At 40.2% G+C, this 72,089-nt stretch overlaps 1 long non-coding RNA gene across 1 annotated transcript; it reads left to right on the top strand.

Annotated features, from left to right (window-relative positions):
* Positions 1 to 27,353: 27,353 nt before the first annotated feature.
* On the top strand, positions 27,354 to 65,789 carry LOC140847772 (uncharacterized). The gene is made up of 3 exons (XR_012127937.1): positions 27,354 to 27,914; positions 36,609 to 36,723; positions 65,519 to 65,789. It is a non-coding gene; the product is annotated as an uncharacterized lncRNA (long non-coding RNA).
* The last annotated feature ends 6,300 nt before the right edge of the window (positions 65,790 to 72,089 follow it).

The following is a 72,089-nucleotide window of genomic DNA, read 5'->3' as shown; positions in this document are numbered from 1 at the left end:
ATAAGAAAGAAACAAATCCTACCATTTGCAACAACACAGAAGAGGCTGGAGGATATTATGCTCAGTGAAATAAGCCAGGTGGAGAAAGACAAATGCCAAATGATTTCCCTCATTTGTGGAGTATAACAATGAAGCAAAACTGAAGGAACAAAACAGCAGCAGACTCACAGACTCCAAGAAGGGACTAGCGATTACCAAAGGAGTGGGGTGGGGTGGGGTGGGGGAGGGCAGGTGCGGAGGGAGGGAGTAGGGGACTGAGAGGTATTATGATTGGCACAAATGTTGTGGGGGGAGATCGTGGGGAAGACAGTGTAGCACAGAGAAGGCAAATAGTGACTCTGTGGCATCTTACTACACTGATGGGCAGTGACTGCACTGGGGTATGGCAGGGACATGATAACATGGGTGAATGTAGTAACCACATCATTTTTTCATGTGAAATCTTCATAAGAGTATATATCAACAATACCTTAATAAAAAAATTAAAAAATAATAATAAAAGAAGTGTCATTATCAGTAACAACAAAACAATCTTAAAATCATTTTGTCATTACAATTCCACGGGATTAACCTACTTTTATGTGTTCCAATGAAGGCTCAACCACTTGGGCATACTTATCAGACTGACAGCTGATAGGATCCTGGGGAAACAGTCAATGAAATGGATGACAGAATTGAGACTCCAAGTGTTCTCAGGTAGCTGAGATGACCATCCAACTCTGACATAATGAAATTGAATTCCGTAACTTACTCCATGAGGCATCATAATCACCACTGGACATATAAAGATGATTAAGAAAAGGTTCCTGCTCTCAATAAGCTCAAAGTCTAGTTGGAGAGAAAGATACATAAACAAACGAAAATGCCATCTCCTAGTATGAGAGGTTGCAGAGCCATATGCAGAGGAAGGGTGTATGTATAATACAGCATAGGATGGGAGGAAGAGGGGGAATTGAGGGAGTCTCATCTCAGCTGAATTTCAGGCAGAGGAAACACCATGTGCAAAAGAATGAAACATTAAGTGGTAGGCATATTTGAGAAACTACAGTTAAAAGAGAGAAGTAGTGAGTAAAAGGAGAAAAGAATGACAAAATATAAGCTGGACATTACAGAAGTTTAAAAAAAAAAAAGCAGCCTAAAACAAATTCCAGCTGAGTAATCCCAACGGCAGATGTCATTATGTTTGACTTTTTTTTTTACAAGCTCCAACTTACATAAGTGGAGCCTTTCATCAAAGTCACTATCTATTAGGTAGCTCTGTTTGTTCTGCCACCAACCATCTCTATCCAGCACTGGAAACATCTTATGCATTCATTTGTACCTCTCCAAAAGAGGGTGCTTCATGAAGTTATGAGGTCCTCACCTTTGGAAGTGGTTGAGCAAAGAGTAAATTATCTCTGTTTGAAAATGTAAAACAGAAAATTCTGATTATTAGAATAAATTTATTAGGTAAATTTACTAGGAAGGCTGTAGATTTACTAGGTAACATTTAGGGTTCCATATAATTCTGAAATTCTACTGATTCCATGATTCTTGTAGTCTTTTATCCACTGGGCTTACAGTTACCCTACTTTTCTCACATGCCACTTGGGGGATAGCTCAATGAAACCCACTGTCTTACCTACTGTCACTGCATAACAAACCATCCCAAAGTGTAGTGATGTAGGAATTTAGACAGGGGACAATAGAGCTGGCTTGTGTCTGCTCCCCAATATCTGAGCCTGCATTAGGAAGACTTACATAGTGGGTTACTCAAACAGCTGGAGACTAGAATCATCTGGATGCTTCTTCACTCACATATTTGGCACCTGGACTGGATGACCAAGAAGCTAGTTTCAGCTAAAACTCTTGACTAGAGGATGAGGAAGCTGCTCCATGCAGCTTAGGCTAACTTACAATATGGTGGCTTAAGAGTAGTCAAAGTCCTTACACAGCAGCTTAGGACTCTAAGAGAAAGTGTTCCAAAAGCAAGGTTGAAACCGCAAGGTCTTCAGGATCTAGACTTGGAAATCATCTAGCATCACTTTTTATAGGTTAAATCTGTTACAGACCTCTCAGATTCAAGAAAAGGTGACATAGACATCACTCCTCAATGGGAAAATATCAATAATATGCAGTCACATTTTAAAGTTGCCATATTTCCTATGGTGTTTATTTTAGATAACAACAAGGAAGGTTCTTTTATTTTCCTTCTGAATTTCATGACACTGATTGAAGTAAAGGGATGTACCTGTGTAGCTTACAATACTGGGGCTTCTAAGTACAATAGGAAAGAAAAGAGTGAACCAAAGATTCCGTTGGACATGACAAATTTTTCTGGAACCGAAAGCGTATATGCCTTTGGAGTGGAACAAAGACCGACATTCTGGACACCTGCTGCTTCCTTTATAGACCCTAGGAGCTCCAAGATTAAATTCTGCAGTACTCCAAACCCTGGGAGAAAAAGCACTGCTCAGTTCAATTTATTGGACACTAACCTTTAATTCACTGAAATTTGTATGTGTTCTACAAGTCTCTCAAAGCTCTGTTTTGGCTAATTGGTTACCTAGACATGTCCTACTCCTCACCTGGGGACTATAAACCTGTCTGAGCCAGGGAGAGGAGGTGCAGACACAGAGATAACTATGCTTCGCACTGAGACCCATCAAATTCAACTTCTGAGCAACAAAGGGAAGGGAAGGAAAGCTACCTCAGCAAGGGGACTGAAACGCTAAAGGGAGCACTCTCCTCCTGGTTGCGTGTAGTACTGCTCTGTGCACCAGCCAACAACGAATTACTCCTCACTGCACATCAGCAAAAACTGATCTTATTAAAATCATAAATCTGCCCTGTGTTTCTGTGGGAAGGGTGTGGAGCTTGGTGTGTTCATTAAGATGTTAATATCATCAAAAATGGGTGTTTGGGTCAAGTCCTGAGTCTTCTCTATGAATAGCACAAGATGCCAGAGTTCTGGGTTCAGAGATGTTGACCTGTCTGTTCAAATGGCAAATTTTGAAAGTGAAGGCAGATTACATATAAGTACACACCCCTGTCTTTCTCAGCAGTCCCTACAATTCTGGGCAGGAGGAAGAAATGAGAATGTTATATAGTGATCAATCAGCCTTCATAACGGCAGTTAATGAGAGCTAAGTTAACTAAGCACTTAACCATAACATGTATCATCTCATTTCATTCTTGTAGCAATTCCATTTTCCACAGACGAACACTGAGACCCAGAGAAGTGATGTAACCTACCCAAAATTAGTGTTTGGAACGGATGGAGTCAGAATTTGAGCTAGGTCAGTGTATGTCTGCACCTAGAATTTTAATTTTAACCACTAGACGATTCTAGCCCTGCTTGTGAGCATACGTGGGACACCTTCTAGGCATTCCCTGGGCATCAAGAAGGGCTAGAGAAGGTGGTGCCTGACCGGAGTCCTTAGGGTAAGGGGAAAACAACCAGGCTGAGAAAGGGAAAGGGTATTGCCGAGAGAGCGTGGCAGGGTGTACAAGGGCTCAGAGACTGTTGAGAGCCCAGCAGAAAGATCCTTACAGTTAGGAATCATGTTTCCTTGCTCACTATGGAAGCCTTGGCATCTGGCACACAACAGCCACCCCAAGAGCCAAGAGCATACAGTAGTCACAAGCATGAACCCCAGAGCCAGGCGGCCGGTGTGGAGCTGACTGATTACACCCTGTGTGCTTTGGTTTTCCCACCTGTGAAAGACAGGAAGGGATAACCGCCTCCGCCTCCTCGAGCTACTCTGAGCAAGGATCAAATGAGATCCCACGGGTAAAACACACGCCGTAAATGCCAGTCACAGAGTCAGAGCTCAAAAAATGGAAACTGGTGATTATCAAGCCCTCAGTAAATCTTTGTCAAGGGAACAGACGATGGTATGCCTTGTTGGAACTGAGTATGAGTACAGAGGGTGAGAAACAAGTGGTGCAGTAGCAGGCTGAGGCCAAGTAGGACATGCTAGAGTTGCCATCTGCCTTTTTCTCATACTGCAGGATCCTAATGGCGCGGGTGATGAGGACAAAGGACCACCTTACATTTACACTGCAATTTGCGTTTCATAACCTATCTCCACAGTCATTATTTTATTCAATCTTCCAAACAAATATATGACAAATACAAGTGTGTATCTTGTCCCCATTTTGCATAAATACACAGAGGCCCAGAAAGTATAAATACCCATAAAGAGTCAACAGGCTGATAAATAACAGGGAAATAAATACAGCCAATTATTCTGACTCCTGGCTCCTTATCTCTCCACGTGGATAATTGGGCTCACGTAGAGACTCGGAATTTCCTCAATACCAGAGAATTTGTTTGAAAGCCTTGCTGACTATTTGTCATACCTTGTTTCTTTTCCTCCTGGAGCATGCCCTTACCACAGTCCCTTTACATTCACCACATCTTTTAAGAAGTGTCTTACAATATTTGTTTTTGTCAGAATAGCTGAAAATTTTCTGTATTTTGGTTTATTATCATTATAATAATATTCCTCCCTTCAAAAACTTATTCAAAATATCTAAGTCCATGAGTTATTTTTAACTAAAAAAAACCCCTGACCTTTTAAAAAATAGATATTAAAACCCCTTTAGCTTGATAAATAGAAATTATCCCTTCTTACTCTGCTCTAGTGAATATAAATGTGCTTCATAGGTACATTTACTACATCACTCCATCTCCCTTGTGGTTAGGTGTGACCATGTGATTGTTCTCTGGTCAACGGATCATGGGCAGAAGCGATTTGTGAGACTTCAAGACCTGATCCATGAGCTGTTCCTCTCTTGAGCAGCAACAGAAGTTGAAGATGGCACATCTGTGACTGAAGGAACTTGGATCCCTAATTCACAGGTTTGAATGAAATCACCACCTGCTCTGGAACACCCAGAAATCATATGAGCAAGACATAAATTTCTATTATGCTAAGCCATGAGTCTTACCTGTCCCAACAGCTAACATTACCATAACTAATAAAAGCATGGAGAAGACTATAAATATTACAAACCCAGAAGCCATTTAAGACCATCTTCAGAATTCCCAGGCCCTATACTCCAGCAAATCTCTGCTTCTCTACTAGAATTACATCATGTCCCAATTCTGAAAGCAGATGGTAATGATTAGAATTGTAACACTGAAAGTTCATCTTGGGCAAGAATCCTATCTACCTTTGTGCCCTCAGCATCTCATAGAATGCCACACACAGGGTTGGTGTTCAATTAAAGATGACATGAAAATGGTAAAAAACCAGCCTAGCATCCATCATCCAAGGAGATGCCAATTTAATGGGACTTGAATGATTAGGTTCTCCAAAAGTAAAAGGGTAATTTCCCAACAGAGGCATCTCATAGACCGGGAGCTCTGCCATGACTTGTTGACAGTTAATATGGTAAGAGATTTTACTCATAAATTTATTCATTTCTTCAAAGCTATTTATTGAGTACCCATTATATGTCTGTCACTATTCCAAGGAAAAAGGGTACAAAAATAAATAAAATAGATAAAACCTCTGATTTCATGACTCTTACAGTTGAAGAGTAGCAGAAAATATCAACCTAGAATATCCTTCTCTGGCACAAAAGTTATTTTGAGTTGATTATTTTTGAGAAAGAGCTAACACAGGAGAAGGTCTGAAAACAGAATAGAAGTTATCCTTCTTTAAGGAAAATTTACATTTATAAAAGAAATCTCTGTTTGTAAGGGTGTTTCCTTCTCCATGCCAGGAAGAGAATGACTCCAAATCACAAGATACTCTTACAGGTGGAGAAGGCACTGACTTAAATCTGCCTAACAACCCTACTTTTGTTTACGGCGCTTTTCCTGATAACCTCCCGTAATTGGCCATTCTCCCCCCTCCATCCACCTCCATGCCATCTTTCTTTTGTCTTTAACATAAGATAGTATTTAAGGTGGTAACTTAGGCCATTTAAGAATTTCTGGGTGTATCTCCCATGTATATATGATATACACTTATTAATAAATGATTGTTTTTATCTAGTTAATCTACTTTTATTGCAGAGGATTTCAGCCAAGAACTCAGAAGGGTAGAGGGAAAATTATCTTTTTCCTTTCCTATATATATTCTAGTGAATTTTCACATACATGTTGAAGCCCTTGCATACAAGCCTGGGTCCCCGAGTTGGCTAGATGCTCAGTCATTTGGATCTCTGTTATAACAATGAGTGTGTGTCAGGTTAGCAGTTATGAGAGATACATTATGGTAATAGTCCATTCTTTCAAAGCATAAGAACACTTGCTTCAAAAAATGTGAATAAAGGAAATCTTCAACTGCAATCTTGAGAATCAACCAGGTCTACACTCAAGAAGTAAACCATGCAGAAAAAAATCACGGCAAGAGTTAGTGGTAAAGCTAATATTCTTTGGCTGATCATATAGTTGATGAAGGCACCCATCTATTCTGTTTCTAAGCTCCTGTCACAGGAAAGCTAATCATATAATTTGCCAAAGCCACACTAAAAATGGCAGATGTGCTGTCCAACTGACCAGGTTAAGAAAAATAAAGGCAGATGGTTTTAGATTAAAGCCTGGATGGCAAAACAGCCATTAGAGAATAGCCATTCTGTCACCAGCCCAAGATTTTTCTATTTACTTTACTCTCTAAATTATCTACCACCTGGTGGTCTAGGGAATCATTTAGAAGCTTTGTCATAGGCAGTTGATAAAAACTCATTAATTTGGATTCACTGATTCATTCAAGAAGTATTTAAGTAATTCATTCAAAAGTGAGCACCTACTATGTGCACAGCAACACTCTAGGCTCCTGGGAATACCAGCAGCCACTACCAAGACAGTAAACAAATAAAGTGAGTTTAAATTTTAAGTGCTATCAAGAGACTAAAACAAGGTAATAGGAGCAGGAGAACACAAAGCTTCAGAGTGCGCCAGAAGGTGTCTGGGAAGAAGCCACACTTGAGCTGAGACAGGAAAGATGATTTATTAGTTTTCTCTTGCTGTGTAACAAATTGCCACAAACTTAGCAGCTTAAAACAACACAAATGTACTGTCTCGGAGTTTCTGTGAGTCAGGAGTCCAGGTACAGGTTAGATGACTCCTCTGCTCAGGATCTGAAACGAAGTTACTGGCAGGGGTTGTAATCCCACCTAAGGCTTAGGGTTCTGTTCCAGGCTTGCTGGTTGTCTGCAGGGTTCATTTCCTTGTGGCTGCATGACTTCTGTCCCCCTCTTCTTGCTAGCTATTGTCTGGGTACAGCTCTCAGTTCCTAGACACCACCCTCAGGTCCTTGCTATGCAGTCACCTCCTCTTACAACATGCTTTCTCTTAGGCCAAGGGGAGAGTATCCTTGTGATATCTGACCTCTCTTAAAGGGCTCACTTTATTAGATCAGGCCCACCTGGAAGTCTCTCGTTTGATTAACTCAAAGTCAACTCAGTAACAATCACGTGCATGACAGAGCATCGTGTGCTCTGATTCCACCTACAGTAAGATCAACAAGGAGGGATCGTACAGGCATGAACACTAGAGGACGCGGTCTTGAGGGCCTTCTTACAATTCTACATGCCACAGATAGAACCAGCCATTCAAAATCAGGCAAAAGCCCTTCTAGGCAGTGTCATCGGAAAAATACAAGGACAAACAACATTTTCAGGAAAGGGGAAGAAGGCTGGTCTACTGCAGCATGGCGAATGAGGCAGAGGGTGAAGGAGATGAGGGAGGCAGCATCCGCAGGAGTAAAACCACTTAGGGCCTTAGTGGCCATGTTAACGGGTTCGGATTTCCTTTTATGTGTAAAGGGAAGTCCGCTAACATCAACCGAGCCTCCCTGGCATGATCTTCAGCTTGTTGGTGAAATAAAGATCAAGGAATCCAATGCAGAGAAATGGAAGGCATTCATTTGCTGTGGCTACCTCTTACTTTTGAGAAATAACAGTCTGTGCTAAAGGCTCCTTAAGGTCTGACATTCCATTTTTTCTATGTCCCTATTAAAAAGGCTATTCAGGTGAAAATAAAAATAAAATGAATGTAATCATTTTTTAGGGCTGGCTGACCTAATTAGAAAGGAATCCGGTCTTCTGCTCTTCCAAGCATCTTCTTGTGCCCATGAAATGCCCCTGGGGGTCACTTCATAAATTCTATAAATAAAATAATAACATTAATAATGTGGAGGCATTTCCAGGAGCAATATACCAATTGTCCTTTGGTCAGGGGAGAATTCATAACGAATGCTTTTAGAAATTTGTAGCAATGCAGATTTTCAAAGATAATAGCAAGGCAAGAGTTTATTGTTTGGAAAGGCTAGCTCATCAGGGACATTTTTTCCTTCTTTCTAAGCTGAGGCTGAAATGGAGATCCAAGTCTGAATTAACCTACAGAAATGTTACTATGTCCTAATCGAACCAGGAGTCAGAGGTATAACTGCTTTCTTAGTTTCTTTGATTGAAGAACTAGCAGGATTTTCTTGAGGCTTCCCTTTGAGACTGATTAGTAACAGAAAAATTTTTAAGAAATGATAGAATTTGAATTCTAAGACTTGAAGATTTAACAAGAGCTGTTAGAAAACTCCCACTTTTTTTTTTAAGTGCCTATTCATTAGTGTCATTTCCCAAGTTTCATTTGGGCTAGAATTTGGATTGCCAATAAAATAAGGCAATATAAGATCCTCTTTGCTCGACATCCCTTTCTTGTTTCATGACTGAGGTCTCATAATTGTAAAGATCATGTTACATTATTTTCCTCTCAGCAAGTAAGAGAAATTTATTCAGTGGAACAATCTAAAAATAACTCTGGAGAGCCAGTGGCTTCCATGGTTACCAAACGACCCTGTTGATTCTTTGCTCTAACAGGCAACCACAAGTGGGGAACCATTTGAACTAAAAACAGCACACACACACAAAATAACGTGGAGGACTTCTGGAACAGAGCTATGCAGTCTTCCACTCCACTACATGTAATCTTCTTTACATCCCCACATTTCAGGAAGAAAGGAATATAGTACACTTCTGAAAACTAAACCAAAGTTAGTCCCAAATCAATTTCTTCATTCTGGAATCCCCACCAGGCTGTCCTGCTCTGACAACCCCATAGTAGTTTATAACATAGATTTTGAAAATAGTATCTTCACAAATAACAACTGATTGTGCATTTAACTTCTACTAAAGGCATCCAAGGGAGGTTAATTTTTTTTCTCAAGTAAAATTACATCACATGACTTAACATGAAAGTTACACATTTTATGTTTGGGAATGCAGTAAGGTAAGCTATATGTATGTTTGAAAGATTCATACCCATATATTTATTTATTCATTCATGCATATGAAGTCTCCCAAGATTCTGTTACTCTGTTCCAGCATGTTTACAGAAGCAGGGAGCTAAGAAAGTCTACTTTTGAAAAAAGAATTTCATATTCTCATCACAGGTTCTCAGGTCTGGCATACCTAACACATGTTTATTGAAATATAAGAAAAACACAAACTAAAATACATTCAAATTGCCTACCCATTAACTAAACTGAATAGTCAGTGTGCCAGAGATACAAATTGAAGTAATCAATTTGTAAGTACTCCAAGTTAGAGGTGTGGGCATTCAGATCTGATATAAATTGCTTCAAAAATTGTTTGATAATGATTAAATAAGCTTACTTAAATATATTTTGCACCAAAGGTGATCTATGGTTCCTTCTTACGTTCAACAATATCTGGCAAGTGGCTGCCATGTGCCAACCAGTATTCTAGACATAAAGGTATGATTGTGAGCAAGATGGGTAAGGTATCTGTCCCTCATGAAGCTTACTTTCTAATGGAGAAGGTAGACAAACCAAGATAATCTTAAACTATAATGTGCTTATAATAATTAAGAAAATTAAAGTGATTTGTTGGAAAGTAATGTAGGAGTGGAGAGGAGGTTACTTCAGATAATGTGCTCAGGGACGTATGTCTAACAAGATCTTGAGCTCTGACTTAAAGTGAGTAGGAGGAACCAGCCGTGAAAAGAATCAGATGAAGAGAAGGTGTGGAGAGAGAACAACACTGGCAAAGACCTGAAGGCAGGAGAGGAGAGAGCCTGGCTTGGCAGAAAAACAGGTAACAACACTGGATGAGTTGGAACAGAAGCCTGAACAGACAATGGTAAGGTGCTTACATTTCCTCTAAGAATTTAAGCAGAGCAGTAATTAGGATCATAAATGAGCTTTTAAAAGATGACTGGCTGGCTGTGTGGACAAAGGACTGCTACAAGCCACGCACATGAGCAAGGTGACTTACTCAGAGCCAGTGCAGAAACCAAGTGGGAGGCAGGGTTGGCTTAGCAAGGGTGGCAGCAGAGATGTGGAGAAACCAAATGGTGTTCCTTAGACATTAACTTAGGACAGGCTGGAAAGTTCTAAGGGAGCCTAAAGTCTTTATTTTCCAGTTATACAAGTATGAAAGAGTAAAGATGCTCTTATTTATTAATGGGCTGTGTTCTAAAAGCTTAACACTTATTTTAAACTCAGGCCACGTTTTCCCACAGAGATGGTGTTAGTATCTGCTGGAAATTCATATGAATAATGAGTCAGTCTAATATTCATATTGGTGATAGGCAGAAAACTCCACAGATTCTGCCCTTTCTCCATTATCTGACCTAATTTGAAAGCAGAATGACTTCAAATGGCCACACATTCCCTAATAGCTTTTTTAATGTTCTTTTGTTTTTTTCTGCTACCCCAACTATTTACTTTAGTCTATCGATTGTATCTCCTATATCTATATAATAGAAAATATTCCTGGTATATAGAATATCAAGGTATTTATTTAATCTCTCCAAAGATAAATATTGAACCCCTTAGTGATCCCATAAATTTCATTTACCAAAGACCCATTCTCAGAGGAAAAGGTGTCAGAGAAAGCTTTTTTCTTTTCTCCCAAAAGAAGAGCAGCATCTAAAAAGAAAATAGCAAAAGAGTGGTATTTGGGCTCAAAAAATCTTAGGGAATGATTCTTTCTCTGAAAGAGTTCGGATAGAATATGGCAGACCCAGTGAGGCTGGTAAAATCTCCTAAGGCAAAGCTTCTCAAGCCTGGGCATGTAAGAACGTCCAATCTGGGCCACAGTAGAGCGGAGGAACTGAATTTTACTCTTCTGACTTAAACAACTACAGATATAGGCAAAATATGTGAAACAAGATCAAGACACTGACTACAAGGCAGCACAGGACAGAGGTCACTACAGGAAGGAAAACAAACTAGGTGAGTCCTATGATTGTCCCGACCATCACACCCAGAAAGAGTTTTGAGGCCACAGTGGAGGAAGTGGGGATTCAAACAGAGCCCAGTTGTGGAAACACAGTTTAGAGTTTGTGAAGCTGGAGTGGCGTGAATTTGCAGAGTCGAGTATTGGAGAGGAGAGGGCTGCAGAGACAGAGTTTTGGAGATCTGCAGAGAGTTTCCTTCAAGTCTTCAGCTGAGTAATGATTAGTGCATACACGTAAGAAAACTACCAGAACCTAGAGAAAGGAAATAGAGTGATTCCCAGAGCTCAGACAGGCTGGTTATAGTTTCTGTTCCCACCAGCCAGAGTGGGAAAAACCTTGTAATGCATGGGACATCAGATAGACTTTTCAGAAGGGCATTAGCTCTGAAAATGTAGAACAAAATTAGCCCTGAGACCACTCTGGTCCCATCCTGCAAAGCTTATTAAAAACAAGTCTTGAAAGGGTCAAAGTATTTCAAAGTAAATTGTGTCCCAAACAGTGTATTAATGTTAAGGAATACAAAATTTCTACCAGCAAGGCAAAATCTACAATATCTGATATCCAGTAAAAAATTCCAGGTAGGCAAGTAAGAAGGAAAGTAGATAAAGAGAAGAAAAAAATCAATCAATGGAAATTGATTCAGAAGTGACACAGATGATAGAACTAGCAGATAAGCACATTAAAATAGTTATTATAACTCAGTTCCATATGTTGAAGAAAGTAGGGGAAAGCATGAGCATGTTAAAGAGAGGCTTAGTATATGAAGATTTTTGGAAAGATCCAAAGTATAACTTGAAGGAAAAATTCAATGATGGAGATGAAAAATATTTGATAGGATTAACAGTGGATTAGACACTGTGGAAGAAAACATTAGTGAATTTGAAGACAGAAATGAAAAGTATCTGAAATGAAACACAGAAAAATTGAATACATGAGTGAGTTGTGGAAAAACATTAAATGATCTAATATATTTATAATTGAGGTTCTTGAAAGAGAGGAGGAAGAGGGATGTTGAAAAAATATTTGAGGAAAGAGCAGCCAAAAATTTTCTAAATGTAATAATCCAAGAAACTTGAGACATAGGAAGATGACTATAGCAAGGTACATCATAATCAAATTGTTTAAAATTAGTGATAAAGAAAAATATCTTAAAACAGCCATGAAAAATCTTCAATGTGAATACTAACTTCTAGGTGGTTTGTTACAAGGCAGGTCTGACTCAATAGGTGTGGGTGATATCTGAGATTCTACATTTCTAACAAGTTCTAACAAGGTGATTCCAATGCTTCTGTTATAATAACCATGCTTTTGAGGAGTAAATTTCTAAGATTCTTAAGGCTAAATTGTTTTCTTTTCCTAAGTAACCCAAGATACCAAAATATTCATGACTGAAAGAGATTGGATAGATCCAGGGAAGCTTAACAGTATTTTGGTTCCAGTAAGTTTCATACTGGTTATGTATACATTAATAGAGAACTGTATCAAGACCAAGCCTTTAAGAGTTCACCTTAAATCCCTTTGGCCTGATACAGTAGATGTTTTTTGGCTGTCTAGAAGCCATTCCTTCTTATTTGGTCATTTTCTCAAATTTATTTTTGAAATCTTATCTCCTTATCCATTCCCAGTTTATGTGCTTTGAGTGAAGTTTTCCGCCAAACTCCAAGGATGGAACTTACAATCCATCCCTAGCTGAACAACTCACTATTTCAGAAGAAAGAATGCTCTTGAAAAATGTAGGGGAGATCTCCTACAACCAACTTGCCACCTTTGGAGAAGAAAGAGAGTAAGAATAGAGTGCAAACAAAAGAACCAGAGCCAAGAGAAGGAGAGAGAAAAACTAGATTTCTTGTGTATCATGTTAACACTTAGATCACTCCATTGCTGAAGTTAGATCTGTGCCTGGACACTTCAGGCACAAAACCAATAAAGAGTCCCTTTTAAAAGCAAGTTTGACTAATATTTTCATTTAATTGGGCAGGAAGAACACTAACAGAAACAAAAAGCACAAGTTCAATGAGTGTTAGTGACCTAGCCCAGGAATGTCATCATATTTATAACACAATCCTATTAATGATCATGGGTTTCAAATCAGATCTCAATCTTGGGATTCCTGGAGGCATGTGTTCCCTACTTGCTTTTGCAACATATCTGGATAGAAGGGAAATTAGATTCTGGCTGACTGGGTCACAGTGGTTTGTCAGAATCCCTAAAATTGTGAGTCTAGCCCAACATTCAGCAAGTTAATTTGTGTCTCAGAATATTCTTATAAGTAGATGCCAAAAGAGATTTGGTAAATAAAGTGAAAGAGAAGCATAAACATCATGTGCATAAACATCTTGATTTATAAAGGGGACGCTCATTAACCAAGACAATGAGTAGTTGATTTGTCTGTACTTTCTTTTGTTAAAAAATAATTTGCACTGAAACGAAATTAGAGTCCCAGATAACTCCAAAAAAACAAAATTTAAAATCAAACACTATCCATCTCCATAGACCCTAGGATACATACAGTGGAAGTGTTCAAGGAAGTTATTTTCACACTCTCTGGGCCTCAAATTCCATATCCTATAGGGACTGAGTCAGATGATCTTTCCTTTAGTTTTAAGCTTCTATGATTCTATTGTGAAATAATAGCTAATTAAGATTAGAAAAGCCTAAAACAATTGAGGCCTAATGGCAATCATAAAGCAGTGTAATAGTCTAGCATGGGGCAAATGTAGGTGAACAAAAAAAGATTTTAATCTGGCCACATCACATTCTATGCTAGGCTTCTGTCAATCCACAAGGCATGGTGCTCACATGACGGCATTGTTGTTATTACAAACTAAATGCATTAGAAACCTTCTGCCATCATATGGCTAAGTTAGGGAGCTCTCTTGGAGTAGACACACCTTTAGTATCTTCTGAGATAAAGCATTAAAGGGAGAAAGGTAAAAATGAGTCTCCAAGGATACTGGCTTATTGGTAACATCCAAAAATAAGAAAAAACAAGACTCTAAGTGAAGACAGCATCAGTAACCTCTCCACCTGCTTTGTTTAGTATGTGGGTTGCCATGGAGGTGGGACGGACAGTTTTGAAGGAGGTAGGTGAAAATAACAGAAAACTGTGACTCATAAAATCTTATTTAAGTACCTCTCCCTGAGTCAGGCTTATAACTGAACATTGCACATTTCCATGACATGATGAGTACCATTGTACTCAATAATAAAATAGCTCATATTTGCTGGTTTCTACCTTTAAGTAAACTTGGGACACTAAAAGTGCAAACTTCCTGGAAAGAAGATCTTGGCCATTGTAATAGTATACCTGTTTTCATATAAAATAAAGTTTGTGCCTTCTAAATACAATATTTTTAAATTCTGACACATCAATCCTAGAATCTGGTAGTATTTAACAGAGCGCACAAGTGAAAATAATTTATTTTCTTCTATTACTGTTAATAGAAGTAATAGTTCTCCCTAAGAAATACATATGAAGAGGGGGCAGAGCCAAGATGGCGGAGTGAGTAGAGCAGCAGAAATCTCCTCCCAAAACCACATATATCTATGAAAATATAACAAAGAAAACTCTTCCTAAAATAGAGACCAGAGGACACAGGACAACATCCAGACCACATCCACACCTGTGAGAACCCAGCGCCTCGTGAAGGGGGTAAGATACAAACCACGGCCCGGCGAGACCCGAGCACCACTCCCCCCAGCTCCCGGCGGGTGGAGAAGAGTCAGCAGGGAGGGAGAGGGAGCCCAGGACTGCTGAACACCCAGCCCCAGCCATCCGGAACAGAGCGTAGACACAGTGCATGCGCAGGGTTCTGGATACTAGGGAAACAGGGCAGCAGGACCGGTGAGTGGGTGCCTGAGGCTGATGCTGGAGAACAAAGAACCGGGAGCAGCCATTTTTTTTTTTTTTTTTGGCGAGTGCTTTTAGGAAGTCTTAAAGGGACAGGGATCCCAATACTAGGGAAACAGGGAAGCAAGACCGGTGAGCGGGTGCCTGAGACCGGTGCCTAAGGACAAAGAAAATCGTGCATTTTTCTTTTTTTTTTTTAATTATTTATTTAATTTTGTTTTTCTTCTTCTTTTGTTGTTGCTGTTGTTGTTTTGGCTTGGAGAGTGCTTTTTGGAAGTCTTAAAGGGGCAGGGCAGGACACTTAGTCCAGAGGCAGGGAATTTGGGGATCTCCGGGCACTCTAACCCCCTAGGCAGCAGGGAGCACAGAGGCCCCTTATGGAGATAAATAGCCTCCCAGCCGCTCCCCCTCCAACGGGGCTCCACCATTTTGGAGGAGCAGCCCCAGCCAGGCCACGCCCACCGCAACAGCGAAGATAAACTCCATAGCACCCGGGCAGGAAGCAGAAGCCCTGTCTGCGCACAGCTGCCCAGCACAAGCCACTAGAGGTCACTAATCACCCAGGAGAGGAAGGCCACAAACCAACAAGAAGGAAAGCTCTTCCAGCTGCCACTCGTACCAGCTCTGCAAACTATATCACCATGAAAAGGCAAAACTACAGGCAGACAAAGATCACAGAGACAACACCTGAGAAGGAGACAGACCTAACCAGTCTTCCTGAAAAAGAATTCAAAATAAAAATCATGAACATACTGACGGAGATGCAGACAAATATACAAGAGCTAAGGGATGAAATCTGGAGGGAGATCACAGATGTCAGGAAGGAGATCACAGAAGTGAAACAAACCCTGGAAGGATTTATAAGCAGACTGGATATGATGCAAGAGGCCATTGAAGGAATAGAAAGCAGAGAACAGGAACGTATAGAACCTGACATAGAGAGAGATAAAAGGATCTCCAGGAACGAAACAATACTAAGAGAACTGGGTGACCAATCCAAAAGGAACAATATCCGTACTATAGGGATGCCAGAAGAAGAAGAAAGAGGAAAAGGGTTAGAAAGTCTCCTCGAAGAAATAATTGCTGAAAACTTCCCCAAACTGGGGGAGGAAATAATCGAATAGACCATGGAAATACACAGAACCCCCAACAGAAAGGATCCAAGGAGGACAACACCAAGACACATAATAATTAAAATGGCAAGGATCAAGGACAAGGAAAGAGTTTTAAAGGCAGCTAGAGAGAAAAAGGTCACCTATAAAGGAAAACTCATCAGGCTAACATCAGACTTCTCGACAGAAACCCTACAGGCCAGAAGAGAATGGCATGATATATTTAATGCAATGAAACAGAAGGGCCTTGAACCAAGGATACTGTATCCAGCACGACTATCATTTAAATATGATGGTGGGATTAAACAATTCCCAGACAAGCAAAAGCTGAGGGAATTTGCTTCCCACAAACCACCTCTACAGGGCATCTTACAGGGACTGCTCTAGATGGGAGCACTCCTAAAAAGAGCACAGAACAAAACACCCAACATATGAAGAAAGGAGGAGGAGGAATAAGAAGGGAGACAAGAAAAGAATCTCCAGACAGTGTATATAACAGCTCAATAAGCGAGCTTAGTTAGGCAGTAAGATACTAAAGAGGCTAATATTGAACCTTTGGTAACCATGAATTTAAAGCCTGCAATGGCAATAAGTACATATCTCTCAGTAGTCACCCTAAATGTAAATGGACTTAATGCACCAATCAAAAGACACAGAGTAATAGAATGGATAAAAAAGCAAGACTCATCTATATGCTGCTTACAAGAAACTCACCTCAAACCCAAAGACATGGACAGACTAAAAGTCAAGGGATGGAAAAACATATTTCAGGCAAACAACAGTGAGAAGAAAGCAGGGGTTGCAGTACTAATATCAGACAAAATAGACTTCAAAACAAAGAAAGTAACAAGAGATAAAGAAGGACACTAAATAACGATAAAGGGCTCAGTTCAACAAGAGGATATAACCATTCGAAATATATATGCACCCAACACAGGAGCACCAGCATATGTGAAACAAATACTAACAGAACTAAAGAGGGAAATAGACTGCAATGCATTCATTTTAGGAGACTTTAACACACCACTCACCCCAAAGGATAGATCCAACAGGCAGAAAATAAGTAAGGACAGAGAGGCACTGAACAACACACTAGAACAGATGGACCTAATAGACATCTATAGAACTCTACATCCAAAAACAACAGGATATACATTATTCTCAAGTGCACATGGAATATTCTCCAGAATTAGCTCACAAAAAGAACCTCAGTAAATTCCAAAAGATTGAAATCCTACCAGCCAACTTTTCCAGACGACAAAGGTATAAAACTAGAAATAAATTCTACAAAGAAAACAAAAAGGCTCACAAACACATGGAGGCTTAACAACACACTTCTAAATAATTATTGGATGAATGAACAAATCAAAATAGAGATCAAGGAATATATAGAAACAAATGACAACAACAACACAAAGCCCCAACTTCTGTGGGATGCAGTGAAAGCAATCTTAAGAGGAAAGAATATAGCGATCCAGGCACACTTGAAGAAGGAAAAATAATCCCAAGTGAATAGTCTACCATCACAATTATCGAAACTGGAAAAAGAAGAACAAATGAGGCCTAAAGTCAGCAGAAGGAGGGACATAATAAAGATCAGAGAAAAAATAAACAAAATTGAGAAGAATAAAACAATAGGAAAAATCAATGAAACCAAAAGCTGGTTCTTCGAGAAAATAAACAAAATAGATAAGCCTCTAGCCAAACTTATTAAGAGAAAAAGAGAATCAACAGAATCAGAAATGAGAATGGAAAAATCACGACAGACTCCACAGAAATACAAAGAATTATTAAAGACTACTATGAAAACCTACATGCCAACAAACTGAAAAACCTAGAAGAAATGGACAACTTCCTAGAAAAATACAACCTCCCAAGACTGACCAAGGAAGAAACACAAAAGTTAAACAAACCAATTACGAGCAAAGAAATTGAAACGGTTATCAAAAAACTACCCAAGAACAAAACCCCGGGGCCGGACGGATTTACCTCGGAATTTTATCAGACACACAGAGAAGACATAACACCCATTCTCCTTAACGTTTTCCAAAAAAGAGAAGAGGAGGGAATACTCCCAAACTCATTCCATGAAGCCAAAGTCACCCTAATACCAAAACCAGGCAAAGACCCCACCAGAAAAGAAAATTACAGACCAATATCCCTGATGAATGTAGATGCAAAAATACTCAATAAAATATTAGCAAACAGAATTCAACAGCATATAAAAAGGATCATACACCATCACCAAGTGGGATTCATCCCAGGGATGCAAGGATGGTACAACATTCGAAAGTCCATCAACAACATCCACCACATCAACAAAAAGAAAGACAAAAACCACATGATCATCTCCATAGATGCTGAAAAAGCATTTGACAAAGTTCAACATACATTCATGATAAAAACTCTCAGCAAAATGGGAATACAGGGCAAGTACCTCAAGATAATAAAGGCCATTTGTGATAAACCCACAGCCAACATTATATTGAACAGTGAGAAGCTGAAAGCTTTTCCTCTGAGATCGGGAACTAGACAGGGATGCCCACTCTCCCCACTGTTATTTAACATAGTACTAGAGGTCCTAGCCACAGCAATCAGACAAAACAAAGAAATACAAGGAATCCAGATTGGTAAAGAAGAAGACAAGTAGTGATTCTACAACATTTTGCTATGCTGATGGACAGTGATTGTAAAGTGGTTTATAAGGGGTCCTGGTATAGGGCAGAGCCTAGTAAACATAATATTCTTCATGTAAGTGTAGATTAAAGATTAAAAAAAAAGAAAGAAAGAAAAGGGGGATTACTCCTTGATAGGATAAAACTAATGGTAAATCAACGATTAACTCATGCTTTAAATATCCTTAATTTTGATCACTTAAAGGGTGTCAGATGATGGGCTATGGAGGTACACTTTTCTGATAATATTCCTTTCTCTTAAACAAAAAAAAAGCAGTTCCTGTGTGGTGACCTCCAATGAGTTCTACACAATGGTATAAAGGGCATATCAAAGTGTGGGCAAAGGGTCTGTTTGTGTTTATAGAGAGGATCAAAGCCTAATTTGGCTACCCAGAAAATGAACTAAGATACGATATGAAGAAGAACTTCCAACATCAGCACTCTCTGGAAGAATCATACCAGAAGATGATCATCAAAAAACCTCAACAAAGATCCAGGCGATGCTGCAGTTGTAGCTGCATCCATCCCACCAGTTCCTGGACTTGCCATTGGAATAAAGAAGGAGATATCTAACCTGGACTGTGCATACAGTAAAACAACAAATTTGACTGGATCTATACTGTTGGAACTCAACCAAGAATTAGGAGAAGTGCAAGTTGTAGCGCTCCAAAATCTTACGACTACAGACTATCTATGGTTAAAAGAACATATGGGATGTGAACAGCTACCAGGAATGGGTTGTTTTAATTTGTCTGATTTCTCTCAGACTGTTCAAGTACAGTTGGACAATATCCATCATATCATAGAAAAATTTTCACAAATGCCTAGGGTGTCTAACTGGTTTTCTTGGCTTCACTGGAGATGGCTGGTAATTTTAGATCTGCTTTGGTCATGTAGCTGTATTCCTATTATGTTAATGTGTGTGCGCAATTTAGTTAGTAGTTTTAAACCTATACATGCTTAAGTTACTCTACAAGAAGATTTGTCAAAGAAATAATCTTCCCATGTTTTCTTCCATCTGCTACCTCTATAGCTTTTCTTCTTCCTTCCTAATTACAACCCTTAAATAGAATTCATGCCTCATATTGAATTTACCGAGTATCATATTTCCTCCAAGTGGTAAAGATACCTTGAGACAAATGCTGGGCATAGAAGCCACAGGGCATAAATCTGCAAAGAAGTAAAAAGCTAACCTTTTCAAACAATATGGCTTCTCTCTCACTTACCAACTTTACATCTCCCTGTATGGCCCCGGAAGATGACTGGTTAGCCAGAGACGGGTAAGATTCCTCAAGGGAGGAACAACCTAAGACAGGCACAGTAGCAGGGGGGGCCATCAGGTGAGAAATTGGGGATCAACAGTGGTGAGGCTTAGGACCTCACCCCCCCCCGTTTTGAGAGAAATCTTCTGCATCCGTGGATGTTTTGCTGCCCTTGTCTAGCTTGGATTAATACTTAGTCCATAGGCACACACCTGATCATCTACATTTGCCCTCTTACAGCACTAAACTATGTTTTCTACCTTTATCTTGCATCTACCTACCACTTCAGCATTTTATTAGAAATAAAAATAATAATAATAATAAAGGGAGAAATGTGGGATCCACATATAAATCAAGTATAAAAATCAAACGAATATTCATATTTGACCTGATTGTTTATAGTTCATAATGCGTGATCAAAACTGAAAGTTTCTGTGATGAATGCCCTTGTACTGTTCACCATGTAAGAATTTATTCACTATGTAAGAATTCGTTCACCATGTAAGAACTTGTTCGTTATGCTTCAGAAGATTGGAGACTGATGAGAATTAGGCTTGTGATGGATTAATGATTGTACATTGAGCATTGACCCCCCTATACAGAATTTTATTGTTGTTAACAACCATTTGATCAATAAATATGAGAGATGCCCTCTCAAAAAAAAAAAAAAAAAAGAAATACATATGAAGCTTCCAAAGAGTCACTGTTGTCCATAATAATTCCTTATTCATTTCAGACTCCTTTTCTCTGGGTTTCTGAAGTCAGACCCTCCTGCTCTCTTTTCCCTCACAAACGAAGAAAGGAAGATGCACAGAGGCCCGAGTGGTCACGGGTCTGACAATCTGAGTGAGAAGAGTCTGTGATACCTTCCAGAAGTAAAAAAAACTTCCTGCGCAAGGGCAGTAAAGTCCCCACCACTTCCCAGACTCAATCAGTACTAAACCATGGCAGATGGATTAGTGGAGCAAACACTTGTCCATAGCTTTCAGCCTTTCTAGAACCAGGGGAGATTATATGTTACATGTTCCTGAGGCAAATAAACCTAGCCCCCAGGACTTCACAAGGAGGGCTCTTCCAGGAGAGACCACAAAAATCCAACCGTGCCTCATCTAACAGCAAGTAGCTGCATAAACATTTCACCTTAGGCCTCCCAAGAATACAGATTTATTACTACTCGAATCCTATGGACCATACCTTTAATCCCCTGTTTAAGCCCAGTTTCACAAATGATGTTGGTCCATTATGCATACATTCAGAGACTTCCTGGCAGTAGTTCCAGGATTCATCCTGTTAAGGACAGGGTGGTGTCCTGTTTAATGCTAAAGATACTGCTTCTCCTCACTTGTCATGTGTGTGTGTGTGTGTGTGTGTGTGTGTGTGTGTGTGTGTGTGTGTGTGTGTGTTTGTGTGTGTGTGTGTACGTGGGATGGAGCTATGGCCCCACTTGTTTAGTCATTCCACAAATATTTAAAGACTTATTGTGTGCTAGGTATGCATGGTACATAAAAATGCGCTGGTGAGTGTTATGGTCCCAGCTAAAGTCCCTGTAGTGGTGGAGCTTACAGATCAAGGTGGAAGAGGAAAGTAAATATTTGAACAAGAAACTCAATAAGCAGTGATGAAGAGAATGATGGAAGTAAGCCCTAAGAGGACAGGCAGGCACACCTAACTCACGTTTGGGAAAGCAGGAAAGGCTTTCCAAAGAAGGTGACCTCTCAACAAAAACAGAAGGGTGGGAAGGAGCTGAGTGGGAGATGATGACAGACAAGTTTTACAGACAAAGGGAATAATAGCATGTGCAAAGGCCCAGGAAAGGGGATAGCATAGCACATTGGACTGCAAATAGTTCCATCTGGGTAGGGTGAGAAATGTGAAACTGGTGTGGCAAGAGAGATGTGACTTGAGAAGTCACTGGACTCAGGTTGTGAAGATCCTTTAGGGCACATTAAGGAGGCGATCCTCGTTCTTAAGAAAAATGCCTTCGCAGTCTCCCTCAAGAATGGAGAAAATATATCTGGCTTAGTTAATACAAATCCAATGCCTTCAGTCAGTGAATTAAGGAGACTGTATTAAGGAGCAGAGCAAACCTTGTAGAGACAGAGATAAGAGGAGGGGACAGTGCTGCAGAGGCTCTGCGTGCTCTTGCCCCAAGGATGAGATGAGCCAGGAGCAGAGGTGAAACCTACTCCGCTAATGCTGCTGTCTCGGCAGGGCGTACATGGCACCTGCCCTGCTCATAGTCCCTAAACCACAGGCCTCACCATCACCCCGCCTCTGCTCATTACAAGAGCTACGTGCAGGTGAATTCAACAGTGGTGAGGGGCCCAGCTCACACCACCTTAAGTGAGGTTCGGTGTAAGAGTTTGGAAGAGGATGATGGTACAGCAAAAAAGGAAGGACAGTAAGTAGAATGGACCTGAGGATGAACTTCTCAGGTCTGTAGACCTGTGGTCTTTCCTAAAGGCCTTCGTTGTGCTGGAGCTCACAAACCTCACAGCCCCCACACTGCCTCATCTGTCCTGGTGCTTTGTGGAAGAAAACCCCAGTGGCTTACGTGAATCAGTTTATAAAAGGCAAACTGTCTCAGTTTTACAGATGAGGACACCTGGCCTCAGAGAGGTGCAATACCATGTCCAAGTTACACAGTTAATAAATAAGTGCTAGGGTCAGGAGTCCAACCCTGAAATATTCGACTGCCAACTATATGTTCTTAACCATTATGTTGTAACTTGGACAAGTTTTTTTACAGAAAGCTCAAAACAATACGGGTGGTCTGTACCAATGTCACATGCTTGAGAGCATGTGCAAGCAAGCTGCGGTCGACCACCCTCGAACCACCGTCTCCAACTTCATCTTAAACCCTCCTCCTCATCGCAGCCACACTAGCCTCCTCTGGAGCTTTTCACATCAGGGTTTCACACATGCAGGAAACTGGCTGGAGATCACTTCCTGCTCTTCATGGGCTTTCCTCACCCTTCCCCAGGCCTGTGATAAAAAGACCATCTCCTCAGAACAGCCCTGGATGGCAAACTAGTCTGAATGGCCCCTGACCCCCAATCCACATCCACCATTATTCTTAATCTCTCTGATTTGCTCCATACTACCACAATTATATACTACTTTATGAGGGATTATTTCTCTGACCCCCCACACTAACTGCAGGCTTAAGGAAGGCAGTGCCACACTTTCTATCTATACCTAGAACAGTGTTTGGGACATAGCAGAGGCTAAATAAATATATGTTGAATGGATAAATGAATTTTCAAGTTAAAGGGATTCACATGATGATTTTTAAAATCCTCAGAGCTTTCCATGTCTCTTATAAAATACAATTGCAAAATCCAATATCCAATCTTCCCTTGTCCTGAGAATAATAACTTCTCAGCACATACTGCAGGCAACTCCCTGCTGGGGTCACTGGACAGCATGGACCATGAGCTCGGGGCTAAGTCAGCAGATGTCTCCCAGAGTATGCCACCTGTACCTTAGGGCTGCAGGAAGGCAGAAATGCCAGTCCTCTCACACCTACTTGCTAATAGACACGATAAAGATTAAATCTCTCAGAGCTCTGAGAGGTGATGCTCTAAACTCCTGCTGTTTGGATTGGCTTCAGGTAACCCCATGAAAGAAACAGTCACTCGGGTCCCTGAAGTCACTACAGTAAACATGATCTGTGGGTAATGAAGGGGATATTGACCGAAAGGAATGAACCTTTTGTTGAGAGTACAATTGATTCTCTAAAAAATAAAGTTATTGGCAGAGAGGCTGCTGGTGGCTGATTTGAAAAGAAATTTTACAACATTGTTTTTAACAAAGAGCTCTACTTTCCTAGGATGAATGTGACTAAAGTGGATAGAAAATGGTAGAAAACCTTCACATGGGTTTAAACCAAAAATAAAAATGGATATTCTCAGTCAAGGAATGTTTAGCTTAAGCTCTCTATCTCTATAAAGTTAGGTTAATTTTAAAAATGTGAAGAACATAAGGCCGTGGGCCATAGGTACAAGGAACCTGCCACCCATGGGTGCATTGATGCAACTGGGGCATAACAGCGTGGCCCTACGAAGAATCCGCTGCAGTCCAAACCACTGGGCTCCAACTCAGGATTTTGGAGTTCACATTGCCTCCAAAGCCTGGCACAGAACTTGCAGGTCTGGAAACAAAGCCTCTCGAGAGCAAGGACTTCCCTTCCATCACCCCTTGGGCTAGGCACATTTCCTCACATGTGGTAGATGCCAAAAAATGTGCCTTGGGTGGGTGAATAAATGTGCTGTGATGTGGAACATTAAAGCCTGTGGATAAAGAGACTGAGAGCTGGGGCTGTTCCTCTTCTTATGCAAAGGGATGTTTTGGATTTGAAAAAGCACCATCACAGCCACACGTGATGCACATTTATAAAATAAGAGCTCATGATATCACAGTGTACAGAGCATGTTTAAAGAGCCATAGATAGACTAGGGCTGAAGAGGCCTCTTGGTTTCCCTCGAGCTGGATGAATGGGGCAGGTGACAAAGGGCCTGAGAGGAGAGCTGTTCTCTCCCGCTGAGAACCAGCTAGAAGGCTTCATCTGGAGAACACCGCTGGATGCTCGGAGAAAGTCTTCTCGGTGAAATTCCTAAACAGAAGTAATACTATTTTGTATTCAGAGCATGTCTACACATATTGTTTTAAGATCATAAAGCTAGTCCTCACCTTTAAAATGAGATGTGAATTCCTACCTCATAGGAAAGTTCTAAAGAGAAAACAGGATGCTTGTACAAGACTTGGCAATTTGCCCGGCCTATGGTAAGTATGCAATAAATGATGGCTGCTGCTATCATGACCGGTACTATTACTACTGCTGTCCCAGACTGGGTTTCCCGGACAGGGATTGGCATGCAAGGCCTTTGTCGAGAAGCACTCTCATCATCAACCCTCTGGGACAGAGGACAAGGAAGCAGGGTTGGCAGAAGAAGCTGAACTGTGACCAGTCCCACAAAGGTCTCAGGCAGTCCCACGGAGCTCTGGACCACTGACCGGGGCTAGAAGGCCGGGTTTTCACCGCCCTGCATTGAGGAGTCATCATGGGAGGCCACCCTGGCAGGAGGCAGGCTTTGGACAAGGCTGAAGTTCTCCTCAGCTGAGTCCATCCCTAAAGAGGGCTCCAAGCTACGGCCATCTTGTAGGAGCACTTCCAGAAGCTGATGAGGTAAATTGTTCATTCCTGATGGGAGATCTGCACCCATCACCGAGCCCACCCGTTAGGAGGTAAGAGAAGTGCTTTAAAGGGCTTCCATGACTTGTACAAGGCCACAGTCCGGGGGCAGCAGGGCTAGGGGTGAAAATCAAGCCTTCCAACTCTACACCATGAGTCTCCAGAGGCCCAGGACTCCTGAATCACTGAGCATTTCTATCCTTTATTGTTCCAGCAACTGCTCGGCCTCCTCTGAGCCCACATACATCAAGGAACGTCCATTTAAACTAGTTCCCATGTCTTTTCCTGAGGATCAGGTGGTTGAGTTTACTCAAGAAAAAGAAAAAAAGAGGGAAAAGGGAATTTTTACAAATTATGCTTGGCCTTAAAAAGGTTCCCACTCTGTTTTGAGCACGCATATGCATGCACACCACACACACACACACACACGCACACACACATGTGCAGGCGCACACCATTGACCCCCAAAAGGTCTGTTTGAGTGAAGGTTTTGGGCACAGACCTACCAAATTAGAATCTCTAGGGATGAGGGTCTGCAATCTGCCTTTTTCACAAGCACCTCAAATGGGGTTCAGTGCAAATCACTGCTATAAATTAACTTATCACTGGTCTAAAGTTATGATTGCATTTTTCCTTGTGCCTATAAACTGATGCCAGAAGCAATTAGCAGAATCAAAGAATTCTCAAGTTAAAAGGCATCTTAGAGATTACTAAATCTCTATTTTTGAGAAGAAAAATCAGGTCCAGAGAGGAAGAGTGGCTTGCTTTGGGTAGAGAAGGGGTTAATGGCCAGAGCCAGGCTCCTGCTCAGGGTCAGGCCCTCTTATTGCTCTGACAAGCTTCAAGGGGCTTCAAACCACTTTCCAACAATGAAAGGAACAACGTCATAATAAAATGTCCCAGGACTATTCTCAGTGTCAATGTAATGGAAAACCCATTCACTTGGATCTGTTATAATTCTCCCCCGTCTGCCTTTAACCTATAACTATTCCCAACTTCTGTGTCTTGGAACTAGAGACACTGGAAGCCTGCTTGTTTGAACTTGGTTGCCCAATGGAAAGGGACAACTTGAAAACCATCCCTGCCAGAGGGATAGTATTTCCTTCTACAGTGTGTTGGAAACAGACCTTAAAAATCCAACTTATTTTTATTCAGAAGTGAGCTTGGGTTCCAACATCTGCTCCTTAGAGAAGCAGGGGGAGAGAAGAGGGGGACTACATTCAGCATGTGATCGCATTTCAGATTAGTTTTTCATTTGAAATCTCTCAGGCTTTGATTAATAGCAATTACAGTAACAACAATAATGATGATAGAAAATCAACCTACAGTTCCCTCTTTATTAGTTCCTATACTCAGTGACTCAAATAAGCATAAAATATGAAAGATATGGCTGCTTCTATTGGCATCTGTGGTTCTCCAGGTCCCCAAACGGCCTGTTGTTAATTCCATTTATAGCAAATTGAGGACATAAATAAACTCTTAATTTGGGTGCGTATGAAAATATGGCAGGCTGGCATGCCAACACAGCCAAAAACCTGCTTTAACTGGTGTTCCTGCCCATTAATTCCATTAAAAGTTGCTCAACTCAGAGCCCAGCTTAAACTGAGATACACAGAGCTTCTGAAACTGTTTAGGGAGGCAATCTGGGGTGGCAAGGACCCCAGCCAAGAAGTCAGGAGACTAATGGTTCCCTTTCTGGTTTCCACCAACACATGGTATATGTTTAGAAAACACTTTTGCTCTCCTAGGGCCTCAAGCCTCAAGCATGGCATTTCCTGCTAGGCATTTTCATATTCAAGCCTTGTTACCTGGAGCCGTCCGTATCATCTAAGGTTAGAGGAACTGCAGGATGTCACATGGTCCATTCCTCTGCCTCTGAGCTAGCCTGACTTATCATCATCTCAGGGAAAAAAAGAGCTCATTTCCTTATTAATTGAAAGCAAACAACATAGATACAGTTGCATCACTGAAGTAACCAGAGACACGGCCCCAGCAGGCAGACGCCAATAGACTAAGTCATCTCTGGCGCTCACTGATCACTTACTGGCCACAGTCCTTGCTCCTCTCGGGATCAGTCTAGATCAGGGCCAGCTGAAAATGGTGATTTAACATGAGGTTCCTCAATAATGAGTCTAAGCAAAAATGGATTTTCTCCTGCAACCCAAAACATTTCATTTAGAAATGTATTGGATTCAAAATAGATGCTTCTGGAGAAGTCGGGAAGAACTAGCAGTCTTTCACACCTTGGCGTTGACTTCAGAGTACTGGGTGAATTGATCAGAGTTCTTCATGTGCCATCCACAGGAATTAATTCTCGTTAATTTGAGAGAGAAAGTGGAAGTTAACCAGAGGACCTGGGTGCCTTATAGAACTGAAGAGGAGCCCATGAACCAGGTGTTTGAAGGGCACTGGTGGCAGGGATGGTCACCATTTCTAATCCCCAGGAGACAGAGCTGAAGGTCAGTGGTGACCTGTTGCTTGCACACTGCCCACCCCTACCCCAAGCGGGGGGGCAGGGCCCATGCTGAGCACCCTGGCAGACCTGCGAAGAGCCAAAACAAAGGGGGACCCCCAGAGAGAAGAGTGCTGCACAAGCAGAAACCCATCTGTGTGAGCATCGGCAAGTATGTACATTTACTTGTGTTGGGGGGTGCTGGGGGTGTGGACTACAAAAGTCATGCATTTTTATTATGTAAAATGTGCTTTCAGGACTTACAGTGAGGAGTAGTGGTGGGAATGGGGGATTACATCTCACTTTATGGAGAGGAGAGGGAAAGGAGAGGCAATAAATAAATCCTGTAGCCAAAACCCCAAGAAATAAATAGATTTTTCAGACTTTAAGGAAAAGAAAGAGAATGTTCACCAAAGGTATTTATAAATGTCTTTAGCTCTTACACAATTACTCCATGACTTGCTTAGAAAATGAAATGGATGCTATTAATTGGACTGTTTCTTGCTAGATGATGAATGACATGATCAAATCAGACATTAGACTCACCAAAGAGCATCTCTTATATATCCAGACCTTCCAAGAAATCTTGAAAAAGGATATAATGTATAAGAAAGAGCTTTAAAAACTGTAAGTCAGTGTTACACTGGAAGATCCTTTTCTTCTGCATTATCATATAACATTATTTGAAGTAATGGAAGGGAAGAAATATGAGTAGTTCTCACAGCAGTGGTTCTCACACCCTGGGCTACACATATTTCTTCTCCTCTGCTGGGGGTGGGGGGTGGGGGTGCTCACAGAGGGTATACATGTTAGGAATTTGAATGCATTATTTTGATAACCAATGTGACAAAGAGAGGAGCCATAGCCATCCCACATTTGTACATGAGTTTCTAAAAACATTAATAGAATGAAGAATTGATAGACCAAAATAAAGATATAAATTATCCAGCAATTACTTAGTGAGTACCTATTTTGTTCCAATAGATAATAATTCTGTCATTGCATTGGAATGTCTGAGAATAACTATGAAATATTTCATCTTGCCTTTAAGGAAGTTTTAATCTACTTAGAGTTTAATCATGAACTTATTAATCAGTGCAAGACCCTGGACACTCGCTGGTACTGAGAAAGCATGGTCTTGGTCCGCAACACAGCTGACAACCTGGTGGGGGAGATAATGTCAGACTATAGAATAAACATTAAATAAAGATGCTGTCATGACACTCTGACATGAGTTAATCCGCTTAGGAGTATGCCACCACAACACTGTAACTAAAGATTCGTTAAAGACAGCACATTCAAGGTTATCTACACAACCTTGCATTCTAAGAGGTTTTCTTGTATACAAGAGAAAGATGGAGATTATGCAAAGTCCCTGACTGAAAGTCTTACAAAACTCTATGTGTTATACACACACACACACACACACACAAATAAATAAATAAAAACATTTGTTTTTCATCGTAATTGTAAGTGTGTAAAGCTTTTTTCCAAATTCTGTCAGTTCAAACCTCCTAACAACATAGTGAAATAGGTCTTATTTTTTTTGTGTTTTTTTTTACCATAAAGGAAAACAGAGATGGGGGAGGTTCAGTAATTTGCCTGGCGGAGCCACGATTTAAACCTGGGTGCACCCAACTTGAAAGCTGGTCCTCGGAACTACCCCCACTACAGCGCATGTGAATTGCTTCCATCACGTGTGACACGTGGTGGAAGATCAGCAAGAACACCTGCTGGTGGACTTCAGTGAATTCTGAGAGGAAAGAAATACAGGGACTCCCATTTGGATATGCCATTGACTGCTGGTCCCCTTCTCACTTGAGCTTGGCTAAGGACTTTAAGGTATTCCGAGGCACAGCTGACCTCCTGGGGCATAGCTGTCAGGGCTCCAAACACCAGGGGCCAAAGCCAGGTGACCTCAGCATCTCCTAGACCACATTCCTGCTGCCGTGAGGGGGACCAGCCACATGACTACTGGTCCAGTTAAGGTGAATTTCAGGGTACATGCAGGACTCATGGGGAAGAAATTAACCACAGAGATAAAGGCCAGAGCTGCCACAGCCATCTTGTCGCTAGGAAAAGCTGGTATAAGAATAGAGCCAAGAGATAAAATGGGCCAGCTGACAGGAAGGAGAAATCGAGTCCTCCTGTATCCAGCTGGGTGGGAAGCACATGCTGCCATCAGTTCTTCTCAGTTGCAGGAGGCAATTAAAACCCTTTTGCCTAAAAAAACAGTCTAATTTGTTTGCCATTTCCAACCAAAAGAACACGAACTCTCTCAATGTCAAAGTGATTCCCAAAGATGCTGAGGGTCCTGCCTAAGGTAGTGAAGTCTTTTACTGGATGAGTAGGTTTGTGAACACAGATTCCCCAGTCCCCAGCTCAGAGTGAATTCCACTACACTCCATTCCTCTTACCTGTTGGCATCAATAAAAACGCCTCCCTCGCTTTCACACAGAAGGAGCTTAAATACTTTCTGCCCTGGAATTGCCTGTGCAGGGCCCAGACCCTCACTCGCTGTGTTCTCATCTGCTGAGGGCAAGGGAGCCGCTGGACATAATTTCTGAATGTGCAGCCAGAGTGCCTCTGATCATCTCTCTGACATGCAAGAACAGCCCTGAGAGCAAGAGCCGTGCAGCCGACTGTCCTCCTCAGTGTGGTTTCTGTGGCATGGCCACAGACAGCTGCTAAATTTAAGCTGCAGCTGCCTTATAATTGGGTAGTTAAGTGTTGTTTCTCGCCCACTCTTGCTAGTAGCTTAGCCTCAGGCTACCAATTACCAGCAGGACAGGTCAGTTGTCATGTCTGCACAAACTTCATCATTTCTGACATCCTCACACAATGACAGGCTGGCCCTTTTCCTTTCAGCAAATCTAGGTTAGCCAGGATTTGGCTTCATTTCATGAACACAGGAAACCCAGCATTCCTATCTGTTACTTGAATTATTTAGTTGGAGTTTTCTGCAGAAAAAAAAAAAAAAACGTGTCTGTACACTCAACAGATGCTTATTTATTCAGGCTCTTCTCTGTGCCTGGCCCTCTGTTAGTTCCAAATATAGAGGTGAGAGTTAACAGACAAGGTCTTGCCCTCAGGGAGCCTATTGTTCAGTGGGAGAGATGGAGAACGACCTAGTGAGGAGTCAAAATAAATACAAATTGTGTTCAAGGCCGCAATGGTAGAAGAAAAAAATTCTATGAAGGAAAACAGGAGAATCTAATTTAGATGTGAGAGAATAAGCAAGGAAGGCCTCCCTGAGGAGGTGATAATCAAGCTGAGACCTGAAGGACAAGACTGTGCCTTTCAGGTAAGAGTGAAGAGCAGGAGGAACAGCCCAGAGGCAACAGGCTATTGGATTCAGAGAATTGAAAGAAGGCTGGACTGTAGCAAGCAAGGGAGAATGAACCGAATACATAGGTAGAAAGGGCTTTGAGCATCATCTTCAGAAATTCAGATTTTGTCTTCCATGTGACAAAGCCATTCAAAAGTTCATTCACACATTTATTCCACCAGGCAGTCAACAGTTCATTAAACATCTACCATGTATCAGGCACCAGTCTCGGCACCAAGCATATGTCAGCACAAAGATAACTAAGTCCCTGTCCTCCCGGAGTTTGCATTCTAGGTGGAACACTGACACAAAAGGTTTTACTTATTCCACATTTATAAAAAGACCTCTTTGGTTCTCTATGAAGAGCTGAAGAAGGGAGGCAAGGAGCTGTTGTGCATTATCTACAGGAGAGACGGAGCAGCATGAAGGTTTCCTGGACTTCACATTGCCGGGCAGTAATCCTGATGCCTCATTAGAAAGGCAGCTATGCCACTTTTTGGCTAGTATGGTAGTGGCTTTGCATGGCTTCATCATTTCATCTCCCCAGTGGTCACATGCAGTATTGTGAGAGGGCTGCCTGAAGTTGAACTGCAGCATATGGCCCAGAAATGAGCAGTGCTGGGCAATGCCTTTGAGACTCTGAAGTAAGTAGGCTGCGCGTTGCACACAGCCCTTGGGCTAAAAGAAAAACACAGGGCTGATTACTCAGTCCACCCGGTAAGGCTTTCCTTTGTCCTGACAACCTGTCTTTCCAGTGGTTTCCTTCTCTTCCCATCCATTTACCTTAAACACACACACACACACACACACACACACACACACACACACACACACACACACACACACACACCACCTTTTTAGGCAAACCAAAGGCACATTGGGCCCCAGAGAGAATGACTTCAGAACTGGGCCACATAACCAAAGTACAGTAATTCACACACACACACACACACCACCTTTTTAGGCAAACCAAAGGCACATTGGGCCCCAGAGAGAATGACTTCAGAACTGGGCCACATAACCAAAGTACAGTAATTCACACACACACACACACACACCACCTTTTTAGGCAAACCAAAGGCACATTGGGCCCCAGAGAGAATGACTTCAGAACTGGGCCACATAACCAAAGTACAGTAATTTAGCTTTTCTCAAGGTATAGTTCAAGAATCACCTGTGCCTGTGTCAGGAGCACTAAAGCATAACTAAATGTTATAGATTCTGTGGTTCTAAACACCCCCCCTCCCTAGGGCTTTGAGAATCTAAATATCCAGGGATGAAGTGCAGGGATCTTCATTTTCCACATATTATCTAGAGATTTTTTCACTTCAATTCTCTCACCATAAGAACTAGTTATTCAACTAAAGGTGAACTACCCAATTTCAGTGTCTGCTCATTTCTTCATGATTAAGGGAATATTACATGACCTCTGAATACTCTTCCTTCACTGAGATTCAATGAGAGGCCATATATCATGGTGCCTAAAGGGTAAGGGGGAGGCAGATTTAGGTTCAAATGCTAGCTCCTGCAATAACTAGCTATGTAGCCATGGCAGGTGATTTAATCTCTTTAAATCTTAGTTTTCCTCATCTGGAAAATAGAGACAAAGTCATGTTACATATTTGTTGTGAGGTTTACATGAAGCTACAGGTGGAGTCCTCAGAATAGATCAGCACGTGCTAGGTGCTTAATATATAGGGATGATGACGATTGTTCCATGATTATCTTCCTCTCCTTCACCTTTGCTATTATTAGGACCTGGAGAGGTTATTAGAGAAGTAAAAGACAAAAAGAGATTGCCGAGTAAGAGATACTTGTTCTTTCCTCTTTTAAAGAGAATTTGTATTCACCTTAATCACCATTCTAGAAGATACAGAATGGCAGTCTGAATCCCTTATGTGAGTGTAGAAATAGTCATTCTTATAACGAATAGAAGCAAAACCCCCACACTCCAGCCCTTCTATGCCCACTCGAGGCTGCAAAAGCCGGGCTTGTCAGGAAGCACCTCCTGGATCCATCCCTAGAGACCTTTCTCACCTGAAGTTAATTCAGTGCCATAGGGTGGTGGTGGGGAAAGGAAGGGGGAGACAGAGAGGTGGCATTTAATGTCATCTCTGGAATTTAGCTCTGATTTAAACTTGAAACATAATAAAGGCAGACTCCTCACAAGAAGATTTGCCTATTTATATTCTATATAAATACATATTATACATATAAAATTCCCAAATGACAGAAGGGAAACCTGAGGATTAAACATACTTTCAGGATTGGTGGTCATGATGAATCGAAAGATGACACCCTCGCCACTCCTGCCGGTGTCACCTGGTGTGACTCCTCCTGTTGTCTTTGGATATGAGCCTCCTCATCTCATTTTCAGTTGCTCAGAATTTGGGAGCCAAAAGGGCTAAAGTGAAATGTCTGTTGTTTGAGTAGAGGGTTGGAAAGAGAAATGGAGATGTTCTTTCCAAATAGGCTCTGAGTCCATGGAAGCAAAACTGATGCCCATAGAAACACTGAGGATGTCAATGTGAACATCTGTTAATGAATGATATGACTTCCCAGAGAGAATGACATGGGATGGGGCTTCTCTTTTGAATTCTTGAGCACACTCAGATCTGGGAAGAGTATGTTTTTGGTTGTGTTGGGTGCTGTTTTTGCCCAGAACTTCCATTTCAGTTCCTGCCACACCATCTTATTCCAGCCAGAAACCCTAAAACTCTGACTACAAAAATGGAATACAATCCTGATAAAGCCAACCATTGTACCAAGTGCCATGGCCACAGTATTTGATCCAGGCTTAGACCTGTGACCCTTGCCAATATCAGGGTACCTCCCAAGAATCATCTAAAGAAGCTGCCTGAGAAGAATCTCTTTTCCTTTCTCTTCATGAAACTGTGAGCTGTGGCCCTGGAGCAGCACAATGCCACATCCCTCAGCATGAAGGATCACGAGGAAATGAGGCCAACACCTTGGAGAAAATTGGAGATTGTAAGGGAGAGTGAATCTGCATGCCATCAAGTCCTGAGCTCCAGGCCCTGGTCTGCAGCTGTTCCTGTGAGTCAATGAGGCATCAGCTTTCCTTTAACCTCAGGGAACTTGGGCCTCTAGCATTTGGAACCCCATGGATCCTCATATAATTATATTGGAGCCTGAGATTACAAGGCACAGTAGACTGGGTTATTTGCTGACACTTCAAACTCATGGAAAAATTAGATGTCTCTTTAAAAACTTTACTCATTAACAATACCATTTACTAGAAGCAAAAAAAAAATACATGAACTACTTAGAAATTTTATAGAAGATACATAAGACCTGTGCACTGGAAAACTACAAAGCCTTGCTAAGAGATATTAAGAAGATCTAAATAAATGGAAATACATACAGCATTTATGGATATGAACACTCAATATTATTAACATACCAACTCTTGTTACCTTGGTATATAAACTTAACATGCTCTCAAACAAAATGTCAGAAGGCTTTCTGGGGAAACCAGTAAGCTGATTTCAAAAATTTTTACAGGGATGCGAAGGACTAGAATAGCCAAAACAACTTTGAAAAATAAAAACAGAGTTAGAGGGTTTGTATTACTTGATTTTGAGATGTATCATAAAGCTATTCTGGTTTCTCAAGCTCAGCCCTACTGACATTTGAGGCTGAATAATTGTTTGTTCTGGGGGAGCTGTTCTGTGTACTGTTGGGTATTTAGCAGCATTCCTGACGCTACCCAGTATAAATGAGAGGTACCTCTTCCCAGTTGTGACAGTCAAAAGTGTTTCCAGATGTGGAGCACTTCACCTGGGAACAAAATCACTCCTAATTCAGAGCCACTGAGTAGAGTTACCCAGATAGTGAAGTACTGGCACAGGGATAGGCAAATAAATCAATGGCACACAACAGTCAGGAAATAGATCCAACACTTATGTATATGATCAACTGATTTTTGACCAAGGTCTAAAGACAATTCAATGGAGAAAAGATAATCTTTTCATCAAAGAGCATTGGAACAATTAGATATCAACAGACAAACAGAAGATGATGAAAAGAAACTCAATTCATACTTCACACCGTATATCAATTCAAATGGATTCTATACCTAAATGTAATATAAAACTTCTAGAGTCTAGAAAACTTCTTGAAGAAGATCTAGGCTAATATGTTTGTGACCTTGGGTTAGACAAAGACTTTTTAGTTTTGGCACTATAAGTAGGATCTACACAAGAACACTGATAAATTTAATGTAAGCAAATTTATATAGGTGCAATTTATTATATGTCAATTATACCTCAACAGAGGTGTTTTTTAAAAGAAGCAAAACAAAATATAGCTTGTACATAAAGCAGAGCACCTGGTAATATAAACAATAAGAAGCTGTCGTGCTAACCTGATGATCATTTTACAAGGCGGTTGGGACATCTTCAGAAAATGCCACACCATCATTTAAAGACAGGATACTGATGTTTCCACAGTAGTTAAGTCTTAGAACACCATCTGAAATTCCACAGAAGGAAATGCTACCATCTGAAAGAGGCATGGCCCTTTAGGAAGGAGAAAGGATGCCTGCAAACCCTGACTATCCCACATAATGACACGGAAATGAGAAATGCTAGGGCAAGAGAAAGGGCTTTCAGGCTGATTCGTCTTGCCAATGCCAAATCAACTCATTTATTTTTATTTATTTATTTTTTTTTGGAAAGGGCATCTCTCATATTTATTGATCAAATGGTTGTTAACAACAATAAAATTCCGTATAGGGGACTCAATGCACAATGAATCCCAAGCCTAGTTCTCAACAGTCTACAATCTTCTGAAGCATAACGAACAGGTTCTTACGTGGTGAACAAATTCTTACATAGTGAATAAGTTCTTACATGGTGAACAGTGCAAGGGCTAAACTCATTTATTCTATGTACACAGAGTGAGCTTGGAGCTTTGGATGTGGTGATTAATTTGATGTGTTCCCTGTCCATAAGGATCTCCTCGTCTGGTGGGGAAAAGGCAGCGACCTCACGCTCTCAGTGAATCGGAACAGTTTGCTCAGGGTTCTGTGGGTGACACATGCTAAGTGCCAGGGAAGCCTGAAGGAGCGATAGGCCTGTCAATTCTAATTGAATCTGTGCACAACTCACCAGATTGTAAATCACCACAAGTGTGTAAATTGCCAGCCTAGGTCAGACTTAAGACTCCCAGATCAAAGTTTTGTATCTGATAGTGATTTGCACCAAGAGATGTGGAGAAGAAATAGTTATCTTTCTTGGTGCTAACATGCAAGCTTGGGACTGTTCTCCATACATTCTAGGGTCCTTGTGTCCTGTGTCTTCAAATTTAAATTTAGCTAGATTACTTTGAGTCTAGAATCCAGTGTGAGAGAGGATATAATTAGAATCTAGAGACTCAAGAGTTGTCTAGGTAAGATTAATTTGAATTTGATACATCAACTCAGGGAAATCCATCAGTCAAATCACTGACAATTTGCAGCAAAACAACCAATTGATTTTCTATCTTTTTCTTTCTGTAATTGGCTGCTGCTTGATGTAGCACAGTGGAAGAGAACTTGGATATTTAATCAAAATACCAAAGAGGCAGCAAAGAGAGTGAACAGAGGACCAGCCATGGAATCAGAAGACTCTCCAGTCATGCTGTGGGACATAGAGTAAGTTAAAGCACTTCTCTGAAACTTGAATTCCTCCTTGATTAAAAGGGATAGTAAGAGTATCTACATTAGTTTATCTGATGATTTAATGAACCAATGTGTGTGTGGTCCCTGGCTCATGTACTTAAAGTATAAAACTCAATTATTATTATTGTCATTGTTACTATTTTTATTCTAGATCTGTTACTTGTTTTCTAAATATGTCTCTATCAGCAGGACCTTTGAGCCTTTTTGAGCTTTCATTCACTTCTCTATGAGGGCAATAATGAGAGCTGCCCTACTTAACCCAACAAATTAATTCAAGAACTAGTTGCACCTGATAAGTGTATGCCAGGAACTAAGGTTATAAAGATGAATAAGACATCATTCCTGACCTTCCAGAGTTTCGGTCTAGTCAGGAGGATAGACCAGCAAACAGACAATAACAATGCAAGACGGTGCTCTAATATGTGAAATACAGGCTGATATGGAGGCTTATATCTAAACTCCTTACCTAATAGGAGTCAAGACAGTCTTCTTGCCTGGGAATCAGCCAGGAAGGGTTTGGGGCAGAGGAACTATATACCCAAAGACTGAAAGGCAAGGAACAGTTGGAAGGTAATTTAGCATATAACAAGAGTTTAGTTTGGCAGGGTGATAGACTCTAAGAAAAGGAGAGATGAAAGAAATGCTGATGACATAAGTAAAGACCAGACCAGAATGGCCTCTTAAACCATATGAAGGAGTTTGGGCATTATCTTGAAGTATCCTGAATCCTAAGCAGGTGTTAGAAACAAATGTTAAAATATGAGTGAAAATACTCTGTAATTATAAAGTTCTTTTCAAATGTTGCTCCTATCATCAGACACACAGGGACTCAGTCTGAGCTGTTGTGCACAGGGTAGGTCCTATGGACTCAAGGTTTGTGTCGCTTAGAATTTGTATGTTGAAACCCTAATCCCCAACGTGATGCTATTAGGAGGTGGGACCTTTGGGGGGTATTAGGTCATGAGGGCAGAGCTCTCATGAATGGGATTGGTGACCTTATTAAAGATACCCCAGAGAGCATCCCCTGCCCCATCCAGCATGTGAGGATGCACAGACATGGCCATCTATGAACCAGGCAGCAGGCCTCACCAGACATGGAATCTGCTGGCGCCTTGATCTTGGGCTTTCCAGTCTCCAGTACTGTGAGAAATTTCTGCTTATAAGCCTCCCACTCTATGGTACTCTGTTATAGCAGCCTGAACAGACTCAGTCAGGAAAGCCTTAAGGACGGGGTAAGGAATTTTCCCTGCCTCCTCCCTCACACACCCACCCACACCCCAAAATGGGTGAACCTATAATATGACTGCCTACAACTGTAAGTATGAGTCCCATGCCTGCTTACCATCTGCAAGAGCCTCAGGAGGCCAATGAAATTAACCAATGCTGCTCTGTGGCAATAGCTGTTATCTGTGGCTCTACCCTTACTATGTCATCAGAAGCCAAGAGCTCTCAGGGAGACTGGTCTCCTGCCTCCGGGTTTGCTTTCCCTTGAGGTGAAGCTGACTTGCTCAGAACACTGAAGGTGTTTTGTCACAGGGAGCGAAGACATGTTCAATGTTAAGCAGAGACCATACTGCTGTCCTCAGATGTATCTCTGTGGGAGTAGGTCAAATCCCTCAAAAATCTGAAAGGAAATGGAACCACTGAAGCTCCTAGATGAAAATATGGTGCCAATTTTTAAAAATAAGAACAACCCTTTAGAACTTTTCATAAGCTTTGCTGTCATATGGGCATGCAACCTCAAAGCCCTAGAGAGCTGCCAACAGTGGTTTATGTTGCCACTAATTTGTCACAAAAGGCTTGCACATTTAGTAAAGAAGTAAAAATGGGGAGTTTGGGGAGATGTCAGTGATGTAATTTGGGAACGATTTCATGGCAGAAGGAAGGAGTGTATGATGCATGCCAGGGGTGAAGTATATGTGCACCATTTAAAAATTGTCCTTTGGGTTGAAAACTGAGATCTCTGCATCAAAGTCCCTTCATATGAAATTATTCAGGGAAAACTATAAAGTCTCCCATACATAAGAAAAAAGAGTGTGCTCCCAGGAATCTTCAAAAAAGCAATTATTACAAGATAGTCAGCCCATTGTGTGAAATCACACCTGTGCTTTCTCTTCCGGAGAGAGAAATTGCTGGAGAACTTGCCTAGCTAATCATGGAAGAAGGACTGCTTTCATCTTCTAGAAACTATTCTCCTGTAAATTAGTTCTCAAAACTTTGATAAAACAGTTATGCAGCTGATTCAGTAAAAATGTCCATCTACCTGGAGTTCCTATAATATAAATGACTAATAGTTGTTAGGAATCCATTGAAACTAATTTATTAGGTCTTAGAATAGTTATTAGATAATAATTAGATAATAATCATGAGCATTTATTGGAGCTAAAATTATAGTAGGCAGCTATAAATAAGACAAGCAAATTATGAACCTGAGACTAGAAAAATCAAACAGAAATACATTGCATCAGATTCTGGAGCTGCCATACACCTCTGTAAGAATGCAAGTCTCAGAAAACTGGCTTTGAATGTATGAATTCTCATAGAAAACTCCTTTCTTCCAATATAACAGGTTGTAGTAGAGAATAGCGTCAATGGTAAGGGGCTATTAGAGAAATCCCTCTGACAAAATTCCTAGCAGTTTGAGCATATCCACAAACAATGGAGCAAATGCTTTAGTGTCATTTCAAATTATTGTGTTTCTGCCTTAGAAACCTTAATTTCTGATTTATAAGTCTTTTCTATAGAATATATTTAGAAGTATAAAGATACTGATTTATACAAAGCTAGATTGAAAGACCTATTCAATGCATCTTTTTTTTTCACATTGGTCACATAGGTTCAAGCTTAACAGATTTGTAAGAGCTTAAATAGAATAAACACACCCGTTCCAATAAGTTAGGAAAAGAACCACCAAATATTCAGCCAAAAGCGATATTGGAATAGCTGCATTGGAGTGAATCTGGAAGATAATAATAAATAAGGTGTTATATCGTGTCCAAACTTCAAAATAACATTGATTGCACTATACGTACACAGTGGTTCAAGAGATCAACTTAGAGGGACACAACCAACTTCTATTCATCATCCAGATGACAAAGTCCTGAACTACATGCAGTGAAAAACAGACTTAAAAGACATAGATGCTGTCCTTAAGAGGATTTCCATCTCCCTGGCGAACTAAGATTTTCAAATATCAAACTGAAGGAAAATAATATAATCTAGTACAAAATAAGGAGCTAAACTGTTCAGCATTTATTCTACCCTTATTGAATGCCTATTTAATGAACACTACAGTAGCCACAGAGTTATAAAATTAATTACACTTACTCTGCCCTCCAGAAAACTTGTAGTAAGAAGTACAATTTGGCAAATTGTTTTCCATCGACACTGAAATTTCCCAACCACTTTGACCACTGAACGCTTTTTTCCAGACTTGTGTTCTTAAGAGCAACTTGGGAAATACTGGTTTCAATCCACAGATGGTATACAAATTCAAACAGGGAAATTTATCTAGTTATAGCTTGAGAAATCATTATCAATAAGATGGATTTCAATCAAAGCACTGGACCAGATGGATAGACCTTAGAGTGGGAGATAGATTCAAGGCAATGAGAGCTCATAAGAAAGGTACATGTACAAGGTACATGGTAGGTTACACTTGAAATGATTGGATACCCTGGACCACAGGCCCTTAGGCAGAATAATGGAAAATAAAATTTAATGTGTGGGTTTAGACTGATACTAGAGGATCTAAAAGCACAAATTGAAGACTCTATCCTTGACTAAGAAATGACATGGAGAAAACCTTGTCTTTAAGAAGTAACCTAGCCACACTATTTTAGTATTCCCTGCATATAAGGAAAAAAATCTGAAACATAGAGACTAATTGGACCCAATCTCTCTGTCTCAGCCCACAAAACTGGATTAACATGATTATGAAAGAAAGTCAAAAAATGATACTTTGTATAAAAATGGCATGGTAAAACTAGACAGAAACAAGGTAAAAGATACAGAAAATTTAAATTTGCTCCTAATAGCAGAATCAATCTAGGGCATTAGAAAGGAAAGCATAGATCATAAGATCCAGAAAGCAATGGACTTCGTTCTGTGAGGTCCCTTCAAAATCAACATGATATAGCTACAAAAATTTCTTGAGTTGTAAACTTGGGCCAGTGGATTCAAACTCTATTGCATTGTTTACAACTTGTTTTGTTTTCATCTAAAATAATCATTTTGATTATATACAGTCACACTTCAGAAGCTCTCCAATGTATGAGCTTTAAGAAATTTTATAGCTTTTATTTTTATACTCTAATTTTTCAACAAATATTTTCTAAGCATCTGTTACATGTCATGGATTGAGCTAGTCACTGGAGGTTCAGCACTGAACACCAGAGACAGGACTGCAGTTCCCAAGGAGCTCAAATAACTATACAAAATGTTACTATTAAGGTACTGAAAACTAAGAATACATCCCTTGCACCATTTTCATAGATCAGCTCACCATAGCAGATCTAATGTCTTCAATGGTGCATTTCATAGATATCAAATTGGGCAGGCTGCATTAATGTACTGTAGACACTAGCTGGACTTTTTAAATAAAATATGAAAGCACTGATTGGTATTAAAACCAGCAACCGACTTTTTTAGAGGACAAGATAATCATCACTAGCACTTCAAAACAGAATGCCAGAGTTGGAAAGGTTCAGAAATGTTGAACCATTCTACCTTGCATTTTTACAGATAAAGGAACTAAAATCAAAAGTGGGTAAATCATTTGTCTAAGGCTCCACAGCTAGTCCAAAGCAGAAAAGGGCAGGAATCAAGTTGCCATTTACATCAGCCCTCTGCTCTTTCCAATACACTAAAAGAGTACCAATTTGTTAAAACAATGGATACCTGGAGATTTTGTGATAGGTCTGTGATATTCATCTGCATCATCCTTCCATTTGGAGAATTACCGCTCCACTTTCATTGTCTTCTTGCTCTTCTCACATAGTGTGGTTGAGGTTCATCCAGGTGTTCTAGCCTGCCAAGTCCCAGGAGAGGTCCCATCCCACAGGCCTCATCCATCATGTTTCATTCATTCACACTGATAGGTTCCGGGATGGGCATCTGCCCCGGGTGAGGTCAGGAGATATCCACCCTATGACTTTTGCCAGATTATTGGGAAAGATATTTCTCTTCTTTTGGAATCATGAACCATATGACTCCTCAAAGTCTGGACCTAGAGGAATCTTCTCTGCCGCAGGGAAAAATGCAAGTAAAACAGAACCAAGAGATGAGAAGATCAAGCAAGAAAGGTCATAACAGAGACACTCGGATCCAACCTTGCCTGAAACTAAACCTCCCCCAGACTTTGCTATAAAATGAGCCAATCAATTCCTTTACTTAATCTAGCTGAAGATTTTTCACTTCAACTTTTTTTGAGTCCCCAAAATACCTGTACTACACTCATAATAATTTCCTTCCAGAATATACCTTGAAATGCCTTTGCAGAACCATTGAAAACCCCATAAATTTGATGACCAAACTAAAAGTCCCTAAGATTCCTAAAAGGAAGTGTTAAGGATGGTTTATTGTTAGCTATTGAAGAATTTTCAGGAGGAAGGCAGTATACTACAGTAGGTAAGATCACAGCTTTGGATGCACACAGACTTCACTTACAGTTCAAATCCCAGCTCTACCACTTACTGGTTGCCTATGATGTGGACAACTTGCTCAATGTCTGTTTCTCATCTCATGAGGCCTAAGGAAGGTGATGTATATGAAGTGCCTTTCACATTGTCTACTCTATAGTAAGCATTAAATACACAGTAACTACTACAGCTGATATTATCATTTATTGTTGTTAATGTTAATGGTGGTGGTGGTAGGTACTAACTGCATGCATTTACTGTTCTAAGCATTTAGGATACAAAAATGGGATAAGGTACAATTGTTGTTCTTCATAGAGCTAACAACAACTGATCTGAACATTGATAAGTGTCCAATAAAGGATACCAGCCATAGACATCCTAGAGTCCAGGGGAGGAAGATGACCATGAACTCGAGTGGTTAGGAAGATTCCATTGCCTGAAAATTACTTAGTGAGTAAAATGCACTGTTGCTCCAATTTCTGCTGGCAAACATACATGGAAGCAAATCTGAAAATATGGGATATAAGAAGTGAAAGAAACCTAAATGCTGAGCCAATCAAATCCCCCATATTAGAGATGGAAAAACTGAAGCCTCTAAAAAAAGAGACTTATTCAGATAATGTAACTAACCACTGGAAAAGTGAGGGCGAGAAAGCAATTAGAAGATTCTCTACCTCCTCTCTAAAAGCAGCTAACCTACTTCTGTATGTAACTTACTACAGAGTAGTCTTTGTCTCAAGTTTTGTCAGTTCGAGAATTGTATCACTTCCTGTTGTCTCTGTCGTCATTAGTTAATTCCCTAAATTGACCTGCATTCAGCATCTTTGCTGTAGACATTAATTTTTAAGAGGTTCAACTGGCAGCTTGTTGAACGGCACATCATTTTTCTCCTGACAGTTTCAATTTCAATCTCCAAATCAATTTTCTCATAAGCAAGATCAAGAACAGAAAGTGGAATTTTTCTCTTGTTTTGATATTGATCTTGCTTCCTTTGGTGAGGATCTGCTCCAGAAAGAGGAGGCTAGCCTCCTAGGACAAAGATTCCAATTCCTGCCTGCCTAGATAGCTCCACAGACTTGAAACAGAATTCCTAGTACCAGATTAGCATCTCTGCCTAGAAGACGGCCGTGTTCTCATTTAACTTGCAACTTCTTTTTGGATGTTTAAAAAAGCCTGTGAGTTCCAAAATTTTAAATGCTTATTCAACATATTTCCACAGTGTAGAGTTTTAGACAAATAAATGCAATATCTATTACATTTCCAGCCTCTCAATTGATGGAATCAGAAACATCAAGCTTGGCATGTTTTTTAGGTCATCCTTTTTCCCTGATCCACAATCACACTTCACATTTGTAAGGTTCTATTCAAAAAAGTTGAGCTGTCTGGCCATGGATTTGAATTTATTTTTCTGAAATTTCTGAGAATCTCCAGCCTTACTGACAAATCACAGAAAATTTTACATTTCCCTCCACTTTTCGATGGCCTCATAGCTCTCTGTTGTACTGTCACCAGCTGGATTATAGTCCACTAATGGTGGTGGATTCCAAAGAGACAGAAGGCTGTTTTCAATCCACTTGTTATTTTAATGACAAAGAATCACCCCATAAGCCTTGTTAAAACCTCATTTAATCTAGAAAAAATAGAGGCATCAAGATACTTAAGCAGAAATGTGATAATATCAACATCTGTCAAAGCAGAAATAATGGAGTGGAAGGAGGCCTAAAAGGTGGTCCTGGGAGGCATAAGACGACCCCAAAATGAACCAGTGAGAGCTTTTAGCATTAGCTACCACATCATTTAACCCTCATTTTCTCAGAAATGTAAAACCTTGCATACTTGTTCTCAAATTTTATAAACAGAGAAACCATGTGTGCAGTCAAGCAGCAGGAAAAATGAATTACTGATCTTCCTTAATTTATGATGGGGTTACATCCCAATAAACTCATCATAAATTGACAATACCATAAATCAAAAATCCATTTAATATACCTAACCTTCCCAACATCATAGCTTAGCCTAGCCTACCTCAAGTTTGCTCAAAACACTAACAGTAGCCTACAGTTGGGCACATCATCTAATAAAATATCTCATACAACTTACTGACTCCTGTACTGAAAGTGAAAAACAGATTGGTTGTCTGGGTCCAGAATGGTTCTAGGTATCAGTTGTTTACCCTTGGGATCACATGGCTGACTGGGAGCTGTGGTTCACGGCCACTGCCTGGCATCACCATGAAAGAGCATCATACCTTTACCTCATTTGTGGAGTATAACAATGAAGCAAACCTGAAGGAACAAAATGGCAGCAGACTCAGAGACTCCAAGAATGAACTAGTGGTTACCAAAGGGGAGGGGTGTGGGAGGGCGGGTGGGGAGGGAGGGAGAAGGGGAGGGAGAGGTATTATGTTTAGTACACATGGTGTGGGGGATCACGGAGAGAACAGTGTAGCACAGAGAAGGGACACAGTGGATCTCTGGTAACTTGCTGCACTGATGGATAGTGACTGCATTGGGGTATGGGTGGAGACTTGATAGTATGGGTAAATGTAGTAACCACATTGTTTTTTCATGTGAAACCTTCATAAGAGTATATATCAATCATACCTTAATAAAAAATTTTTTTAAAAAAAGAGCTGCTTGGCTCATACCCCCATCAACAGATGCTTGGAAATAAAGCACCATGGCAGATTTTCAAAAAAAAAAGAAAGAGCATCATACCACATATCACAAGCCCAGAGAAAGACCAAAATTCAAAGTTGAAAGTACAGTTTCTACTGGAATGTACACTTTCATACCATTGTAGTCAAAAATCTTAAGTCAGTGACTGTCTTAATGGAATAACTCAGGCAAGATCTTAGGGATCCCTGGTTGCACTTTAAAGATAAATAAATTGAAGCCCAAGGTGGAAAAGTGACCAGGGCTATCCCCTGGAGTCTTTTTAAATGGTTTTAATGTCCTCTGAAATATGATTCGATAGTACCCATTATTCTAGTCTTGGCTCTGTCACTTATTAGTTGCATGATACTGGACAACTTGCTGAACCTCCCATGCCTCAGTTCCCTCATCTATAAAAAGGGAGTAACAATAGTGCCTACCCCACACTGTTGTTGTAAGGATTAAATGAGATGTGTACATGAAGTGCTAATCACACAGCAAGCATTTGATGCATGATAGTTATCACTATCATTTATTATGTGGAGTTTTAGTATAATGCACTTGGGGAAACATGTCAATCCAGATTCCTCTCTCCTAATCCTGTCTCTCAGTCTCTTTCCCTCTCTCCCTTTCACAGAATGTAGAGGCAGGAGATCTGTATTTCAGTCACAGCTTTGCCACACTCTTATGTTGGGTGACCTTAGGCAAGTCAGTTTGCCAATACATGCCTCGGTCTCCTCATCTGGAGTATCTATGGTCCTAAACATCTCTACTATTGAATGGATTCTAGACCACTGACCACTGCCTAGGCCATATCCCTGGATTTCCAGTCAATGAGAAAAGCTTCTAGTAACACTCAGCCCCACACATAGTATATTCCTCAGGGACTAGGAGAAGGTAGAGCTCTAAGCTCAGATCTCCATTCCACCATCACTTCCCAGCAGTGACTCTATAAACAAGCAAACAAGTCCCGTGGTTTGATACAGCCAGAGCCTGCAGAAAGCCCCCTCCTCTCTCAGATGCCCTCTTTACCAGCCTGCCGTGGGCCTTCACCCCCAACACCAGCCCCAACACCACCCCCAACATCATGACGGCTTCTGCGCTGCTTTCAGGGAAACCTAGTTAATGAAGCATGGAGGGAATGTCTCTGGAGAGACCCACCGGAGTCCAGTTAGAACATTTTCACTTTTAAAGGCCTTTGTCTCCAATAAAAGAATATCACCAAAAGAGACAGAAGTCTAGGGATAAATATCAGAGCAGTCTTCTCTGCCAGATGGTCCCTGGAGCCCTAGTAGATTTTGTTTTAAATGTGTATGGAGAGTCTCTTATATGCCAGGTGTTGTCATAAGAGCTTCGCCTAGATTACCATCATCAAATCTCCACCACAGTCTTGGAAGGAAGGTACTTTATTATCACTATTTTACAAATAAGGAAACTGGGACACAGCCCTACTATGATCAAGTCTATCATTTTCCAGCAATCACTACCTGCCTGGCCACTGCAACTAAGATTTAATCTCCTAGCCATACTTATCTTGTGAGTTTTCATACAGATTTTTTTTCTTTTTTAGGCGGTGTTTACTTACTCCACTGGGAGCTTTAACTGAGGCTTCTTTGTATCTGTATAGCAGATGCATAAAATGATCAAGTATACTGAAAATTCTCAACAGGAATATTGATTTTTCCTATAGTTCTTCCCTGACCTGGTTATTCTGACAATTTAGACTTACACATGTTAAAATAAATTGACCTGGCATGTGCTGCTAAATACAATCTGAGTGCTGTTTGCCCAATTTTACATTGTCAGATGAAATGGTACAGTTGGGGGCTGAGAAACAGGGAAACATTGGTCATTCTTGCCAGCAGCTTGAGACTGTATGAAAGCAAACTTTCTTTTTTTTCTGAATATCTTTTTTAAAATAAATTATCCTTTAAATATAAGTGCTTTAGTTCCTGTATTAGTCAGGGTTTTCCAGAGAAAAAGAAGAGAATATATACATATATTTGCAGTCAATGTCCAAAGGCCTAAGAAACAGGAGCACTGATGGTGTAAGTCCCAGTCCAACAGTAGGAAAAGATCTATGTCCAGCCCACGCAGTCAGGCATAAAGAGGAAATTCTCCCTTCCTCCACCTGTTTGTTCTATACAGGCCCTCAAGGAATTGGATGGAGCCCATCTACTTTGGGGAAGACAATCTGCTTTACTTAGTCTGCTGATTCAAATGCTTATCTCATTTGCAAACAGCCTTACAGATACACCCAGAAATTATGTTCAACCAGATATCTGGCATCTTGCCAATGGGTTTCAGCCCCGGGCACGTTCACTATGGATTCAATGTGACCAAAGAAAAGGGGTGAAAGGGTTATACCCAACTTTATTTCCAGGTGGCAGGTCAGTCACTAAAATTCGGTTCACTCAGAGCAAGTCTGCATGCAGCAAGCCGGTCTCTGCCTCTGGGCCCCTCTGTCCACACAGCCGTCCTCTGGGCCTCTCTCTGCATAGTCGTCCCGCACAGTCGTCCTCTGGGCCTCTGTCCTCAGTGCTGCCACCACTCCAGCCTCTGCTCTTGCAAGCCTGCAGCCTTGCCACCATTGTCCTGTGTCACACCCAGAGCACTGGGCAAGCTTTTTATATAGTGTCAACAGCCATGTGTTGCCCAGAGGTGTGCAGTGAGCTAGTCAACCAGGGCCAGGTGAGAATCCTGGCCACAGGAACTCTCATTTTATCCACATCTGGGTACCCCATGACCTAGTCAAATTGACACATAAAATTAACCATCACAGTTTCACAGTTCTTATGAGTAAAATGATGCTGTTTAGAAGTCAGATTATACAATACTGGAAGCAGTAAAAAATTGGAATTTCTTTCCTCTCAAATCATTCAGGGAAAATGGATCATCTTTTGAGTCATAGAAAGTTCCATACATTTGTCTTTCTTCTTTTCATCTGTAAAACTCCTTAAGGCCAGAAGTCATGTTATGGAATCTTATGTTCCCCTCAAAACTGAAATGGCTCTTAGAATACAGGAGACACAGCAAAACTAACGCAGGAAAATATGAAGTCATTAAAGATTTAAAAGGAATTATGAGATCATCACATTTACACAGAAATGTAACTAATAAGCAAAAGTTCTTATAAATAGAGGACCCACTATGTACAAGCTTAGTATTTCATGGCTAAAGGATCAACTGGAATGAATGTTACCTTCCCAGAGGTATTCACACAGATCTTCCAGCTCATACCAAATTAAAAGCAACTGTGGCCAACATCTTAATTTTTCCCTTGCTAAATTACTGTGGAGATGAATTTTATCAACTTAATCCACCCAGCTTAAACTAATTCTTCATTAAAGCATAACTTTCTCCCACAGGGATACTTCTAAATCCACCAGATAGAAGCATGAACACCTCCAGTTTGTTTTAATTATTTTTCTTAAATGAGAAGCTGAGTACATTTTGCCAAGGATTAAATCACATCAGCTCTCACAAATTTGGTATTCTCGAACTAAATCCATGGTCTCGTGTTGCAATTCTTTTGCAGCTGGAGGAAAACTACTTCATGGCTCTAAGAGGAAATCACTGAAATGACCCAGGAAGGTGGCAAAGTGCTTAGGCAAGTCCACACCTCCGAAAATATCTGCTAAACACAATATTAGCATCCTAAAAGACTGTGGATTACATTTCTCCTTAAATCTCTAATAGGCTTTCAAATGAAAAAGAAATTATTTTGAAAAGTTAAAATACTCAAAAGAATGAGAAGACAAGCCACAGACTGAGAGAAAATATTTGCAAAAAAAAAAAGCATTTTTGATAAAGGGCAGTTAACCAAAATATATAAGGCACCCTTAAAACCCAACAATAGGAAAATGAACAACCCTATTTAAAACTGGGCCAAAGAACTGAAGAGACACCTCACCAAAGAATATGTATAGAATAGGCATATAAAAAGAAGCTCAACATCATATGGCATTAGAGAATTGCAAATTAAAACAATGAGATACCACTAGACATCTGTTAGAATGGCAAAAACTCCGAGCGCTAACACCACCAAATGCTGGTGAGGATGTGGAGCAAAGGGAACTCTCATTCATTACTGATGGGAATCTAAATGGTACAGTCACTGGAGAAGCAGTTTGGCAAATTTCTTGCAAAACTAAACATACTCTTACCATGCAGTCCAGTGATCACATTACCTGGTATTTACCTAGATGAGTTGAAAACTTACATTTACATAATAACCTATGCATCAAGTTTCCAGCAGCTTTATTTACAATTGCTAAAAATTTGGAAGCAACCAAGATGTCATTCAGTAGGTGAATGGATAAATAAACTTTGGTACATCCAAATAATGGGATATTTAGCACTAAAAGGAAATGAGCTGTCAAGTATAAAGACATGGAGGAACATTAAAGGCATATTACTAAGTGAAAGAAGGCAATCTGTAAAACAACACACACTATGACTCCGACTACATGACATTCTGAAAAGGCAAAAAACTGTGGAGACAGAAACAAGATCAGAGGTTTTTCAGGAGTTAGGGCGAAGGGAAGGATGAATAGGTACAGGGGATTTTTAGTGCAGAGAAACTTCTATATGATACTATACTGGTGGACACATGTCATTATACATTTGTCAAAACCCATAGAATGTACAACACCAAGAGTGAAACCTAATGTAAACAATGGACTTTGGATAATAGTGATGTTATTGGTGGGAAATTTCAATTTCACTGGAATTTCATTGATTCTAAGAAATGTACCACTCTGGTGGGGGATGTTGTACATGAGTAGGGCAAAGGATAAATAGGAACACTCCATACTGCCTTACTAATTCTGCTGTAAACTAAGACTGCTCTAAAAATAAAGTCTATTAAAAAGAGAAGTTCAAACACTTGTTATGTTTCATAACCTATGTTCATAACATATCCAAGTCCTTCTTTAAAGGTCGTTAATGTGTCTGCTTATTTTGAATCATGAAGCATTTTACAATATCCATCATCCTTTTGCAATTATCTATTAAAATGGATTTTTAAAGTGTCTACTCTTTGACTCAACAATTCCACCTTCAAGCTCCACCACTCAGGATTTGGGTATCTGCCAAAGGAATATTTTTACATATGCACAATAGACACAAAGGTGTCCACTGCAACATTGTTTACAATGTAAAAATTAAAACAACCAACATGTCATTCAACTGGAGAATAGCTAAATAAAGTGGTACATCAATACTATACAATTACATGGAATGAAATGAAGCTGTGTGAGATCTCATGACCAGATACACTGTATGATGAGAGAAAACTACAAAATAAAACATGTACTACGGCCTCATATTGGTAAGGAACCATTTACACTAAGTAGATTTATACAGCTGGATAGTTATCCATATTTATTAAATGAATTGAAAAAGTTTTAGAAGGATATACCCCTAAGTGATATTAGTTGTTTACCTCTGGAAAGAGGAGTAAAATTGGGAGGAAGGTATGCCAAAGTAGACCTTTATTTTAACTTCATTGTTAATGGCTTTTGTATAAGATATTCATGCACTATGAATTTAATTAAAAATAAAATTTAAATCCATTGTCCATTATAGTTCTATTTGTTTTGCTAGGGATACTTTAAATTCTGCACTGTTGAATGTACACCTAGTGTTCAGAATGAGACTTGAGACCAGATCTGAACTAAAACTTAATTTTTTTCTAGCTCTATTGAGTATAATTGACAAGTTATTTATATTTTAGGTGTACAACATGATTTTTTTGATATACATATAAATTGTGAGATGATTACCATAATCAAGCTAATTAACATATCCATACTTCATGTGGTTAACCATTTTGTGTGTAGGTAGTGAGAACTCTTCAGATCTACTCTCATAAAATTCCAAATACCCAGGAGAATATTATTAAGCAAAGTCTCCATGTTGTACATTAGATCTCCAGAACATCTTCAACTTACCTATTTGAAATTTTGTCCCCTTAGACCAACACCTTCACATTTTTCCCACCCCCAGCCTCTGGCAACCACCATCCTACTCTCCGCTTCTACGAATTCAGCTTTTTAAGATTCCACTCATAAGTGCTATTATGCAGTATTTGTCTTTCTGTGTCTGACTTATTTTGCTTAGCATAATGTCCTACATGAGCTATAACTTTAAAGCAGCAACAGAAAAATGGAAAAACTGGGTTGGGAGGAAAGCACTCTTATTAAAATACTAAAAAATTTAATAACTACAATGGGAACACTGACCTCTAATAAAGCATATGTCTCCTCATTGAATTATTACCACTTTTACATGTGTGATCAAGCATGAAAATTTGCTTCTAATTTACTTTACAAGACCTCTCCATATCCTTTTCCCTAAACTACACAGTGTGTTATTGAAGCAATAAAATAAATCAGATTCCACATAATTTAGCAATTTAGGCACACCTAAAGAACCAGCCCAAAAAAGAAAATCCTGAGAGTGGTGGTAAGAGAAATAGTCTTCATACCCCTGAGACTCAACATACACATCACACCCAAAAAAAGCAATCCTTCCTTTTTTTTTTTTTGAAAACTCAGAAACAAGGTTTGGAGTGTATTTTCCATCAAAATTACTGAAATGCCCCCATTAACCACATTACAAAAGCAGACATTCTGGAATATTTATTTTAGTGTGAGCTTTCAATATGATTTGATGGGCATCTACTTTAAGATTTCAGCTGATAATATTAGAATCCTTGTAGGCAGATGATACTGGGGTAAGGACAACCCCCTTGGAATCATGCTGTTTGATTATTGTTTGGTCACCAATCTAGATTAAACAGCATAAGTAGAATTAGAACAGGATTTGAACATGCCTGGAGTCCCTCCTAGGCTCACCCTTCCAGATTCCTTTCTGAGGGCATTTATAATGCCATTTATACTAAAATCATTTTGTATCGACTCAGAGTAGGGACTCAAAGAATCAAGTGCATCTAAAGACATGAGCTTTGAAGGATCTGATCGTACAACAATCAGTTCAATGATGGTCTTTGAAGCTTTGGAAAAAAATAACTGAGGAGGGAGATTACTACTGTCATCTAGTGGACAGAGACCAAGAATGTTGCTAAATATCTCATGATGCACAGAAGAGTCCCTCATGGAAGGAATTATTGGGTCCAAAATGTCACAGTGCCCAGGTTCAGAAATACTATTTCCAGTTAATATTTATGTAATTTTTCTTTCCACTGTAGAAGTAAATGTCTTCAAGGAGGTGTCCATGTCTTCACCGTTGCCTCTTTACCTGCCACTCACAGTATACCTCCCACACCAATCTGGACCCTGCTCCCCTCGTCCCAACAAAACCACTCGCACTGAAGTTACCAGTGAGCTCTTAACCACCCAATTCCATAAATACGTATCCCATTCCACCACTTCCTGGAAAAAGTCTCTCCTCTTGCTCCAGAGCCCTGAACTCTACTGGTTTCCCGCGCCTCTTCTTCCTTCCTCATTTGTTAATGTCACCGTCTTTACGTGGCTGTTACATGTTAGAGTGCCAAGATGCAATTAGGCCCACTCTTAACTTTTCTCAGCGTGACTGAATTAGTTTCCTAGCGCTGCTGTAACAAATTACCACAAACTTAGTGGCTTACAACAACACACATTTATTATCATACAACTCTGGAGATCAGAATTCCAAAATGGGTCTCACTGGACTAAAATCAAAGTTCCGGCAGGGCTATGTTCCTTTCTGGAGACCCAAGGGAAAAAAATCTGTTTTCTTGTTTTTTCCATCTTCTAGAACTGCCGCTATTCCCTGACTAGAGGCTCCTTTCACCTTAAAAGCCAGCAATGACTGGTCAAGGAATTTTTACATCGTATCACTCTGATACTGACTCTTCTTCTACTCTTCCACATTTAAGGACACTTTGGATTACACTGGGACAACCCGGATAAGCCAGGATTGTCTCCCGATTGTACAGTCCGCAAATAACAGCCTTCATTCCGTTTGTTCTCTTAACTCCCCTTTGCCATGTGAGATAACATATTCACAGATTCTGGAAATTAGGATAGAGACTTCTTTGGAAGACCATTATTCTATTTACCACAGTATCTTATCTTCAATTACCATACATTTCTACACAAATGATTCCCGATTTTATATTATACATCTCTGGTCTATTCTTCTAAATTCTAGATCCGCACACTCAAGTGTTCAAGAGAAAACCCCATCCTCAAACCAAACACATAACTTTCTCTCCCAAAGATGGTCCTTTGCCAGTGTGCCCAGGTTCAGTGAATGTCATCATGACCCACTCAGTTAGATAGGTGAGGTGGGCGGTGTTCGTTATCCAACTTTCAAATATATTGCTAATTAATGTGGGTGTAGGTTATCTTTAACAGCTCCTTCTTCAATCCACTACCAAGTCCTATTACTTACTAAGTATCTCCTGAATTCATCCATGGCTTACCATCCCCACCCACCTTCCCATTACTCTAATTCAACAGAACTTCACCTCATCAAATCTATTGGAAGTACCTCCTATCTAGTCCACCCTCACCTGCTTTGACCCTTCCAATCCCCATTCTTTATATGACAGTATGATATTTTTGGAAATAAAATCTTACCAAGTCATCCTCCTGCTTAAATTCTTTAATGGCTCCCTGCTTTTCTAGGGGTGAAAAGTGAAACACTTGAATATGGCCTACAAGCTTCTGTGAGTCTGGCCCCTGTACACATCTACAGCCTGGTATGGTCACAGACCACATTGCCCTTCTCCCAGCCCGAGAAAGCACCCACCTGTCTCTCATCACAGGACCTGGACATACACTGTTATCTCCTCAGAATGTTCACTTCTCTTTCACATATTTAACTTCTACTCATCTCCACCTCACAACTTAACCGTCACCTCCTCAGGAAAGCCTCCCCTACCTCCCACGCTTGAGCTTTATAGAGCCATGTCCCTCTTTTTTGTACCACTTAGCATAGTTGAAATTTCACATTTCTTTGTGAGATTATTTAATTCCACATTTCATTGTGTGTCCCAGGAGAACAGGACATTGTGCTCACCACTAAATTCCAAGTGCTTAGCCCAGGTCTTGGCATGGTGTTGGCACTTAATTACTACTTGTAAGGTGATAAGTAAGGAACTGAATCCATAGGGTATCTATGAGTATACATAGTCATAGGAATGATCAGTGAGTCATCTTGCTATTTATTCATTCAACGAAGTTTTACTGAATGTTCCTTTGTTTCAAATACAAGCAAGCTATTTTATTTTATTTACTAGTTAGCATCTCCAATTGTATGAACAAAAGTCTAATGATGATATTGTAAGGCCAAGAAGAAAGGAAAATGCTCTTTTGGCATCCTTTGATTTCTCCTCTAGATACTATTTTCTTCCCCTGAGATAAATCTGAACTGTACAGGAATGTAGCTTAACTCTATCCTCAGCATCATTGGCAACAATTCTCAGAGGTGCCAATGGCAGTTGTGGACACTCACTGGAAATGACAGCAGATTTCAACATGGAATTGACTTGCATGATGTTTTTCTAATGCTTAAGGAGTTTGGTCATGTGTCAGAAATGCTCATGTTAAATGATCTATTAGGTGCCATGATCTCCAGAAAGGTCATTTGTCACGTTGTAGGCCAGAAGTGTCACCTCTGTTTAATGTTATATGAAGCCAAACTCCTAAACTAACTAGAGAGAAATTGGCATCTGTCACACTCACTGATCAAAAGCTGAGGGTCTCAGTTCACACCCAGGATTGAGCAAAGGAAAGCTCCCCACTTTAACCAGTGCATAAAATGAATGTAAAACAGTTAAAGATTCTATGACTTAATGGCAATTGAATTGTAATAGTTACAGTATTATTGGCTTAAAGTAATCTTATAATAAATATAAAGTAATATCAATAATGAGCATTGTTATGACTGAGAGCAGTGAAAACCCCTTCTTATTTGGCAGGGTGGGGGGGTGGTTTACAGAATGAAAACTTTTGGGAGGAGTAAGTGAAAATATTAAACTCAGTTTGCCAAGTGAGAAAGGGTTTAACTATGAAGAAGTCCAAGAATTCATTTGCAGGTATGATTGCATGATATCTGTGAGGATCTCAGATGATCCCTAAATTGGCTGAAGATAACATCGTGCACAGCAAGATGTAGTTTGAAAGAAAAGTCACAACATCAATTAAATAGAAATCAATTTTAGTGAAATGCCCCTGAAGAGGGAGGCTATAAGCTCTTCAGAAGCATACCCAAATAGTTATCACGAGGCTGACCAACAATGGCAATGAAAAGAATTAGTCATGGAGAAAATAATATAATTTCATTATTTGTGCTATAAGTATGTACATACATTATATTTGATATATTTTGATATGACAAAAGGGTTTACTCCAAGCCTTTGTCCCAAGACACTTAAAAGTAAAAGAGAAAATGTGTGTTTAAGCTGATACTCTATCATTGATTTGTAAAATCTTTATGTTTCCCTTTTTGTGTGTTTTCCTTTATTATACATAGTCCAAGTAATTTACCAATAATCTTAAAGGCTGTTAAGAAAATTTCTATAGCTCACATAAATAAATGCATCCCTTGGAGAACTCACAATGTAGATTTTTAAACAGACTGGCATCTTGCAGACTCAAATTCTCTTCCCCTTTAGACAAGTACTTGGAAAGACAAAGCAGTTGAGTTATTTCAGAAATAACTCAAGACACACACTTGTTGCAAGAGCAGGCTGGACTACAGTCTCCACACTTAGAGTTCTGTACCTGCTCAATATATCATGATGCCTCCCACAGTACTAAATCCTTTTAGACATGATTAGTCTTTATGGTATTTTGTTCAAGCAACATGACTGCCTCCTTCCATTTAAAAGAGACATTAAAAGACCCAAAGAGCACAAACCATTAAAAAGAAGTGATAAATTGACAAAATTATAACACAGAAGCTTGGCACCAAAAAGGATACCATTAGCAAAATAAAATACAACCTAAGATAAGAAGGCATTACTATTGGACATAACAGAGAAAGGACTAGTTTCTAGAATACATCAAAAACTCCTAAAATTAAAAAAGACGATGGACACACAAAAAAATGGACAAAGTATGAAGAAGCAATTCATAGACCGAGAAGCCCAAATGGACAATAGATGAATGAAAAGATTTCAACCACACAAAAACTAGGAAGATATAAATTAAAACAACAATGAGACAACAGCAAATTGACAGAAAAAGTTCAAGTTGGACAATACCAAGTACTGGGGTGATATTGCACATCTATGGGGACTGTCACAGATAAGAATTTAAATTGATAAGAATTTAAATTGGTACACTGACTCAGGACAACCACTGACAGTATCTAGTCAAGTTGAACCTGCTCATACTCTACAACCCAGCATCTTTCTCCTGGATCAGTGGTTCTCGACAAGGAGAGGAGCAGTCTACTGCAATGGGTATGTTTGACAATGCCTAGAGACGTTTTTGGTTGCCACATCTGGAGTTGCAGGGGCAAGTGAGGGGGGAGAATACTACTGCAATCTCGTGGGTAGAGACCAGGGATAAAGGTAAATATCCTGCAAGGCACAGGTCATCCCTACCTCCGCAAACAATAATCTGGCTCAAAATGTCAACAGTGCTGAGGTAGGAAAACTGTAGCGGGTTGATTGGTGGCCGCCAAAAGATTTCTCTACCTGGAACCTGTGAATGAAACCTTATTTGGGAAAAGGGTCTTTGCATATGTAATTCATTTAAGGATCTCAAAATGAGATCATCCTGAATTATCCAGGTGGGCCCCAAATCCAAAGATTAGTGTGCTTATAAGAAGAGAAGACACAGACAAGAAGAGAGACAGAAAGGAGGCCATATGAAGACAGGCAAGATTGAAGTGAGCAACCACAGACCGAGGAGTGCCAATGCCACCAGAAGCTGGAAGAGGAAAGAAATGGAATCTCCCCTAGAGAAAGTGACTGACACCTTGGTTTTGGGTTTCTGCCTTGCAGAACTCATACAGAAAAAATTTCTGTTGTTTTAAGCCACCCAGGGTGTGGTAATTTGTTCTGGCAGCCTGAAGAAACAAATATACAGACCTAGACATATATTCAAGTGAACACCTGAATATGTATGGGAGGAGGAAGGTACAAGACTGATTGCTGAAATTCATGATAGCGAAATAATTTGAAACAACCTGACTTTTTATCAAGAGGAAAATTGAAAAATGTACTGAAGTACATTCACTTAATGCTCTACAGCAGTAAAAATGAACAAATCAGAGCTGCATGTATAAGCATATATTAATTTCAAAAATACAATATGAAGAGAATAAAAGTGAACTCAAAAGGATAGATAAAGAATGATACATTTATATAAAGTTTTAAAATCTGTAAAGCAACATTCTGTGATATTTATGGATATCTAAATCCGTGGCAAAAGAATAATAATGTGAGTGATAAACACTGAACCCACAATAGTAATTACTCCTGTTAGGGAAGGGATGCGGAGGAAAGGGGGGCAGAGTGCATAAGAAGGTTCCATTTGCATCTGAAATAACATGATGTATTTAGTTAAAATAAACAGATCTGAGGGAGATTTGTCATGATATTAAGATCTGATAAAGCTGAGTATTTGACATATTGTAATAGTTTCCATTCTTGTCTATTTTAAATATGTGTGATAAAATTAACTCTTCCATGTTTTTAAAACATGGAAATATATGCATGTAAAATAAAGCAGAAATGTGTTTGCAAATACCAGGGGAGGTACGAATAGAGAGTGAAATTATGAGGAAACAGGACGTAGATGGGGCATTCCATTCAACACAGAGATGGAGCCCTGCTGTGCAATGCCCTCACAGCACAGACGCTTCTGTTTTTAGTGTTTCCTTTAGGGATTCTCCCTCCTTTTTTCCCCAGCTCTCTCTCTTCTGGTTCTTCTGTTATTTGACTTCAGTTGAAGCCACTCTTATGTGACCTCCTCTTTAGCTCTTCCTTTTTAACTCCAGTTTGAGACTGAACCTGTGATAGTTCTAAAAGAGAAGACAAAATGAGGACGGAGAAACCTCAATGTTTGTTGTTTTGATTATCAGCAGCCAACCTGCATCAGTGAGTTATACTGTACTAGCCAAACTTCCAGATCTGGAGGAATTTCAGCCATGATATTTTCCAAGGGTCCTCCAAGCATAACAAGAGAACTGTCATATCAGTGGCCCTGGGCCCTGGCTCCGGGGTTCTAGGAAAGCAAGACCAGCTGAGCAACATGAACAGATTTTGTGGGGCTGGTACAGCTTGTGATTATATACAAAGTCCAAGTCCAGTTTGTGATTATGAACTCAGTCAAAGCATACCAAAAGAAAAGTTAGGGAGGATATGTAACCAGAAAAATAAAAATAAAAAACTATACTACTGGTATGTGGGGAAGACTGGCAGTTTAGAAACATTTTGGGAAGCTGAAATATCCAGATTGCCTGAGAGCCTAAAATACCGAGCCAACTGCTCACCTCTTCCTGTCACCTTGTCTCTCATGGCAGAGACTGGACTTTGGTAACTGAATGAAGGACTTAAAATAATTAGGGAGACAGCACTCTAACATCTGTTCTTTTGGCCATAACAATGGTTATAAAAGGAACCCCTTTACTCATGAATTTTATATGAGATGAGGCACCTTTAAATGTAGGATGGTAACACAGCACTATTCTTTAAAAAGAAGAAAAATCAATCTGTGTATCCATTTCTGCCACTCCTTATCTTTCTCTCTCTACTATACATAATCTGTTCCAATACTGCACATTAGGAACTCATACCATTATTCTTGCTGACCCTGATGCTAACTCCAAAATTTCTGGACAAGTGCCATCTTTGCTCTTTGCATATAATCTATTCTTTTTCCAAGACATGCTCACTAGGATATTGTTGAGTAAATGGCGTTTTCAACCAGAATTTCTCACCTGGCCTTAATAGTGATATGCATATAAGGTCCTATTTGCACATCAATGGGCTGTTTACTACAGCAGAGCCATTGGTCCCATCCAGTGTAAGAGGTGAGAAATGGCCGTTCTCTCCTCCCCACCATTCCTGGTACACAATCAGTCAGGTGCCCACCAGTCACCAGGGACCCACGCACAGATTTCCTCCTGGAGGAAGTGGGGTGCAGGCAGAGAGCATACTGCAGGCAGAGGAACGGAGCTTGGGGAGCAGAGCCGAGTGAGCAGGGCAGAGAGTGCCGGCTGGAGAGAAAGACTGAGCCATGAGAAATTAGAAAATTCTTTCCCTGACCTCACACTCTTGTTTTTCCATTGTCTTATCGAATTCATGGAGAACTTGCTCTGGGCAGAGAACGGCCTTCTTCCTGGAGCCACAGGTATAAATGAAATATTGATTTATGCAATTACTGTTTATTGTGTACTTACCTCACTAGATTGGAAGCTCCATGAGGGAAGGGATAATGACTGCCTGTTCACCACTGTACGGTAGTGCCTAACAAAGAGTTGGTCCCATTGTGCTTGTTAATGGACAGCATTACGTTCCCCTCAAGTTCATATGTTAAAACTCTAACCCCCAGCATGACTGCATTTGGAGATAGGGTCTTTGAGGGGGTCATTACAGTTAAAGCCTTAAGTGGGGACCCTGATCTGACAGGCTGGTGTCTTACAAGGAAAGGAAGAGACGTGGAACTCACAGTCTCCGGGCGCATGCACAGAATAGAGGTCATGGGGGCACACAGCAGGAATGCGGCTGTCTACTAGCCAGGAAAAAACATGCCTTACCAGAAACTAACCTTGATACCCCAAAAACTGAGAAAATAAATTTCTGTTATTTAAGTCACCTGGTCTGTGGTGATTCTGTTATGGTAACCTGAGATAATACGTTGCTCAAGAAATTCTTGCAAGATAAATGTGTTTTGATGATAGTGATGATTATCATGATAAATCACAGGTTGATAGAACCTAAACACTAAGTGTGGAAAGGTATGACCCATTGAACCACTTTTAAATAACTCAAACTTAATTCTTCCTAAATACACAAAAATAATTCTTACCCACAGATCAAAGATATTTAAATTACACTTAGCAAGAACAGAGACAGAAAACAAATTTCATTCTTCATTGGGTTATTTTTGTAATTAAGTGGAAGTATTCAGTCTTTTAAAATATACTTGACCTTCTTAATCCATTTTGGTAATGCCCATGACTATTAAATAACAATTCAAAATGTTCATGCAATCCAACAACTGTTGAGTAAGTCTATGTCCAAAGTACCTTGATTGCTGAGGTCTTTATTCACTTGAACATGCAATTGAAGAAATAATTGACATTCCTTTAGGACTTAAGTCATTTCTTCTTGTCCAAATATATATGTATTCATCAATATTATGTTTCTCTTATCTTCCTTCCAGTACCCTATTCATTTGCATCATTGCACTTACCACACATATAAATTACAGATTTCTGTATTTTTTCATCTGAATCTCTCACTGAACATTAAGTTCCATGAAGAAGGAAATTAGGTCCGATTTTATCCCGCCACATTATTCTCTGTGCTTAGTGCCATGCCTACCATGCCCACCCTGTAATAGGCACTCAATAAATACTTGTTGGACAAATAAATTTTAGTAGAATAAATTTTTTACCCTTCCACAAAATTAAGCCCTTGCCTTCATTGTAATATATAAAACCAACCCAGTAAGTTCAGATACTTCCGAAGTACCACTTTGGAATTATCTGCACACCCTGGGAAGTCTGTGCTGCAACCACAGGTAACACCAAAACATTTTTTCTTGCCAGCACTGAATGAATCCATCAAGGAGAAGGAATGCTGCCAATGGCTTCCAAACATTCTCCTGGGTGATAGGCAAAAAAGAACGAAACGGGCCTTGCCAAGTGGACCAGTCATTGTCTCTGAATCAGCACTCAACATAGATGATTTAGCACCCAGGAACTGTTCTCCAAAAGTCTAGAAAACAAATGCACTTTCTTGATGAATGTGAATATGTTTGCTTTTGCTGTTCGTTCTGACTCACAGTGACTGATGTATGGTGCTATGGGTCATAATGAAAACTTACAAAATTTTAATTATTGGTACCTATAATGAGCTCCCCTTAGCTAAGACCCCTGAAATTGTATCTGAGCAGAGATATTTCCAACAAGCTCAGATGACTTAGGTCATTACCCAGTCACTTATATTTCTGGAAATTTCCTTGAACAATAAGCTGGGAGTGTTTCACAGTCTGTAAAATCAAGTCTATCAGAAAACACATTGTGAAAAAGCAAAAGCTCATGACATAAATCTTTATGTTGGTTTAAAGTTTAATAACTCTTCTACATTCTCATCTTCTAGCCATTTACTCTGTGTATATAGGGAAGTGCATTATACTCAATGGACCTACTAATCAATAAGGAATAAATTGGGGAGGTGCATTAAGCCATTTAGACCATTAGGATACCATTTAGTTCATTACAGAAGGTCATTTACTTACAGCAAGGAGCCAAGGGCCCTCTCAAAAATGAGCCATTTAATCCCAGTTCACCCACATGATCCTGCCAACACGCTTTTTCCTAGTTTAATTTCCTCTATAGGTTTTCTTTTATTTGTCCTATTCTACTTCTCCCATTTTATAGTCACGTTGTCTAATTTAAAGTTAATTAAAACTTTCAATTACAAAAAAAAATAGTTCTGGAGACCTCCTAGGAAACACTTCATTAATGAGAACTACTTGATAAGCAAAATATCTTGCTGTGCAGACCAGATCCTCGGTCGGGGCTTCAAAGATCCAACATGAACTTTCCAAAGCCCAGCACAGGTTGGCCAATGAGGACTAAATGTCTCGAGGCTGGAGAGTATGGAGTCTAAGACCATACAGCTTTGGCTTAAGGTGCAGGGGAGTATTGTGTTCACCTGACAACCAGGAGTGACTCAGGAATGAACCATGATCCAAATGAAAGCAAATAAGGCCCAACCAATGAAAGGAATTTTCTCTGAAACTACTAGAAAAGGTGTGTAGCTATTCTGTGATTTTCAAGCTGTTCACATGTAATTATGGAGTTTCTAGAAGCCTTGGAAGCCAACAAAGAGAAAAGCAGAGCACAAAAATCTAAGAAACAAATTTTTGAAAATATTAAACACTTGATTCAGCTGTGTCTGAAGCAAGTACATGACTACATGACGACTGTACTTTCCAGATACACAGGCAAAAAAAGGGGGGGCCTATTCCCATCCATTTTTTTTTTTTTGCTCACAGACCTCCTGTATCAGAATCTGCATTTTCAACAAGACCTCCTCCATGGTTTGTATGCCATTAAACTTTCAGTAGCACTGGCTTTAGCCTTTTGAATTGCATCCCATTACTTATAGCTGAAATATTCTTAATAAATGTAAGTAAGTGCTATTATTATCTCTCTTTTTACAAAACAAGATACTAAAGATTAGAGAAATTCAGTTATTCTAAATCATGCAAATGGTAAATGGTGGACCCGGTCTCAAAATAGCCTGCTTGGCTCCAAAATACATGTCCTTAAGTACTGGACCCCACTACACTGACTGACTCTGATTGACTGTTATCAGGTGAGCCCAAAATCTGATGGGAGAGGTGAGAAGGCTGGAGACTCCAAGAAGAGGAGTTTCTTTGCCCATGGTGCCAACCATCAACCACCTAACAGTGAGATAACTGCATGCACGTCCCCTGGGCCTCGGCCATGACACTGTCCCGTAGTCCTGACCTTTCCCGACAGAGCTCCTGGACTCACACCCCTGACACCTCTCCTCCCTGTTACAATCCTCCAGAAGCCTCCTTGTGTGTCTACAAGTCCTGGCGGTGCTGAATGAATGATGATATGCTCAATACATCTTAGTGCAACACTACCAACATATCATTTCTGGGCCAGAGATTTTCATCAAGGACGGCCCCACTGCAAGGAGGAGCACCATAACGATGACGATGATGATGATGTCACAACTATCTCTCAGGCACCAGCTCATACTAACCCTATAATGCTGTTAATCCACTGTGTCCATGTGGTTCTACTGAATGTAATTGGAGAACCATAGACATGAGAATTACTTGTGTTTATTGAAAACATAAATTTCTGATACATACCCCACAGAGACTGGGATTGGGATCTTTCAGAATGAGGTCCATTAAACTCCCTCTTAATACACCTTAAAATTTGAAAGGCTTTTCACAGACTATCTCAAAACCACTTTCACTTGTTATGTTCTCTCTGTTCATATCCTTAAAGTGGTTTCTGAAAGGGGTATCTCCCCTCATTTTAGCTCCTTGAACCCATTTACATCTCAAGGTAGTATCCTAAGAAACTGGGAAGAAAGTGAACTGAGGGCTTTTCACACACAAGTGTGTGACTATATTCATAGTTAAAGTATTCTTTAACTTTTTATTTTGAAATAATTATAGATGCACAGGAAATCGCAAAGAAGTGTCAGGAAGGACCAGTGTACCTTTCATTCAATCTATCCCCATGTTAATATCTTGTCTTCCTATAGTATAATATCAAAACCAGGTAATTAACCTTCTTCAGGTACATGCATTCATCTCTTTGTGTGCAGCATTCTGCACAATCGTGTCACATGTGGAGCTTGGTGTAACTACCACTATAATCAAGATCTAATTGCCACAAAGATCTCCTGGGTTGCCCCTTTGTAGCCACAGTCCCTCTCATCCTTCACTCTTGGCCAGCACTTCAGCTGTGTCTGAAGTTCTCTGTCTCTATAATTTTGCTATTTTAAGAATGTTATATAAAGAGACTCATACAGTACACATGGCCTTTTGTAAGTGGCTTTTTCACTCAGTGGAATTCCCTTGAGGTTCATCCAAGGCATGTTGAATGCTGTGACTATCAATAGTTCGTTTTGGAGAAGTACTTCATGGTAGAGATAAGCCACAGTTTGTTTAACCATCACTTACCAAAGGCATTTGGGTCGTTTTCAGATTTTGGCTGAATAAAGCTCCTATGAACCTTCATGTACAATTTCCTTGTAAACACGGTTTTAATTTCTCTGGGACAAATGTTCACAAGTATAATTGCTGAATCATATGGTAAGTTCATTTTTAGTTTGAAGGGAAAGTGCCAAACTGTTTATAGAGTGACTGCACCATACATTCCCAACAGCAGTGTGTGAGTAACCTAGTTCCTCCACTCCCCTGCCAGCATTTGGTGTAATCACAGTTGTGTCATCTGCAAAAAATGAGTTTCATTTTTTTCCTTTCCATCTATATGTTTTTTTCCCTTGCCTTATTTCACTCATGTTCAAGTAACTTACAGGAAAGTAAGAAAAGAGTAACAGAGGAATAAGAAACAGACAACAAAATGAATAGTAAGCCCTAAGGTATCAATAATTACTTTAACTGGAACTGATCTAACTGTACCAATTGAAAGATAGCTATTGCCTACATGGATAAAAAAAATCAAGACCCAATTATATTGTTTATAAGAAATTCACTTCAAACATAAGGACATAGGTAGGTTGAAAACAAGAGAATGGAAAAAAGTCATCACGGAAACACTGATTTTACTTTTAAACAAAAGCAGGAATGTCTATATTAACATAAGACAAAGTAGGCTTCAGGGCATAGGAAAGTACAGGAGCTAGGGAGGGACATTACATAATGATTGAAAGGTTAATCCACTGAGATGACATAGCAATGTTAAATGTAGATGCACCAAATGACAGAGTTGCAAAAAATATGAAGTAAAAACTGAGAGAGCTCAAAGAAGAAATAAGTAAATTCATAATAATAGTTGGTGGCTTTTGCATCCTATTCCAGCAATAGAAATATTAGACAAATTCAGCAAGGATATAGATGAACTTAACACCTACAGGACCTGACATATATAAAACATTCCTCCCAACAATAGACTCAATATTCTTTTCAAATGCTCATGGAATATCCTCCAGCACAGACCATATCCTGGGTCGTAAAACAAATCTTAGCAAATTTAAAAGAATTTCAATCATATAAAGTATGTTCTCTGACCATAAAGGAATCAAACTAGAAATTAGGAATAGGAAAAGCTTGAAACATGTGAAAATTAAGGATCTTTTAAAACCTCCCCCTATATCTCTCTTCTTTCACATCACCTCAGTAGATTGTCAATAATATAAAACTGTCCTGTCCACCATTTACACATATATTTTTCTTGCAAGATCTGAGGAAAACAAAATAAGTAAAAGCACCAAAAAGTGAACTTACAGTTCCAACCTGAAAGCCTTTTTCTTACACTCCCATTTTATAGAAAGTGGAGGTTACTGATGAACCCCCAAAGCTGTAGCCTCTGCCTGAGCTATGCCTGCAGACTCATCAGTGATTTAGGATTTTCAACTAATTCGGTTGAGATTTCCGGCATCAAAGGTACACCTGCCCTTCTCTTCAGCTGCCTATGTCCTTCTGACAACACAGAAGCTTAGGTACACCAGCAAGGGAGGAATGGGTCCATCGGGCAACCATGGGAAGATCAGTAATCAGGTGTAATTTCAGTAGGAAATTGCATTCTTTTCCTTTTCAGAGCTGGAAAATAATGCATGAATCCAGCAGAAATGGTTCACTCTTGCTGCTTGAAGGACTGGGCTGTTCCATTCGAAGAAAAGGGCCTCTGAGTGACTTTAATTGAAAACGCTGATGGACAGCAATGCCCTTTTCACTTGGATCTCAGAGCCAAAGGAAAGAAGTTACTGAAAACAAGACTGGTGTTTACAGAGGTGAGACTGACAACGGCAGAGCAGGTGGGGCTTGAATCGTTTCTTATTGCCTGTACTGAAATGGTTTAGATGCAAAGAAAATGCATTGCACTTGCAAAGTGCAGAGCGCCCACTTTGTTTGCAAATACAGATGGTGCCTCTAACCTTAGCTTCTTTAATCAATCTTATGTTCCATCGGCTTCTCATGGAAGGCAGCTACCTGCTTTGAGCTAGCAGTTATGTTTTGATGGAAAAACAAGTGGTATTCTGCTGCTTAAACCCATTCTGTGGCTCCCTGGTACCTTTGAAATGAAGTTGAATTCCTTACTGAGGCTTGCAGACAATCCCTCATGGACCACCCACACCTCTTATGAACCTTTGGCTTCATCTCTTACCAACCGTCTATTTTCTATCCCAGTCACAGTAAACTTCTATCAGTTCCTCCACTACGTCATGTTCTCTCTCACCCCTGGGCCTTTGCATCCTCTTCTCTCTACTTAGCACACACTTCTGCCTCTCCACCTGGCTAACTTTTACACATACTTTGAGTAAGTATGAGGGCAAGGTTATGGTGGCCATGTTGCATTAAGTATAAGCATCATTGACAAGCCTGGCTCTCAAATGCTACTTTGGGAATAGAGAGCAAGAAAACAATCGTAGAAAAGGAAAAGCACTGCAGAAAGTTCTCCAATATTAGAAACTTACAAAATGTGCTTTAGGCCTTGGGTTTTGTGCATTCAGTGGTATCCAGCAGATTATGTTGGAAATAGGATTGAAGTACATTAAGTTGTGAGCCAGGCTAGATTATTATAGGATGTTTTCTAACTCAGAGTCTAAGATTCCAAAGTTCCCCATAGGGTCTTAAACATTTTCCAAATTTTAGTTTTACTACTTGCACACACTGTAGAGAATTATCTTTGAGCTGTTATTAGTGAGCCACTCTACCCCACTGCAATCACAAGGCAGTATGAATGGTTTCACAGCACCATGTGTGGCTGACAGGCAGAGGACAGAGCTACAGGATAATCCATGCCCTCTAAGAAATCAATCCAGGGTGAAGATAGCCTCAGGGCTTTGAGGGTGGCTCTTATCAGGATGGGACCAGAACATGTGGATTTTCTGGCAGAGAGAAGAATCAGAGCTGGCTTTGCACAGACTCGGTGAGACTTCACTACTGTAAGTCATTTCCTCAGCAACAAATGAAGGCAAGCCCCCAAATGAACTTCAGATTTCCTCCCAGTTGCAACATTCATGGATAAAATGCAAATTTGATCCAGTAACTTGCTTTCCATCTCTGGCCCCAGCAGAATCAAACCAAAGAAAGAGAAACTACCAAAGAAATATCTGTGCAAAGATGGAATTTTTCTTGGACGACAGAAAGTCGCTGTTCAAAGAACAGTTTTTAATGTTCTCCCCAAGAGGCTCTCTATGAAAGCCAGGCTTGTGTTTCATTAAGGCTTTGAGTCAGACACAGACAAGAGGAGCTACTCCTTGCTAACTCAGGCTGTGGCATTCTTCACAAACATCCTTGAAAAGACTATAGACCCACAGCTCTGTGGATGTTTTACCATCTTATCTGGAAATAAGTAGATTAAGTAAAGTTTGTGCTCTCTATAAAGTCTATGTTAGCATGCAGATAGAGATGCAAGCAAAACTATTCACAAATAGATTATTAAGCCAGATGATCAGCAATGGTCAAAGAGAAATAACGTTTTGAAGTTACCTAAATCCAGCATTATACTGGCTAAAACTCTACTACCCAATGCCTAAAAACGCAAGAGCTTTTGGTTTTAGTAATGTATCTGAATCATTGTGTTATTTTGGAGTTTATACTTGAGCATCAATCAATTTGTATTTTTACCACTGAGACACTGAGATGTCTGTAGGTGAATCGTAAGAAAGAGACCTTGACAGACTGTGTGAATTAGCTCTACTTCTCCACATGAGAGTCCCTGAGGGAACCATCTATGATCTCTAACAATGCTGCCTGGAATCACCTTGATCATCTCTTCACATGCAAAAATGAAAATCACCTGACAAATTAGACTACATTGAGGAAAAAAAAAAGAGAGAGAGAAGGGATGAGGAAAAAGGTATCAGAATACAGCCAGGATCACACTACAGTCATTCGTTTATTTTGATTGAATGGTTTGTATCTTCAGGCAATCTCTTTATTCTCCCCAGAGCAGAAGTGTTCAACGAAGGCACAAACCTCACTGACCTTTCAATGCTGCAATCAATAATCTGCAGTATATCTAAGCTAATTTGTTGCCAATAAGTCTCCCAAAATGTTGTGTTTCAAAGCTGGGGATATCAAGGGTGTGGCAAAAACTCCACATCAAGATATCTGGGGTTCACCTTGTTGGTTTTGAGGATCTTCTAACATGAAACAAGTTACTGACATTTCTATAGGACATGTTTTTCACTGGGGTTAATCTGTTGTTTTGGTTGACAACACAATGGGACCTTTTCTCTTTCTATGACTCTTTCTAATAAACAACATGAGTAAAGAGAAACAGGCAGGCATGTCCCTGGCTGTTACTGCTCATAAACCCACCCTGAAAAGTAGGCACATGGCACATACTGAGGAGGTATGAAGAGGTTCCTTGAGCCCAAATGGCTTTACTGTCTCAGTGACCAGTGCATAAAGTGGGCACCCAAAAATATAGGTTGAAAGAATACCTAAATTATAGCCCTGACCTTTGAGAATCGGTCTTTGCTTGTTAAATATGTATGTGATATGGGTGTGTTCTATGTGTATTATAAATAGGCACAAGTACATATGTGTATATAAATGTGTGTATGTATGTACATGTCTATTAAAAGTACACACATACTATATACATAAAATGAGCAAGAGTGTGGGATACTTGCATATTTATCTTGAAAAAGAAAAGAATGGGACAATAAAGGAGCAGGAGAAATAAGAACGGAGTTGTGAATTTTCTGTGAGTGGTCTCCATGGAGAGCAAAGAGTATCTGGAGACTTAAGTGACAGGACCACCCCTGCACACACATGACAAGGGACGAGCCATTCAAATGCTCTATCCTGTGCTTTTGGATGAGCACTGTGCCGGTGCAGTGCATCAAAACCACAGCGTCTAAATGAACACGTCCTTATCGTGATGTTTTATCTTCCCAATGTCTCCACTAGTCCGTCAAATTGAACCACCTCGTGTATCTCAAAACACTATTGAGCCTCTGACAACCAGATTCTATATTAAAGTGCTCAGCAGAGAAGAAGCCACCTGGTGGCTTTAGCCTCAAAGGGCAGGCTACTTATGCCTCCTAACGCAGGAGCTCCAGGTTCAGGTGCAACCTTCAACCAGATGCTGCTTACCCTGCTAGTGTCGCCCCCAGCCCACTAGAGGACCTGTGCATTAGGCTTTGTTACTTAATGAGCCAAAATCTGCCCTCAAGTAAGGTGAACAGAAAAAGTCGAAATTCTTGCACCAACTTCAGATTTCCACCAAGAAGCATACCATTGCTCAGATTGACCTGTTTAATGAGGAACTTTTAAAAGAATATTTCTAAAAAAATGTCATCCTAGCCACCTGGATAGGCATCAGTTGGAAGGCACTCAAGGTTCAGGTGCCTAAGCCCCACTGTTCTCCTTAAGAAGGGTGACAGAAAAAAAACTAATAAGGCTGGATGATATGTGGGGACTTACTGTCTGGGTCTGTGGAAAAGGAAACACACTTTGCCATAAGTAACAGAAAATTAGTTGGAAACCAAAGCAGGGGAAAGAAAGAAGGGGGATGGAGACCCAAAAATGAGGCAGAAAGGGAGGGGGGAAAGGAGGGAGAAGGGAGGGACCAGGGGAGGAGGAGATGAAACCGAGGATGACGCAGTCAGAGGGCAGAATTTGCAATCGCAGGCTCCCACTGCTATTTCCCTCCCCTTCCCTCCCGCCACCCCTCAACTTAGATTCTAGTCTATTACAGAACCTTTCAGTGGCTTCATCTCTCCTCATGTATTTTCCTGAGTAGCAATAATAGATGAATGACAAGAACTGCCAACCTACTTCCAAGGTAAAGATTGGAAACTGCCTTCATGTAAGTGATAAAAATTTTTAGATTAACCTGTCTGCCTTCATGAACTCTTTTTTTTCTGTTATAAACATTACTTTCAGCTGCAAAGAGAAAACAAAAAGTGGAAAGATGGAGTGTTAAGTACCCACCTCATTTTGCAGATGGAGAGGAGGTGGCCCCAAAGGGCTGTGACCTGCTCAGACTTGCAAAGCAAGGAGGTAGTGGTGCTGAGCATCACCCACAAGACCCTGCCGACTAGTCCTGGTGAGACACAGTCTTAGGACATGAGGAAGCATTTTGTATTTTAATAGTTGCATACATACTGCAGTATGTATTAGTAAAATTAGCATATCACATCCATGATTTGGGGGACATTATTGCTTAGGGCAAAGCTAAATTATGTATCTGACTTTCAAATGTCAGTCAACTTAAGGGACAATATTAGGTACATAATGAAACCACTGCTTAGGTGTGTAACTGTTGGCTCCTGACCCAATCTTAAGTCATTGAGAGAAACCGTGTATCTAGCCCTTCAGTGAGGAAAAAAAGAAAGGAACATCCAGCTTGCAAACCTCCCGCGCATCGTCTGAAAAGTCAAACAACTCACCTTGCAGTGCCTCCCTCCCCTTCCCAGAGAAAGCCAGGGAAATGAGAGCTGGGTGTTCAAAGGAGTCAGACAAGCATAATATTATACACACACTCAACATCCATCTCCTTATGAAACCTCATTGTTCCTGTGTAACAAAAAGTAAACATTTAGCACAAGCCAGGAGAGGCAGGGAATGCTGAGCACTCAGGCCATCAATCAAGGGAGCCATGCTCCCATTTTAATAACCCCTGTAAGACAGGGCAGGCAAAGACTGGGCAGGAGATGAGAGTTTGTCAGAGGAGTCAAATCACTCCATTTGGAAGGATATAAGGTGAGTTGCTGATGCATGCAGCTTGTGAAGGTCCTTGAAGATGGGTCTGTAAGTGGAGGCAGAAAGACAGAGAGATTGGAAGCCACCCTCAGCAGCCCAACTTTCTGCTCCTCCACTTAGCAGCTATAGGAGCTTGGGCAAGCCAATCTCAGCTACCTCTCTGAAGTAGGGATAACAACAGGAGGCCCAGCACAGGGTGCTGTGAGGATCAAATGAGCCAATACAGGCAGAGTGTTTATAACAGTAATGGGAGCAAAGGAAGGGTTCGATGAATTTCTCTAGGGGTATCAGAAGACAATATAGCTTCTCTTGGTTGCAGAAAGATGGCTCAGAGGTGGTACCCAATCTGTCAGCTACAGTGCATTCAGCTGTCCAGGAATTCGATCAGCTGGTTTCGAATTATGTAATTGTCCAAGCTCACACAGCCAGGAAGAGGCAGAGCTAGGGTGTGAGTTTAAGCAGTCTGGTTGCAGAGTCCATGGCATTAACCATTACACATGCTGCCTCTCTTAAGAGATGAAGAGATCACGATTTTTTTCTTTTATGCTTTCATTCCCTGCTATTCACATTTCTTTCTTCCAGGTACAGGAACTGAATAATTCTTCATGGGACAGGGAAAATTTCCAAATGAAAATAAAAACATATAACAAGGGTCCGATTTGTCTTTATGTTGTAGTCCCAGGGGGAATGGTTGGAGGAATTGGAAATGATTAAGCCTGGAGGCAGGAATAGTTGGACAGAGGATGAACTGTTGTGCTAAGGAAAGCTATGATGAAGAAGGAAGATCAGCCTATTCCCCGTGGCTCAACACAGAGACCTAATTCCATTGAGCAAGAGCTTCTGGGGAAAGAGATTCAAGACCAGGGTAAGGAAGAATATTCCAGAAGATACCACTTAATGGCTGAAAACTTAAATTCAATCAGACAAATCCAAGCCCCACCTCTTACTATTTGTGTGACCTTGCACAAGTTACATAACCTCTTTCTCTAAGCTTCCACTTCTTTATTTAATACAGAGGAGGGCTTAGCAGTCCCCATCTAGTAAAACCAAGGTAAGGTTTAAATGAGATAAAGCGTGTAAAAAGGTGAGCATAGTGCCTGGCTTATCATAAGCCCTCAATGCATGTTAGCTGTAAAGCTGGCCTAGGTTATGAGCAAATATAAATATAGCTCTGAGGAAAGATAACCCTACACAGATTTTTCTTCTCTAGGGACTTTTATGTTTAAAGTATCTTTGGAAGGTCTTTCATGCATCCTTCCACTCATTTACCACATTTGCTGAGCACCCTTCAGATTTATAGCTCTGAAGACAGTGTGAACCCGAGTGACACAGTTCACTTGTGCATTCCAGGGCAGGAGGCAAGTGCAAGGAAATAGTCACTCGGTTAATTATTTACCTGTAATCATAGTAAGTGCTGTGCATGATGACTCTAGAGTGGCTACCAGAAC

Source organism: Manis javanica, chromosome 1 (genome assembly GCF_040802235.1).
Source record: "Manis javanica isolate MJ-LG chromosome 1, MJ_LKY, whole genome shotgun sequence".
Lineage (NCBI taxonomy): Eukaryota > Metazoa > Chordata > Mammalia > Pholidota > Manidae > Manis > Manis javanica.
Note: the sequence above shows the minus strand (reverse complement) of the source record. Positions and strands in the feature narration are given on the sequence as shown.